General features: G+C 39.9%; 3 protein-coding genes and 4 pseudogenes across 3 annotated transcripts in view; 4 read left to right on the top strand and 3 right to left on the bottom strand.

The window, feature by feature from the left end:
• Positions 1-6,089: 6,089 nt before the first annotated feature.
• On the top strand, positions 6,090-10,809 carry LOC149101907 (uncharacterized; annotated as a pseudogene).
• Positions 10,810-24,014: 13,205 nt separating this feature from the next.
• On the bottom strand, positions 24,015-27,006 carry LOC149101906 (uncharacterized; annotated as a pseudogene).
• A 6,824-nt stretch (positions 27,007-33,830) lies between these two features.
• On the top strand, positions 33,831-34,379 carry LOC110040510 (uncharacterized). Its single transcript, XM_089274846.1, has one exon. The coding sequence runs from the start codon at positions 33,831-33,833 to the stop codon at positions 34,377-34,379; it is 549 nt and encodes a 182-aa protein (XP_089130972.1).
• A 1,787-nt stretch (positions 34,380-36,166) lies between these two features.
• On the top strand, positions 36,167-39,769 carry LOC149101905 (uncharacterized; annotated as a pseudogene).
• Positions 39,770-42,453: 2,684 nt separating this feature from the next.
• Positions 42,454-43,599, bottom strand: LOC149101904 (uncharacterized). Its single transcript, XM_089274863.1, has 2 exons — positions 43,040-43,599; positions 42,454-42,903 (listed from the first exon to the last, which is right to left on the bottom strand). Exons 1-2 carry the CDS (start codon positions 43,297-43,299, stop codon positions 42,705-42,707), a joined length of 459 nt encoding a protein of 152 aa, XP_089130989.1. The 5' UTR covers positions 43,300-43,599; the 3' UTR covers positions 42,454-42,704.
• Positions 43,600-53,472: 9,873 nt separating this feature from the next.
• Positions 53,473-54,618, top strand: LOC110040536 (uncharacterized; annotated as a pseudogene).
• Positions 54,619-66,937: 12,319 nt separating this feature from the next.
• LOC110040500 (calcium load-activated calcium channel-like) overlaps positions 66,938-72,089 on the bottom strand; it is a 5,625-nt gene continuing 473 nt past the window's right edge. The window contains exons 2-7 of the mRNA XM_020745743.2: positions 71,082-71,159; positions 69,861-69,923; positions 69,693-69,739; positions 69,198-69,265; positions 68,361-68,505; positions 66,938-67,340 (exon numbers count right to left, since the gene is read on the bottom strand). Coding sequence (XP_020601402.1) covers positions 67,254-67,340; positions 68,361-68,505; positions 69,198-69,265; positions 69,693-69,739; positions 69,861-69,923; positions 71,082-71,159 — 488 coding nt within the window. The 3' untranslated portion in view covers positions 66,938-67,253. The remainder of the gene's footprint in view (positions 67,341-68,360; positions 68,506-69,197; positions 69,266-69,692; positions 69,740-69,860; positions 69,924-71,081; positions 71,160-72,089) is intronic.

Raw genomic sequence — 72,089 nt, 5'->3', positions numbered from 1 at the left:
ACTTGTTTCAAATGAAAAACTCTGCTTGTATTCACACCTTTACATAGACTGACTTCTTTGGAATCCAACTGTCGTATTTAGCACGCCAACCTTTCCATCGTACGAGAACCTTGGTACCCTTTTGCTTGATAATTTTCTCCACTCTAAACAAGTTGTCATTAGACACATTGACTTTCTGTAAATCCTCTTCGTAAAAAGTACCCTCCAAGGGTTCACCGTTCCATTCTTTCAACTTGTAAGTAGGTACAACTCCACGATTCACTTGAGCCACGATAAACACCTCCTCGGTCCATCCAGGGAGATAACCTTTCTTGAAAGGACGATGCTTTTTGTTCAATCGTACTTTGTCGTTTTTCTTGAACTTACTCTTTCTTTTCTTAGAACTCAATCGATTAAGGTACAAAAGTTTCCACACTTCTAATTCGTTCTTGTTCGACACTTTCTTTGGGGCCATCTTAATGCTCCTGTGGTTCGAGGTGTTGTAACCACTCACCAGTTTCTGCAAAACATCGAGAAACGAAAGGCTGTTCTTCACCGTAAAGTAACAGTACAATCGTTCTTTCAAAGTTCGATTGAAACGCTCAACCACAGCTGCCTTTGCATCCCCACTGGTAGAAAAATGGTGAATGTTCTTTTGCTTCAAGAAGGTCTGAAAGGTCTTGTTGTAAAATTCCTTACCATCGTCCGTTTGTAAATTGACGGGTTTTCTCCCCTTACTTCTTTTCAATATTTTCTTGAAACCCTCTGTCACAACTTGACCCATCTTAGATTTAAGGGGTTCCACCCATCCAAATTTCGAAAACACGTCAATCACCATCAGGAGGTACTTTGTTCCTTTATTGTACCTGGAAATGTTAGCAACTTCTACCAAATCTGCTGCCCACTGTTGATCGATACCAAATACCATGACCGGGGAAGTTTCAAAGTGACGACATCCAGGTTTATGTAACGTGTACCCCAAATCTGCTTCCAAAGCTTTTTGAGCTAAAGATACAGGAATCTTGTTGGTTTTAGCAAAACGACTCAACCCACCTAAACTACCGGGTTTCGTAGGATCTCTCTACAAACGTTGCACCTGAGCTAAGGAAATGGATTTTTTCTTGAATTTCATGGTGTACACCAATTCACACGGTGGACAGAAATTTTCCAAGCGTAAGGATGCGCTATGATTCTTTGACACTGATAATAGGAAAGCGGTTGCTTTTCTAGCCAAAGACAGAATACGATGAATCTAAAAGCGCTACCCTCCAAAGGTCTCAGTTCTTCAAACTCGTAAACGGGGTCGTCACTGTACTCATTTGGTACAAGTTTGCGTTCATCTTTTTTGCATGCAAGAAGAATACTTCTACATTTATCACACGTATTGCTCCAATCCCCACGAGAGTAATGAGACAAGAACAAACCCATGTTGTCAAATGACTTTTAATCAAACTAACATTTGCATTTTATAGTTTACCTCAAATCAAATCAAAACTTAAGTGTGACCGAACCCTCTTCAAAGTCAAAAACATCGGATTGAAAACATTTACATTGTTTTATGCCATTTTCACAATGGGGACGCCATTTTAAGGCTTCATCATAGTCACTGTAATACAGAGCTTTTTTCAAATCCTCCTCACACTCAACACACAGTTTTTGGTCATCACTCCTCTCGGCATAAAAGAAACGGTCTTTCCACGTTTCCATGTTCTGAAACAATCCAACAAAAGTGTTCTCAATAGAGACATCTAGTTCATAATTGGTACAGGGTGTAGGTAACCTGAATACCCAGTTGTTCCTCTGATTGGAAATCCTGTGAGTCACATTGGTCGAGATGTGATGAGCTCGACGAGCCGGTGTGAGAAGCTCTTCAATGGCATTCTTGCTATTCCAAACGAGACCCTGAGTGGCAAACAAGATATCACCTCTGCTGATTTCTGATGGGTCGTAAGCAGATTTAGTGAAATGGATGGTATCGGTTTCAATGTCGTAGCTCACATCGTGCCATATGGTATCAAAAAAGAACAAACCAAGGGGATTTCCACCAGGTTGATGCTGTTGTATAATGAATGGGATGACGGTGTTCTTCCATGAAGGTCTCTTTTGCTCCAAATCACTCACTTTTATCTTGAAATCTTCAGCAAAACGTTCGTTCAAAAAGTCAAAGATGAACAGATCACCTTTGTCTGGTCCCTCCAAACTTCCAATCATTGGATGCACTGCAATCTCTATGTAGTCCTTGACCAAGTCATAAATCTGGTTACTATTGGTGTACAACATAACATCACCCTCACAGTTCTTTACAGTGTTAGCAAAACAAGACATAATGCAAAAACTGAAATCTAACGTGCAACTAGTGTCACTGAAGACCAAAGGTAAACTGATTTTTCACCGTCAAAAGATTCCAATATATTACAAGTCATGACATCGTGGATTGGCCGAAAAGTGCAATGATGTGGAAGTCACATGGGAATACACTGCCGGTTCCCATCTTCATTCAACCCTTGGGACATTAGAAAGTGTTGTTGGCAAACCTCATCTTCCTTTGCCTCTGCCTCTCTTGCCTCTTCTTCCTCTTCCACTGTCACCTCATATTTTTCCACGGACATCACATTTTTTGTCAGTAACGGTTCATCATTGAACTTCACACCCAGTGAATCATAATATGCACCCACTGAATCCAGATGAGGATGATGAGAACGATTGCCCCAGTCGATCAGGTGACGCTGCATACGATAGTACAAACCTGTCACCAAAGAAAACTCCAACTCAAACCGATGATGCTGTTCGTCTCTAAACTGCTTTGTCTTGTGCAACTGAAGCTTCTCGTTGAACTCACAAACCCACTTCTTCAAATCCTCTTCAATCTCATCCAGGTCATCTTTTTCCAACTTTCGTCCCTTGTGAATTGGGAATTTACTTCCATTGTAGTCATCTAGTTCTTTTTTCTTCAACTGTTGTTTGTTGTAGAGTAGAGTGGGTTGATACTTTGTAATATCATCTGCCTCTGGTACCAAGTGAGAACCTTTCTTACCCCACTCACACAACTGCTTCTGAAGAAAGTGATAGATAGGAGAGGCCACACCAAACTCTAGGTGATACATCTTGTCTTCATTTTTCTTCAACTTTTTAAGAGCTCGTAGGTTATCCTGTGCACTTCCCAAGTGCAATTGGAAGGCTGCAAGTCTGCAAAAGAGATCATAGTCATCCATAGTCTTCTCTTCAAGCTTTACTGCGGTCTTACTGTCAGACATTTTTCAAGTATAACGAGAAGAAAAAATACTCATCTCTTATATAGAGAAAAGATTCGTTGATTGGTGTATACCTGATTTCCATACATGGTCATGAAGTGTTGTGAATGGTCAGAATATAAATCTCATCACTGATTGGATACTCATTATTATAAAAAACTTAATCATGTTCAACATTTTCACTGTTCATTCATTGCAGACATGGCACTCAATCACATGGTGAAAATAGAAGAGTACGAAGAAGACGATAAAAACCTTCAGATGTTTTCAAAACACGTGCAGCCATTTGCAAGACCCGATGAGTCTTCCAAGCGAAAGAGAAAGAAGCTCAGTACCAAAAAAGAACCCCAGCCAAAAGTATCCAAAGGAGGTGAGCAAAGTAACATAACAAAATGGCTACAACCAACAAGTAGATTCCAAGTGAAGCCAATTCATCCTTCAAAGATTAAAAAAAAGAACATCAACAAAAAAGTTACCTTCCAACTGGAAGTTGGTGTGAGAACCATTTTTAAAAACGGAAAGCTCTCTAAGAAAGAGAAAGAGTCACTTATTGGAATTCAACTTCTCAATGGAGACTGTTGTATGCATGTGACAGAACAAACACTGAATGTGCCCAACAAATAATCCAATCGAGGAAAAGGTTGAAAGCAATTTATCAAGCCAGAAAAGAAATGATGAAAGAACATAAAGAGGATCATATCGAAAGAACATTTCAAAAACATAATATTTATCCTTGGAATACTTTTTTTCGCAGACCCAGCAAAACCTGCAATCACACCAGAATCCTCAAACCCATCCACGAGTGTACAACCTGCATTGAATCCCACCAACAATCCTTTGACAATTAAGGAAGAAGCTCCTTCAGTGACTGTGGAAGATGCCCCAATTGAGTTCAACGCAGATGACTACATCACAGATCTAAACAAAAGAATGCAGACCGAGCTAGAAGAGCTAGACAAGCGCACGATTGTGTACATCTGTCCAAAGCATCCAACCTTTCTGTTAGGGTACAATGAGATTGAAACCCGCTACGGTCCATGGGAATATTACAAGTGTCCGAACAAGGACTGCTTTGTGTGCTGCGGAGTCAACCAAGTAGAAGATTACCAAGCCAAATTTGACAAGTGGCAGACTTCTGGCAGAGAAACCTGGAACAAAGAAACAAGTGTTTTTGCAAAAACACTCTCATTCTGAAGATCTCTAAATCTGAAAAGAATCCTGGTCGTATGTTCTTTGGTTGTCGAAAGACGAAATGCGACTTCTTCCATTGGGCTGATAAAAATCCCTCAGAAAGAATGGAGAAGTGGATACGCGAAGAAGCAGACAAACCAAAACCCCAGAGAAAAGTCGAGAAACCAGAGGAAGAAGTCTGTTTAGGAGAGAAGAAGCCCGGTTGGAAAGGTAAACAACCATTGAAAGAATACAAAACAGATATTGACATGCGAACAGCAGACATTAAAGACCCCCAAGCAGCAGCCTACTGGAAAAAAGTGAGGATGATGAATGATGAATCCACGGTAAAGAGGGTTGACCTAACCTGTCCTGGTGGAGATGACGTCAGAGTTTTCACACAAATACCCGACCCAGGCGCCGAGCACTATCCTCCACCATGCGTACAAAAAGGTTATGCCAAGTATCATGCCACTCACAAGCGATCAGAGCTGAGTTAAGACGCAAGAAGCGAGTGGAGCTCAAACATCATGCAAAAGCAAAAAGTAAGAGAACAAGTTTGTTTCATATTAGACTTAGATGGTTACAATTTAAAAGGAAATTCATTTAGAGGAACTTTTTATGTGCGAGAACTTGGATACTGTACACACGACTGCGACTACGGGAGGATAGCCTTTGACACTGGCATACCCTACAGAAACCTTTGGATTCAAGACAGAAAAACAGTCAAACACGTGAACAACTGGATTTGTGGTCTCCCGTACGAACCAGACTCTAAAGAAGAAGCCTTAAGTCAAGACAGAGTACGTGATGTAATACAGAAACTTTATTCCAAATACTGTACGGGAAAAAGAACATTGCTTGCATACAAAGGTGGACGAGTCGAAAAAGACATCCTCGACGAACTGAACATTCCAAGTTTTAATTTAGAATTAATCAGCTGTCCTAAATATGATCATTTAAACACGATACCTAAGATAAAAAGTTGTGGTTTTCATCGTAGTGTTTGTAGAAAAAGTCACAGAAAAGGTCACTGTTCCGTTCAAGAGTGTCACGCTTTCTGGAGATGGTTATATGACATATGATTGTCACACTTTCAAAATGTTAAATCAAATCAAATAAAGTCTTTTGATGCGGTAATCAATGAAGTTCAGATTGTTCTCCGCTTTACATCGTATGTGAATTCCCCTCTGAATCCAATCATCTGGTCGAATGGTCTCTCCATCATCGTCGATCACAAATAAATCTTCATGCCCCATAATTGCATCGTAGATTTTGTTCAAAGAATGTCTGATCCTGTCAATACATTCCAATGCTTTCAAAAAATTCCTCTCCCTCACTCGTAGATTAGCCAACATCTTTTCATCCTCTCTAAACTTTTCCCTCATAAAACCGATTCTCTTCAACTTGTATCCAAAACGTGATTCCTCGTCATCCACTAAACGACTAAAACGAAAATAGTCAGCCGTGGTCTCTGAACATGTTCTAGGAGGAGCCATCACATATGCGTCTCGTTCCTCAAATAACAAATGAGAATTCGACGAATCCAAAACGTAAACACATTTTTAAAACATTCATTCAGGGGTGATACCCCCATCCCCCCTTTTGTCATTTTTATTTTTAGAAACAACACAAACAAACAATATAAAATGACTCAAAATGAAAATACTCACTCACTCTACTACAAACATGTCGCAAGTAAGACGTAGTTTGAGACAACTCAATATTCCACCTGAAGAATTAGATCGGTGCTTCATTTGTCTAGAAGACATTCTTACAAATGAAATTTTAGCCTGTAAAAGGCAAACATGCTGCGGAAGGTATTTACACAAGTCATGTTACCGAAGATTAAGGAATGAAACGAGGATGTGTGGAAACTGTTGCGCAATACCTTCACGTACACGACGTTCAAGAGTTGTTGGTCATCGAAGACATGGCGGTTCACTAACCCTAGAAGAATTAACCCTACGTGCTCGTCGCTCTGACAGTATAACAGCCATCAATTTATTCCTGATCTCAAGAAGAGCAAGTATCATACATACAAGAAGTAATTGAAGTTGGAGAGCATTTCCATATATTTCTTCTGAAGTTTTTAATGAATTCTTAGAAAGAATGAAAAGTTTCATTTTAACACAAAGAGATCATAATTCTCCTTTTCATGGTATTTACATTCATGCCAATGTAATAGGTCAATTATTTTGGGTTTACAATTATAGAATCGCAATTTACAAGATATTTGAAAGAATGATTCCTTCAGCTCTAGAATTATGTCTAAGTTTCATAAAGTATCGATTCATCTTTGTAACGGATCCAAATCAAATTGGAGAGAATGATGTGAGTGTACAAGAAATCCAGATCACGCGAAACCATAGTATTACTCCATATCCAGAAGACACCCCCTACACTGGCTCAGTAGTGGAATGTAACATATTCCAAGCGCTTCAAGAAACAAATCGTAGTTTATTCACCAACAGTCGTCGCTCCAGACTCGTTCCAACTCCAGTTCTTTTGTCCTTTAGAGCAACATCACTAAGAGCATCCTTTTATACAGATGATGGAAGAGCAAGAGACACGCGTGGGGAACCCTTAATCATTCCCGCTCCTCATACAGTAATCGGACAAGAAAACAATCCATTTGACATGGAAGATGACGACGACGTCTCCGATTTAAGAGCAAATAGTCCTCCCCCTGCTGAAGACAGTGACCGATCACCACAAACAACACCGACAAACACCCCCTCACGAGCAGTCAGTCCACCTCCAACATCAGCAATCACAATCACAGTCACATCATCATCAACTGCGACTGTCAGTTCACCCACAACAACATCAAGCAATGCAAACAACATCACTCATCCTTCCCGAAGTAGCTCTAACACTAGTCCTGAATACAGTGACAGTGAAGAATGGCTAGAGGATGAACCAATAAATCAAGCACCACTAAATCAAGCACCCAATCGTCGCTTAATTCATTGTGGAAATCCACGCTGTAAGCACCTACTCAGAAACCAGAACTGCCCCCATGTCACCACATGTGCGAATCCTGATTGTCAGCACAGACGTTTAGTGGAATGTTGTATTAATGACATTAATCCTAGGGAGGAAACCCCAAGTAGCTCTAACCCTAGGTAGAGAACTTTGAAAGAACGACTGAGAATGAACTGTGAACACTTTTTACGAATTAGGTTATGAGAACTGTGAACACTTTTTACAAATTAAGTTATGAGAAGTTGTGACATAGCCCATTGTTCTCTATGAAAAGTCACGTGTGAAATCCAAGTGTTGTGATTGGTTGATGTGTCACATGTATTGAATGGGGTCCTGTCATTGGTCAGTTCGTATATACCGCTGTGCTATACTACTTACAGGGTCGCAATGTTTTACATGTGATAACGGAGGAAAATGATGAAGACTCTGTAGTTAGCTGGAACGACAATCCGATGCTACCAGTTTATTCAATGGACCGGCAAAGCGGGATCACCACAGAAGAAGCTGTAGGCATCCTTCTTGACGAGGACATCGATACATGGAGAGTGGCGAAGGCTGTTCCTTCCTCTATATCAAGGAATGTATTGTTTGTTGATGTGGAGGCACCACATGTAAGGAATGTAAAGTGTCTGTTAGCAGACGACATGGGTGCCTGGCATGGAACAGGTACTAACACCTATTACTTCAGAGAAGCTACCAAGACAAGAGCAGTCACCAAAGTCACGGAGGCAACGTCTGGCCTCGCTGGTGTCTACCGGTGCATGCGATCGTTTTCTCGAAATCAAAGCGATTCCAAGTTACATCGACTACTTATACATTTGAGAGGTTGGTACCGTTATTATATGTCTGTATACTGTACCCAAATTATCGGAGGCCTAGAAGAACTTTACACTACTATTGTTATGTAGGGAAACTCCTATTCCCAGTCTCACCATTTTACGTTTGTTATTTGCCATATCCCTTCCCTACAGACTCGAACCCCAACATCTTGCATTACAGTACAACAATAACCAAGAAAAAAGGAATTTGAGATTCTCAGTTCCGAATTTAGTTTGGAACGGAAAGCAACATAGCCTGGCCTTGGTGCAGTATTTCTTTGATGACGCGGAGCAGGAAGTCAAAGTTAAGATGCATGGCAACAGCAAGGGTAGCAGGCCATACTACCGCACTTCGCAAACTACGAAAGAAAGAGTGCAACAACTGGCGGAAAGTCATTCATCGAAAGAAGTTTTTCATCAGACCCTGGAAGAAAGTGGTGGAATTATGCAGATAAAGTCGGCTGGCAGGCATGCACGTGATTTAAGCAGGTGAAAAATATTAAGCAGAAAAACCAACAAAACGAGGGCGATGAATTCATAGAACTTATACAAATGCTAAAGGAAGATGCCAGGGATCCTGAAAACGCCTTTGTCCGAAAAGTAGATAAGCAACCCGGATTAATAGATTGTTTGACACCTGACAAGTTCGATGAAAAGCTCCTGGCAATGACTGCAGAGTGGAAGAGTCGCCATCCTCAAGGCAAATGTTTCTTGAACTATTTTATGAAGTACAAGGCAGAACCGATAAAAAAGACCATGACAGCAGATGTTCGTTCAATGTCCGGCCTTGGATTTCCACCAGGTGTCTACAACCAAAACGGAAACGAATGTATGAACTCGGTCTCACAAAGGGAAAAAGCCGTCACTGGAAAAAAGCAGCTGTCCTTACCTGGCTGTATTCGTCTACTTAAAAAAACAGTACAACAACAGAGAACAGAGGAGGAGCTGGCCTTGCTTGGCATTGGAGATTTAAAACTAGATACAATGTATGTTAACCTTGCGGTTCCTGAGACTGTCTTTTATCGCAAATCACAAGCGCAAAAGCAAGCTGTACTAAAGAAATTCTCCAGTGAAGGCGTAAAAGCACCACAGGAAGTATTGCCAAATGAAGATGACGATGAAGACGACAAAAACAATCCATTATGCATCACTGTGCGAGAAAGCAGAATTGTTCGTGTTCTGTTTACAGTCTTGATACAAATTTTCCAAAAAGCTGGTGTTCTTATTGGACGCAAAGAAGCCATTGTCGCAGCACCTGGGGCGAATGCAGTTCCAGAACATTATGTCGAATCTGAATGAGGCCCTCCCCACGCTGTTAAGACCAAAACGTCCAGGCGTTTGGGGTCTTACTACATATGCGACAGTAACTGCATCCACTATACGGCTTACAGCTTGTGCGCACATACCATAGCTGTAGCAGAGCTGGAGGACAACACGCAAACATTCATCAGTTGGTAAAACTTAAACAAACAGAAACCCGCAAGCCTTTCAACGCTTTCCCAGATGGACTTGCCAGCAGGTCGCGGAACCAAGCGAACAAAATCGACCCAGGTGCGAAAGGAATCCGTCAATAGCAACAAAAGAGCGAAGACCGTTGTCGAAGGGTATATTGACCACAACAGCCGGCCTGCCATTGCCACAGCATCCACAGATTCGAGCATCTCACATACTCAGACAGGAACACAAACACAGGTGAGCTTTTAAATGTACCTTATCTCTCGTTAATGCGGCCACCACAGTGGTGTCAACTGGAGCTGATAGCAGCAGTCGGTCTCGCCCACCAAACGATGAAAGAGTACATTTTGGTACCGTAAGGACTATTGCTTTTAGTCGGGAGCGTTAGCAATATTTCTGGTAATTCACACTAAACCGGGGACTTACAAGAACCCCCCCTCCCACCCGACCAAGATGGAATGACCCCCAAGGTTGTCGTTCTATTAGGGCACATAAAAGTGCCCTATTAAGCCCCTTTATCGTTTGTTAAAAAAGCAACAAAAATAATTTACATACCGGTATAAAGGTCGAACCAACGCCATCTTAAAACATAAACAGGTTCCGTCGACAAGTGCAGCTCCACCAAATGCGTCTCTGGCGGATAAAACAGCATTGTCCCCTCCAAAAATGCAAAAGGGTACCTTCCAACTTGGCCTTCTCCAATTTTGCCATCAGTCAGTTAAAAAATGCTACAGTTGCGGCCAGTTGTTAAAAATGCAACAAGGAGATGATCAGTGCCATATTCCACCAGTCCCGATGACCTCATGATTATCACGGCCATGAGGTGGCCCTACTGGCAAAACGGTGTTCAGAAGCGGGGTAGCCCATCAAACGTGAATTTTCATTGCCACATGGAATACATACGAGCTATGCAAGCAGCTTTTCTGCCCTTTCTTGTGATAATTCCAAGTGTCCTCCGTCCTCACCTGTTGCCAGTGCACAACCAGCACCTGGCACAAGAATTGGAAATGTCGATCTAGTCTAGTCACTTGAGCACATGTGTGTCAAGGGGGTTAAGGAGGGGAGGGAAAGAAGGCATTAAAATGCCAGTTGGTACTTTTACAGCCGATGCCATCAAAACTGTTTATTCTTAATTTGAAAATATGAACCTTGCAAAGCTCTTTAAGTCTTTTCCAGGTCGTCATGCTATACATAATGGAATGAACATTTTTGAATATAATTCTAGAATGATTTGATATTTTATCAGGAGTTGTTGGGGGCATCACTTCCCTTACTGATAGCTTTCTGGGTTATAGGAAACACTCCCTAATTCCATTTACCTTGAAAGATAAACAATTTTTGTTGTACGGGTAATAGAAATGTCACGGTTGTTCTGTTTAAACTGGTGCATGCGGAGAAGAGGTAGTTACTACAATAAAGAAAATTGTTCAGTTCACACCCAGAGCATGTGTACTGGTAAATATTGTTGTTATAAATGATCTCATCGTGTGAGCTCTTAAATCGAATGACGTGACTCTCGAACTTGTTTTCTCTATAGGATAGCATTTAAAAATAGATTCATTGACACTCGTAGCGATAAAGTCATTAAGGAAAAATGTTGTAACTCAGTATTCACTCAAGTTGTTCAGGATTCTTTGCTCAGATTTTTTCTCGATTTGGAACGCGTCGTGTGTCTACTCAATGTACCAGGGTTATTAAAGGATTTTGCTCAAGAATTTTGGTCGTGGAATTTGTTTAAGGAATTAATTCACTCTGACATTTTACTTGTGCCGAGACCCGGGAATCTCTCGAAGGAAAACAGTCATGGTCTGAGGCAAGTTTGCCAAAGAAGAGAAATGACGGATTTAAAGAGGAAAGTTAGAGTGCGTGCTGGTCACAAGGGATACGTGACGAAGACTATCACCGATGCAAGGACACTCATCAATTCTGGAGATCAAGCGGATTTAAAAAAGCTGAAGTCCCTTCAATCTATTCTACGAGACAAGCTTGCTGAAATCAAGGGTCTGGATTGTGAAATCCCTGATGAAACAAAAGAGGAATCTATCCACCAAAAAGTAGCTGACAGCTGCGAATTCGCCTTGTCTGTTTATGAGTGCATTGCAGATATCGAGGCTGTGTGCTCCGCAAGAGTAAAAAGTGGGAAAGAAACTCAACCCTCTGGTGCTGGATCCATTCCAAGTCAACTAGTCACTCCAGCTATTGGCAGTGTTCCCACAAAGCTTCCGAAATTGGAATTAAAAAAGTTTTATGGCAATCCGGTGGAATGGGCGCCATTCTGGGATTCGTTTAATTCAGCAGTTCATCAGAACTCAAGCATAAGCAATGTGAATAAGTTCAACTACTTGAAATCTTTGATTCAAGGCCAAGCAGCGAACACAATAAGTGGATTTTCTCTCACAGGAGATAAATTATAAGGAGGCGGTCCGTTTGCTGGAAGAAAGGTATGGAAATAAGCAACTTGTTATCTCTGCCCACATGGAAGCCTTGTTAAAATTGCCTGCGGCAACTTCAATTAGTGAAATGAAGAAGCTACGAGATATCTATGACAAGCTCGAGTCGCATGTTCGAAGCCTTCAAAACATTGGAATTGGAGCAGAAACGTATGGGAGTTTTCTTTCTCCGGTTATCATGTCAAAGATCCCAGAGGATTTGCAGGTAACGATAACAAGAAATCTCACATCCAAAGAGTGGAATCTACAGCCAATGTTGGAGATCTTTCGTAAGGAATTACAACTTCGTGAAAAATGCCAGTTTCATCCAGGATCTGTCAACACTAAAGAGCCTCGTGCTCTAAATCCACCTGTGCGAGGAGGGCCGTTTGATTCACCACCAACAACATCTGCTCTGTTCACGAATGGCAACACGCAGTCACAACAGGGTCCTTGGTGCACATACTGTAGAGGTCAGCATCCCTCGTCGAATTGCACTGTTGTCACGAACGTTGCAGCCCAAAAGCAATTTATTCGGCAAAAGGGAAAATGTTTCAAATGTCTGCGGTCAGGGCACTTGGCGAGTCATTGCAGCAGTGACAAAAACTGTCATTTATGCGGACTTAGGGGTCATCACCCCTCTATATGTGAAGCTCAAAAATCGGCTGGTGGCAATTCGAAATAGAACACCAGTGGAGGAGGAAATCAAGGAATTCAGAATTCATCTGTGCAAGCTCCAACTACAGGCATGTTCATCATGAAGAACAGCATTCTCCTTCAAACTGCGAGAGCGAATATCTTCAACCCAGCTGGTCATGACGTCACCGTTAACGCAAGATCGATCTTTGACAGTGGTAGTCAGAGAAGTTACATAACAGAGGGTCTACAGAAAGCTCTACATCTTCCAGTCTCTGGACGAGACAGTCTGATGATTAAGACGTTTGGAGAATCCACGCCTAAGCTAAGGCATTGTGACATAGCTCAACTGGCAGTGGGAACGACAGATGGCATGACCATTTATGTTACTGTGTATGTGGTCCCACTCATATGTACCCCAGTGAGTAATCAGATGATTGAGTTCACGCAAGCAAGTTATCCCCACCTGCAGTGCTTGGAGTTGGCCGACAACACGCAGGGCACTGACGAATTGAACATCGACCTCTTAATTGGAGCAGATTTCTACTGGCATTTCGTCAACGGAATTACCATTCGTGGCCCAGAACCAGGACCTGTAGCACTATCCACTAGACTCGGTTATATTTTATCTGGCCCAGTGAACATTCCAGTTCCTTGTCAAGAGGATTCCAGAGTTAATCTGACAGAAACGCATGTACTTGAAATCTCTGCCAGTGTGTGTGATGAGGAGATCTCACTCGATCACCAGGTGAAACAATTCTGGGACCTCGAAACACTAGGAATCAAGGAGAACAAACCAACGGTCTATGAGAAGTTCATCACAGACATCAGACACGATGGAGAAAGATACGAAGTAGAGCTGCCATTCAAGGAATTCCATCCTGTTCTACCGGACAACTATCAACTGAGCAAACGAAGATTAGGATCCCTCTTACAGAGGCTCAAGTCAAAGCCGCAAGTCCTCGAACATTACGACGAAATAATTTGTGATCAACTAAGGAACAATATCATTGAAGCCGTCACTTCAGAAAGGGAACCAGATGCAGGGAGAGTACATTACCTGCCTCACAGAAAAGTAATCAGAATGGAAAAGGAGACCACCAAGATCCGCGTTGTTTGACGCCTCCACGAAGCGAAATGGGCTGAGCCTAAACGATTGCCTCTACTCAGGACCACCCCTCAATCCTTTGATCTTTGAAGTCCTAGCCAGATTTCAAGCTCACAAGGTTGCACTTACCGCCGATATAGAGAAGGCCTTCTTGAATGTTGGAATCGCCCCAGAGCACCGCAACTATCTCTGGTTCCTGTGGATTGATGATATCCTAAAGGATAACCCTCAGCTGGTTGTGATGCGCTTCGCAAGAGTAGTTTTTGGAGTGAATTCAAGCCCTTTTCTCCTCAACGTGACAATACGTCACCATCTGAGTTTTTATGCCTCTAGCGATCCAGACTTCGTGGAAGATGTCCTGCGGTCTCTCTACGTAGACAACTTGGCATCATCTCGCCCAAATGGAGCCTCTGCTTACGAATTCTACCTGAAGCTCAAGTCCAGATTTAAGGAAGGAGGATTCAACATGCGCAAATGGTTAACCAACAATCAGGACTTAGCATCGAGGATACAGTGTGAAGGTCAATCAGAGCTACACCCCGCTATTGAACTACAACAAGATGATCAAACCTTCTCAAAGTCACAGTTTCATCGCCAGACAAGTGAAGAGCTTCCGAAGGTGCTTGGGACAGCCTGGGATACAGAAAAGGATCACCTTGTGTTTTCATTTGAAGGACTCACCATCTACCTTGAAGAACAGATTGTCACCAAGCGAGTCGTCCTCAGCTCAATAGCAAAGATTTTTGACCCCCTCGGAATCCTTTCCCCAATCTTAACAGCACTCAAGATTATGTTTCAAAGCCTATGCAAACTACAAGTGGACTGGGAGTCCCCCTTGGATGAAAACACCGCTAGTCATGGAAAGCTCTCCTTAAAGACATGCAAAGAGTGTCAAGGATCTCGATCGAAAGGTGTTACCTCTCTAAACTGAACTGTATCGAAGAATGCACAATTGACCTTCACGGATTTGGGGATGGATCAGACAAAGCATATGGTGCCATTGTCTGCTAGAGAATTGTATCAGGAAGCTCAGTTGAATGCAAAATCGTTGCCTCAAGGACAAGAGTAGCCCCCATCACCGGAGCAACCACGCCTCGAGTGGAACTCTTGTCAGCGCTAGTGCTTGCAAGTTTAATAAAGAGTGTTTATCAAGCTCTTCAGCCAACTCTCAAGATAAGCAAGACGTATTGCTGGTTGGATTCAGAAATAGCGCTTTGGTGGATCGCTGGGACGGGAAAGGAATTCAAGACCTTCGTCCAAAACAGAGTCAGAGAAATTCGAGAGTTAGCTTCCCCAGAAACGTGGAGACACGTTCCCTCTCTTCAGAATCCTGCTGACATTGCCTCTCGTGGATGCAAGGCATCTGAACTAAAGGACAAGAAATGGTGGGAAGGCCCAGACTTTCTAAAGAAAGAGGAAGCATCCAGGCCGAAGCGAAAGAACTTTGGCTCGTTAAACATGGAGTCGAGTGATCTCAGTGAAGTTAAGAAAATAAATGAAGTAACGACCAATGTTGCTGCCGCCTCAGTGGAATGACTGGAAAACGTAATACGCCCTCAAGATCACAGTGGTTTCTTCAAGCTCGTTCGGATAACGTGTTACGTACTGCGTTTCATAAAAAGAGCTTGACGGCAGCAACTTCAACCGCAAGGGTGTTCTTTGGATGTCGAACTACACGAATTGGAAGCTGAAAACCTGTGGATATGGCATATTCAGAAGCTAGTGAAGGCAGAGGACAAGTTTGACCAGATACAAGTATCATTGGGTCTATTCGAAGATGATAAAGGAGTTCTCAGATGTGGAGGAAGGCTTCAGAATGCCCCCTAGCCATATGCAGGGCAATTCCCTGCAATTCTACCTAGGAAGTATCACGTGACCGAGTTAATAATCAACCGTCATCACAGCAACGTAATGCATAATGGCGTGAAGGACACTCTGACCGACCTACATTCAAAATTTTGGACAATCAAGGGCCGACAAGCAGTTTGGGACGTAATCTCCCGATGTGCAACTTGTAAGAAGCTCGAGGGGCTGGCATACAGTGCACCTCCCCAACCACCCCTTCCAGACTTCAGAGTCTCCGACGACTTTGCCTTTGGTAGGATCGGAGTTGACTTTGCCGGACCGGTATATGTAAGGGATGTCTACTCAAGAAGCAAAAGAAGTAACAAGGCGTACATCGCAATTTTCACTTGCACGTCATCTCGCGTGATTCACCTTGAGATCGTGCCAGATCTGTCAACATCTTCATTCGTGAGATGCTTCAAGCGGTTCCTTTTCAGAAGGGGACTGCCACAGTTCGTCATCTCAGATAATGGAAAAACCTTCAAGGGTTCAAGTTTGAAAACCTTTCTCATGGAAAATGGCGTAACTTGGAAGTTTAACGTCCTACGTGCCCCATGGTGGGGCGGGTTCTTTGAGTGTATGGTACGTTCTGTCAAACGTTGCCTCAAGAAGACGTTCGGGGCGTCGCGACTTGACTACGAAGAATTTGAGACATTGGTAGAAGTCGAGGGTATTCTCAATTCCTGGCCGCTGACCTACGTCACTGAAGACTTCGAAGAACCACTCACACCGTCTTCGCTATGCATTGGACGTAGACTACTCAGTCCGACACAAAACCCTCAAGTCGTCAGAGCACAGGGTAATTTGGCAACGTTGTCAAGGTGCCAAAGGTACCTGGACACGGTTTTGAAACACTTCTGGAATCGTTGGCGCAAGGAATACCTCACAGAGCTTCAAGAACACCATCGTGGTAAGAAGACACCTCAAGTACGAGTTATAAAGAAGGGTGATGTCGTCTGTGTGCATGAAGAATTCACACCTTGCCAAAGTTGGAAGATTGGCCTCGTTCAAGGTTTAATTATCGGAAGAGATCAAGTTGTTCGAGCCACCGTAGTTTGAGTACTCTCTCGTGGACGAGGAATAGATATCAAGCGGCCTGTTCAAAAATTGTATCCGGTTGAAGTCCCAAAGGACTCTGGTCACGATGTATCTGACAGATAGAATGCTAGAGCAAATACAGAGGGACCTGCTATCAGATTCGTTCCTAACGATGAAGAATAAGTCGTGAGAAGTTCTTAAATCGGACGCTGTCGAACATTGATAAACGAATCTCTTAGGACTGACCCTTTGATTGACTAGGTCAATCAAGGGGGGGTGTGTTATAAATGATCTCATTGCGTGAGCTCTTAAATCGAATGACGTGACTCTTGAACTTGTTTTCTCTATAGGATAGCATTTAAAAATAGATTCATTGACACTCGTAGCGATAAAGTCATTAAGGAAAAATGTTGTAACTCGGTATTCACTCAAGTTGTTCGGGATTCTTTGCTCAGATTTTTTCTCGATTCGGAACGCGTCGTGTGTCTACTCAATGTACCAGGGTTATTAAAGGATTTTGCTCAAGAATTTTGGTCGTGGAATTTGTTTAAGGAATTAATTCACTCTGACATTTTAATTGTAATCATAAGCTAATGTATAATCACGTTTTAATATTAAAACTGTTGCAATATATCCTACAACAATCATTTCTATGTGTTTTAGCGGTTCGCTAACAATCAGCAATTGTTTTCTGTTATCCACCCCTTTGCACCATAGATCAAAAAGCAAAATACTTTGCCAAAAATGTGCATGCACCCTCCTTCCTCCACCCCACCCCCACCCCCTCTGTTTTCATCTTATAATGAGGCAAAAACCCTGTGTTATAAACAAAAACCCCTATTTTATTTTTTAATTTGTATTTATTTTAATTTTTTTACTTTGACAAAAATGCATGTGTACCCTCTTTCCTCGCCCCACCCAGAGGTGGTAGTGTTGTGTGACATTCCAGAAAACGGTTGTCACGTCACATGTGCCAAAAACCCTGCGGTGCCAACATTGTACAATTTTAATTTTTGTTTCAGTTTAATTAATTAATTTATTTTTTTGTTTTTTTTATATTTTTTAATCTGAAGTCCAGAGTCCAGGGTCCAGGGTCCAGTCCAGGTTTTAGACTATGCCATCACAGTCCTATTGTTATGCAGAAAGTTGATTCCACTGCGGTGTCTCCCTTGGTGTGATAGTCTCATCGGGGGGGGGGGCACTACCTATAAATGGGCTAATGGGGATGTGCCGCTTGATGGGATCGCATTTTCACGACTGGACTGACTATAATGGGTCGCCTCTTCAAGCATTTGTTATAGGGTGACTAGAATGGGGTCACACTTTTCTGAGATTTTGAGAGTAAGAAAATTCTGGCAAGTTGTGATTTATTAAACATTAACCAGTTGCACAATAGTCCAGAACAAAGTCCACATTTGTGTTTCGGTATATAATTGCTATTCTGCATCCATCGAAGTTAAGATAACTTGGATCTTCTTTTGCTGTAGTAAGTGTTTGATTTCCTTTGCTTGTGTCACCGATGCCAGTCCACGGAGCACGTGCTTAAAAATTACCCAAAGCAGCACCAAACTGGGCCCCCCCTCCCCAACAAGGCCCTGGGACCCGGGGTGAACAACATGAGGACATGGATGCTGCTACATCCCCTGACCTCTTCACCCAGCCAGAGCGACCATCTTATGCCTCTGCTACTGCTGCGGGAGCACAGAATCTGCTGAAAAAGTGTGAAACTGAACAGGAAATTCACAAATGGTGCGCTCAACTCGAGCGAGAGGAGGAAAAAGCCATCATGGCGCTGAGGGCCAGTAGGGGCCGCAAACACGACATACCTACCCCCTCTCAGAGGGATGACGAACAGGGAGGCCCCCATAAAAAATCTATGACCCCTGGAACATCAACTGACAGCGAGAGCGAGCAAGACACCATAGGAAACAACTCCACTGAATCTGCCAGCTCCACTCCCACTGAACAGCATTCATTTCTCCCTCCGGCCGGCCTCCGCCACTTTATGACGGCAACAGATAAATCAGGAAGTCCACGAACCCTACTGATGAAAGCAGTGCCCGGTGATTTATACTACCGATGTCGGGGATATTACCTGCACCATAAACACGGTGATTTTAATGCTGAAAAAGCCAGGAAAGTCAGCGCTAGGAACTCTAAGGAAAACACAACATGGGCTGCCCTCAAGGGCACTGTCAAGCAAGACGCCTTTCCTCTGTCGGAAACAGGATAATACCATAGATATCAATTAGTGATTGTGAAATGTTTGTCTGGAAATCTTTGTTGTTCTTATGTCTAGAAGATTCCTATCTAACCAATCAGCGTACTTTAACTGAGGTGTGCCTCGAAGATAAGAAACAATTGTTTGTGATTTAATTAGCTTTTGAGTCGAAGGAATCTGTCAGTCAGTCGAGTCAAAGAGTTGTGAAATCTAGCGAGAATCGAACACGAGAAGAATAAAATCTTGTGAAGACAAGACAGTGTGGGCTATCCTTTTCTAATTCCCCACACCTCGATATCCAGAAAACGCACGCGATCTTCACCTCCGACTAACTTCTCTAACATTCATATTGTACACTTATATTTTTTTCTCCCTCATGGCGGTGCCTATTTGTACCATTAACGTTAACGACATCGCGGAAGGGCCAAGTCGTACTAGAGGACAAAACTGTTTACTTATGTCAAAAATCCGTCATCGCAATGAAAAACCAAGTGCGACCGGTTTGTTTCCCAAAGGACAAAATTTGGTCACACACGGACAAACTTCAAAGATGCCGTCGACTACCTCTGGAGCTGGCCAAATTGAGACAAATCTTGGAAAACAAAAGCAAGGGTGTTTTGATTCGGAAATGATTTGACAGGTGATATGTAGCACAGTCTATGCGATAGACTTCGCGGTAAAATTAATCACGTGCTCATTTTGCAACATCAATCCAGGCACGTGCGACCAATTTTTTCCGTACAAATTTCCACAATATGCACCAGGGTGGATCTATCCTTTGCCAGGCCCTTACATGTTTAATGATCGAGGAAATCCCAGCCCATCTCCTTCAATCACAAGCACTGACTCATTGCCAGAATCCCTTCAGTTCAGCGAAGACAGCTCAATGCCGGCATCAACCCCAACTTCTTCGCGCCGCACATCTTTGTCAGCTGCTCACAGCATGGCGTGGTGTTTGTTCACAGATTTTGTTCTCAAGTCCGACTGAAGCTTTTCAGACAAATTTTTTGTCACTGGCGGACTTCAAGTCGGATTTGTCCAGAACAAATCTGAAATTTCCCTCCAGTGCGACTTTGCCCAAACTTCCCAAACGCGAAAAAGTATTTAAGAAATTACTTCATCAGCATTTTGACATCTATCTCCTCCAGGACACACATTTACCGGATGTCACGCAATGTGAGCTTTGGGAGAAACAATGGGGCGGTCACACACTTTGGTCTCACAGTACAAACAGATCGAATGGGGTGGGCTTACTTCTCAATCCCGGGAGCTCGACTGAAATTGTTAGCCATAATATAGACACGGACGGCCGTGTCGTAGTTGTCAAACTAAAACAAAGTGACCGAGTCTTTCAAATTATCAATGTTTACGCTCCAAACAAACATTCCGATCGCGAGATATTTTTCAGCACTTTGTGGCGTCTTGTGTTTCGTAATGTTGACACGATTATGACCGGCGCTTTCAATTGCCTCCCAGATGTCCTTCTGGATAAATGGGGAGGTGATGACACCTTTGGAGATGACGGAATCACGCATTTGCATGCCTTTGCAGATTCACTTTCTCTAGAGGATGTCTTCCAAGTGAAAAATCCGGTTAAAACTCTTCACTTGGTCGGTTGCTGTTTGGACCGCTTTTATACCCCGATAGCGTGGAGATCACAAGTGCGTAACCACACTTGCGACCCCTTTTCGTATTCTGACCACCATATGGTGTCTATTAAAATACAACTCGGGCATTAAAATAGACCATTTCAAGGTTACCAAAGCCATTTTGCCGGGGGTGCAAAACTACTGGGGCGAGCACGCAGCCAAGCCTGAAATTGCAAATGGCGTAGAAGAATAGCTGAAGTGCTTCGCTATTCTTTCTGCAGAAAAAAAGACTACAGTATCTCTTGATATGAGAAATATCTTGCCGAAACTTTGATTTTTAATTTGCACCACTTCAGCTCTGGTGTAATTGGCGAAATATTCTTTTTAGATGCCTCGACAAGCAGAAGAAGTTCTGCAATATGACGACTTCCTCGGCTGGACTGTGTTGTCGCTCAAGGATTTTCTCTCCCTCAGAGGACTGAAGCAAACTGGCCGTAAGTCTGAGCTTGTTGCTAGAGCATTTGGAGTTTATGAACTTAATGCACCCATAAAGTTCACTCAAGGAAAAATCTACTGTCAGATCAAAGAAGAATATACACGAAGGTTGAAGTCAAATGAAATAAAGAGCAACCCCAATAACATACCGCATGACGCCTGGATTGATGACGTAAAAAAGTGGCCAGAAATAGATGACGGTAAACTGTTCAGCTACATTTTGCGAACAAAAGCTGTTGATGTGGAATACATCGGAAAGTACAAGGATCAGAAAGCCTACTCATATTGGATGAGTGGTTTTGTTGACACTGTGTTGTTTACAACATGCCCTGTAGACAGCAAACAAATGTTTCTTGAGGGGTGTGTTTCTCCCTCCCAGAAGCTTTGTGATGACCCACACAAAGTATGGATTTGTTTGGAAGGCATGAAAAACGACTGCAGAATTATCACTTCATGGTGTACATGCACTGCTGGTACTGCAGAAGTCTGCAATCATGTTATTGCTTTGATGTACAAAGTGAACTTTGCTTATAAGAAAGCATACATCTCTCCAGCTTGCACAAGTGTTCTGCAGGGATGGAACAGAGGTACAAAGAAAGATGTGCAGCCAAGCCAGATCAAGAACCTTGTCTTTTGCAAAGACAAGAAAACTCACAAGAACAATGCAAGAGATCAAGAGGCGAGTTTAAAGTTAAAGAACCAGTTTGACCCAAGGAAACCTCAAGATAGACAGTTGACCAATGAAAGAGTGTCAGCCTTGGTCACTAGCGTTATGGAAAATATTCCATCAGCATGTGTGCTCTATTCCATAGAGCACACAAAAGATGATGGTCTTCCTGAACCTCTCCCTCAGAAAGCCCTAACCTTTATGGCATCTGAGGAAATGAAAGGCAAGCCACTAGAGCAGACAGCTCCACTATTTCTCAAAGACTGCCAAATGACAAAAGACCAAGTTGCAAGAGTGGAAGTTGAAACCCGTGGCCAGAGCACAAATGAACTGTGGTATCAGCAGAGGATTGGAAGAGTAACAGCTTCCAATTTCCACATATTCTACACAAAGACACAAACCATTCTCAACCGGAAAGGCCACAGTGACAAGAAACCGGTTTACAGTTCACTTGTGTCAAGCCTGTTGAACAAAAATGATGTCTCTCACCTGACTCAGATCAACTGGGGAAATGCCCACGAGAAGGATGCAATCAAATCCTTTATGTCTGATGTTGCTTCACAACATGATGGTGGACTGCAGGGCTTTAAACAGTGTCGATTGTTTATAAAGCCTGACTACCCCTACCTCGCTGCTTCACCGGAAGGCTTGTTTTACCGCAGATGCCATGGCCTTTCAATTATTGAAGCAAAGTGCCCTTACTCAGTGAGAAATGACAACCTTCATGTCAAGGAAACATATGACCGTGTTGACTTCCTTGAAGATTTTAATGGTAAACCTCGCCTGAAATTTCACTGTTTGGACACAGGGTGGCCCTCTTTTCTATGAACGAGTGGAACTTGACATTGAATTTTGTCTGAATGTTGTCAGCAATACTACACTGTTTTACAAGTCATTTGTATTGCCATGTCTGCTGGGGTACAGGGACATTTTTGAGTGCCCGAAGTGCAGTAAAGTAATTTTGGAGGAGGATGAAATCAGTGATTCTGCAAAGGAGAACAGCATCTTCTGTGACAGCTGCAGTACATGGTGGCACTTGCCATGTGCTGACCTCACCATGAGTGCTGCAAATGCATTGGATTCTTGGGTGTGCCAGTGCTGTCTGACAGATGCAGCAAACATCAATGACACTGACACTGAAGATGAACTTAAATTTAATTTTGCTCAGGAATCAGAGCAAGGTGCTGCATCTGATGCCATGAATTATGTTTGCCCTGTTTGTTCAATGAAGAGCATCCCTGTTAATGGAGAGCATGTATGTACAATCTGCAAACAAGCTGTCCATGCTTGGTGTAGCAACCATGAAAATATTACAAGCTCTGCAGATCTCATTTGTGATTACTGCAGTGAAGATTAACCATAAAAGGCTTAACATTGTTTAACATTGACTCACAAATTCTCCTAACTGATCTGTCCAGCTTTTCTGTAATAGGAGCATTTGTTTAAGTTACAATGAAAAAACTCTAATTTCTCTGATGAAATTTTTTTTGCCTAAATTTTGATAATTGTAAAAATAGTTGGTGTTTATGTATATAAGGGATGAAAAAATGAAACAGATTGTTTGGATAAAAGCTTTGCATAGTTATGCAAAAGCATAAAATTTAAAATGCAAGAAAAGTTAATAGGCCACTAGTTGGTCAATAATGCACTTTTTGTACCAAATTGCCCCACATTACTTGATCTGACTTTCTTGAGAAAATAAGAATTCAGAGTTAGCTGAGTCTTTCCTTAATTTTGTTGAGTTTAATAAATTTATTTATTAAGGTGGGGGTAAACATGAATTTGAGTGAATTTTTAAGAGGTTTCAACATGGGATAGAAGAAAGAAAATATTTTTTGGAACACCACCAGACAGTTGACCCCCATGCAAGAGCACCCCAGGTTGTCAGGACTGTTTGGGTGTCCATCTACTAATTTTTAATTTCAAATTCTAATTTAAAAATCACATTAAATCTTTAATATTTCTTATTTCTCCAAATTTTACTAATCCTTTGAGGAAAACTATCTCTTCCCAGACATCCCCAAAATCACCCAAAAATTTACAAAACACCGCTAAGCATAGCTTTGTGAGAAGAGCTGAGGGTTTTGGGAATTATTGAAACAGGAGAAAAGTGGTGGAAAAACGGGCTTCAGGTGTGTTCCCGCCTTAATCCATGGCTACTAAATCTTTTAATGGTTGAAATGTTCTCCTCGTGATCAAATCTATACACATTTCCTGAAAAAAAAATTACATATAGCTACCTTCCAAAGTAGCTTAGGTACTAGGCTGTGCCCTGTTATGAGTCCAGTTAGTACAGGGCGGGGGGGGGGGAGGAATTGTGGCGGTGCTATCATGCCTGCCTAACCCTGTTTATCCACACATACAAATAATATTATTAGACACAGAGGGGTGGGAGAAAATTACATAATGTGCAGCAGACACGAACAATGTCATCAGCCAGGGGAAGCAGAGTGATAGGCAATTCATTCTTTCAGAGAAGAAAAACTTTAAGCCGTCCGATGGCTTGCTCCACATAGATCCGGACATTTGCAATGTTCAATGTTTCTTTAACATCCCTTAGTAACAGCTGCATAGATGATGCACAGCTAGGTGGTATGCATAGTGTTGCCATGTGCATCATCAAGTCTTCTCTGATCTTAAACCCTCTGTCTGCCATGACTTCATCATAGGGTTCAATCATGTTCAAAAATCCACTGTTTCTCACCACAAAAATATCAGATGCCCTTCCTCCATAACATGGTGAAACATGAAATAGCTCCATTTGGAGTAATTGCAACACGCACTTTGAATGTGTAGTGATGTTTATATTCACTCCATAGGGTTGCTGCCAAATCAAGTCCACTAGGGGTTTCTGTGAAGCACTCGAAGCAGTCAATAATGCATCTTACTTTGGGGTACAGCGTCCTAAAACATAACGGGAGAGTTTTCTTGACCTGTTGACGACTACGCCACACGATTAACACTGACAGTTCCTTAGACATGAGCTTAACCCATGTAATGAAAATACTGCTGACAGTGGTAGCTGACACATGGAGCCTAAATCCCAAATCAGTAGTCAAAAGAGCTAGTCTTAGTTTCATTAAAGTCAGTAGAAATTCTTGCTGCAGTGTGAGCTTTCTTTCAGGTCCTGGTCGTCCTTTAGTAAAACCTGTTGCCAACTCCAAAGGAGGAGGCTGAGGTGTCTCTTTAGTTGTCTGTTTTTCTCCCCTCCAATACTACATTGACCAAGCCTTTTCACTTAAATAATCAAATAGGAACTTAAATGTTTCAGTAGACGGCAAACCTGTGTAAACGTTCACTTCCAATTCTCTGGTTAGCTGTTCAAACTGCATAGGAACTGAAACAGAGTAGTCCACCTCAGTTTCCAAATCTTCATTATCGTCACTTGAGCTCTCATCATCATCTTTGGAGCTGCCGCTGAAAGGCAAGTACCTTGAAGCACCAGCTTCTTGTAACTTGTTTGCTTTCCTTTTCTTGGGCGACCTCTTTTGTAGATAATCGGAAACAGTCAAAAAAAAACGATGGAAAGTCAGTTTCAGGGTTTCCGGGGGTTCTCCTCCCCAAAGGAAAATGATTTGAACAGACAAAAGTCCCACTAGCGCCAGGCGGTGGGTTGAAAACATCACCTTGTGTCTTCGCTACTTGCTTGCGCCATTTTTCGGCAAGTTTAGGGTCAACTGGCCACTTGTGATAAGTCAATTTCTGCACATGCGATCTAACATAAGCGAGTTCTGGATATCTTTTATCATTATCACAAAATCCCCCTGCACAACGAGCGTGGCTTGGCGTAACAACAGATTAGTCGGCCGTGTCGCCATTAGCATTTTCAGGCTTGGCCGCGCGCTCGCCCCAATAGTTTTGCACCCCCGGCAAAATGGCGTCGGTAACCTTGAAATGGTCTATCCCTGTGGGTGAGGTGTCTGGAAATTTAACATGCGGCTATTAAAATCAGAAGATTTCTGTGCTGAAGTGAATAATTTCTGACCACAATGGCAATTAAGAAAACCCGTATTCACACACCCTAGGGTTTGGTGGGATGCGGGCAAACTTCAACTTAAAGAAATTGCCATTGCCCACAGCATGGCTGCCGGAAACACTCGAAAGCAAGAGCGTGCCGCTCTCGAAAGGGAATTTTGCAACCTTCAATCACGCGCAGATCTGAACAACGGAGATCATCGCTCCCGGTTGCTTGAGATCAAAGACCTTTTACGAGCAATGGACGATGAAGCGATTGAAGGCTGCATACTCCGTAGTAAAGAACAGTGGACTGAGCTCGGGGAAAAACCAATGCGGTATTTCTACCAGCTCGAGAACTCGCGCCAGTCACGCAATGCTATCCACGCATTATGCGCGGACAATAACACTACGGTTAAAACCTCCCAGGGCATTCTTTAGGAATGCCATGCCTTTTATAATACTTTTTTCACTGAGGGACCTGTTGACCGCAGAGCCAAGACTGGCTTTTAGAATAGCTTGATTCCACTATGTCATCCGAAGATCAGAAACTTTGCGAGGGCAAGCTGACTTTTTCAGAATGTCATGCCACTTTGTCACAAATGGAATAGGGTAAATAGCCAAGAACTGACGGTTTTCCAACCGAATTCTATTCCCATTTTTGGGGCCTCCTTGGTCATGATTTTTGACTAAGGCATTCAAACAGAGTACGAACTGTTCTTTGGTATGACGATGAATAAAATGCAATGTCTTATGTCTGCTAGGAATACAGCTCATTGAGTTTGTTGCTTTTTTTAAAGATAGCTTTGAAGTTACTAAACCATTGTTCGCAAAACTAGATTGGACAAAGGTTGTGTCGCTTGAACATTTTGTTTAACTTCTTCGGATAGCATCAGAATTTTAGCGTTTAATTTACGAAGACTTAATTACATTTAAGAAAAGGGCCTACCAAAACACAACACACAAATGTGTCATAAAATTTTGCACAAGTGTTTTGAAAGTACTGTTGAAACAGTTGTATTAACTAAGTACTGATAAAAAGGTATTGCCGGCAGTATTTTTACTGAGAGTACGAATCTTTTGATCTGTAAGTTCAATATAATTATTATTAAAGTTGTTTTTATCCATTGAAGAAACTCTATTGTAATGTTCTCGTTAAAGAAGAATGTTTGCATTTCAACTATTTATGACAGTATAAAGTAGTTACCAAATGTACCAAAATGTGTATAATGTTTTAAAAGTACCACTGAAACAGTTGTATTATTAGCACAGATAAAACGGTACTGCTGGTATTTTCATTACGATTATGAACTTTCTGATCTGAAAGTTCTATAAATTGCTTTTATCCACATCAAAAATGCTATTATAATGTCAGTGCTAGTGTAATGTTACCATTAAAGAACGTTTGCATTTCAACTATTTATGATGGTATGTTTGCAAATGTGTATGGTAAGCAAATGTACCAGAATGTTTAAAGTGTAGTTGTAAAGTAAAGTGTTCTTCATTCAGTTTATTAAATGTGTCAATTCATTTTAGAAAGACTTAGTTAAAAGGATTTATACGGTAGACGCAAAAACAAATGGTGACTAAGTTGGGGTCGTGAAAATTACATTTACCCAAAAGTGACTAAGATGGGGTCTATAATTGGCCATAGAATATGACTATAATGGAGTAGGGGTTCTGAGAGGCCAGCGGCACATAGCCAACAAAGATTGACCCAAGTACCCCACCCCCCGGGAATCTCATAACACCTCAATGCTGCCGAATTATATTTTTTCTGTTTCTCGAAAGTAAGAAATAGGCGAGTTGTACGTGCATTTCGAGTTCCAGGTCGGCAGCCCCTGGACCAAATTGGCTGAAATTTGGAGAGAATGTTGTCAGAACGTTTGCCGACAAAACCGTGTCTGCAAATTTTGATTATTCTTTTCTTTAAAACGTTATGCCTCTTTTCCGCGGGCAGTCCTATTTTTTCCCTTTTCTAACTTTATCCTCTTGTAAAATAATAACAAACGCATGTCCCAAAAATCTGAGACACGGTTTTTGAGGTCAATGTGTGAAGAAATGGACGCCATGTTAGTTTTCACCGACCTAAATTTAACGGGTGTATACCTTGATTTATGGGTTTGTGAAGCTTTGTAAACATATTCACATTTTCAAAACACGGCCAGTTTTTACCGTTTTAAACAGGTCGGGTCACAATCTGTAGTTATTGAGCTTCCAATAAATATATGGTTTATATCGGTTCTTGTTAAAACCACGAACGCTAGAGTGGACTGCACGCCAATGGTCAAATGGGTTATACTGATACCTTAACATAATTGAGACACCATGGAAACAAAGAAGGCATGCAGCAGCGCAAAAGGCATCATCACTAAGAAGATTAAGGAGATTTCCAGTCTAATGACTGAGGAAAGCAATGCAGATGAAGTAATAAAAAAGTCAGCTGAACGAGAGCAAGCATTTAAGAAATTTCAAGAGGCGCACGGGGCGTTTCATAATCAATTAGAAGATCCAGAGCCAATCGGAGAATCCGGAAATTATTACGAATCAGTTCTCAATGAAGTAGAACAGCTTCAAGAAAACGTAGACGTTTTGCTAGCTAGGGTGGAAGCTTCAAGGTTACTAAGATCTTATGAGATAAATCCCGAAGACAGTATTTCAAACGCTAGTTTAAGGACTGTCATGTCACACTCGTCACGATCACCACGCTCTTCGCGTTTGTCACCTATGTCACATAATTCTCCTGCTAGCACCAGGGCAAGAGCGGCAGCAAAAACGGCTATTTTAAAAGCTGAAGTCGCAACGCTTAGGAGGCTGCATGAGATTGAAGAATGAGAAATGACATTACGCCAATGCAAAACTCAATTAAAACTTAAAGCTGAAATCTCAAAGGCCGAGGCCGAAGAACTGGTTTATGAGCATGCCGAGAGTGAGACCACCGCAAAGTTACTTCCAGAAAACGAGCAAAATAAGAAAAGCGTTTCATTCCTGCAACCCTTGGCAACACCATATGAACACCGTCAACTAATCCTTTGTCCAAATTTCCTAGTACCTCATCGGTAAACTGAGTCAAAGCTAGACTGATAGATCTTCCACGTCTGAAACCAAATTGGTTAACAAAACAAAGGTTATTGGAAGCAAGGTAGCCATAAAGTTGAGAATGTACAGCTTTCTCGATCACTTTGCTGACAGTGGGAAGGATAGAAATCAGGCAGTAGTTATCTTTATCACTTCTGTCACCTTGCTTAAAGAGCGCAGTTACTTTAGCACATTTCCATGAAGATGGGAATCGGCCACTTTCCAGGGACAGGTTTATGATATATCGTAGTGAACGAGCGAGTACACTTGCTGAATCTCTGAGCAGGCGAGCACTGATGTTATCCAGTCCATTGGCCTTATTGATCTTCAGCTGACTCAACTGCTCTTCAACAAAGGATATTATTACGGGCTGGAGAGAAAACTTTGAGCTGCATGCAAAGCACTGATCCAGCAAAACACCACTAAAGGCTTTGGCAAGCTTCTTGCCAATGCTTGAGAAATGATTAATCAAAGTTTCGGCAATGCTTGTAGGATCAGTTTGCAATTTCCCATCAGAAAAGATTGCGTTAATCTCACAGCGATTAGATGGAAGAGTTTCTTTGATCGCTTTCCACATCCTGCAACTGTCACCGTTAGCATCCTCTATAAAACGGCAATAATATTCCGATTTAAGCCTTCTCTCCTCTCGATTTGCACAGTTTTTCAGCTTTCGGTACATTTACCAGCTGTACTTGGAATTTAAAATTCGTGCCTTCTTTTTATGGTAATCACGATCACACCGTATTTCTAAAAGCTTTTTTGTAATCCGAGGAGACTGTTTTCCCTTAACTCGTTTTGTTTTCATCGGAGCATGATCGTCGGCAACGCTTTTGAAAAGGCTCTCCCAAAGGCATAAAGCATCATTAACATCATTTGCGCTCTCAATAATAGACCATGGAACGTAATTTAAGTCTTTCAGAAATGTATCGTTATCATAGTTTTTGAAACAGCGATACTCAAACACCTTGGGCAGTAGTTTTTTGACACCCCCTTTGATGGTACAAAAACAACGCTGTGGTCGCTTATGCTTGCATCAAGAACATCTGACTGCACGATCCTATGAGAGTTGTTGACAAAAATTAAGTCTATCGTGGTGCTAGAATTCTCAGTAACACGGGTAGGCTTGTTAACAATCTGTGTAAGGCTGTGATTAGATGCAAATTCTTTTAATTTATGGTGTAAATGATTTTTCTTTGAAGAGTAGTCAACATCAAAATCTCCCATTAAAACAAATCACAGTGGTCAGTATCAATCATGTTAAGAGCATCATCCAGATATGAAATAAAATCATCGATATTTTGATCTCCAGGTCTATAGCTGCAGCATATAGTCAATCGCCTACATTTAGGTCGCTTAACATCCACCCACAAGCATTCAAAACAGTTGGATGTGAGATCAGACTTAACCACAAAAGGTATGCCGTCTCGAACAAAAAATCATGCCTCCTCCACCACAACTTTTAACCAAGCTGACCCTATCCTTTCGTGCCAGCGAGAAGCCTTGCAAAGTAACTTCGCCATCCATAATATCTGGAGTTAGCCATGTTTCTGACAGAGTCAAAATGTCAATAGAATGCTTGTTCACACATTCTTTGACATAGTCAAGTTTATTCAGCAGGAGGTTAACGTTTAAATGGGCAATCCTGAAACCTCGCAACAAACGGATTTCAGACTGATCATTAAAATCTTCAGGATGTTGTAAGGTCAAATTGCTACTGCTTAAATCATTTAAGGAATTTACGCTAGGAAATAAACAAGTGAAACATCCAGTTAGAAGACTCATTTATCACAAGTGAGTGATACTCCTCAAAGCCCATGTTCATACATTTCGCGTGGTACCATTTGTTACACTCATCGCATTGAACTGCTTTTTGATTTGAGCGACATCCTTTCGAGCAGACAGCACACGGATCTTTAACAGGGCCAGGATTTGAACTCACATCACCCGACAAAAGCACCACAAGCGAAGCTGAGAGACCAACATTAGCTTAGGTACACTTCAAGTTGCACTGCTTTCGGCTGGCTATACAGATATTATTTTAAAAGTTAAACAAGTGATTTGACTGGAGGTGCTGGATTTAAGGAAAGATCTAGTGGCAGTGCTTCCACCAGGATATGGAAAATCACTAGTTTTTCACCTTTTGCTGTGATTGTTGAAGGAAAGGGATGTAATATGCACTTCTCCTAGTACAACTTGTAAGTCTGTAGTTTTAGTTGTTTCGCCCTTGAACACCTTAATGTGCAACCAAGTTTCAAGCGCAAGAGATAAAGGAGTACAAGCAGTAATTTTGGGGTGTAGTGTAGTGAGAGTGACGTTTACATCACGTGACACTGGAAACCATGTGCTAGAGAGAGTGTCAATAGAATTGTTGTGAATCAACTTCTCTTACAAAGCTACTACATTTGGCGGCGAGGACAAAAGTCAAACACAAGACAAGCTTGTCTGGAATTCTGAGCTATGGCTGTCTGTTTAAGTGGACTAACTGGTTCTGAAGCATTTAACAAAGTTGGTGAGCCTGCCACTCTTTGGCAGCCTTGGCGACTTTGGAACAATGAATTCGAACTTTTTGTGACAGCATCAGGCATCGATGACCCGAAACAGCAACGAGCCCTCCTTTTACACCTAGCAGGACCGGGCATAAGAGAAATCTTCCATACCATTCCCAGGGAAATGAAGGGCGTCACTAAAGACTACAAGAAGACGATGAAGTCACTCAACGATTATTTCAAATTAAAGAACGTTCCAAAGGCAAGACAAAACTTTCTAGGAGCAATGCCTGCACCAGGTGAGTGAATAAATAACTTTGTAACCAGATTTAGCAGCTTAGCTGAACATTGCGAGTATGGAGAAGAGAAAGACAATATGACGAGGGACCAAGTGTTAACACACATAAAGGACAAAAACTTGAAGTCTAAATTATATTGGTCCAAGAATTTAACCTTATCCAAGCTCTTAGAAGTAGTGAGCCAATATCATGATAAGGATGCCCTGATCCTTATCCAGCCCGAAGACCAAATCAAGTGAGTGGAGCTTGCTGAGGAACAAACTACTTTCCTAATGAAATTCCGAGGCAGATGTTGGAATTTTAACAAAATCGGGCACCTGGCCAAGAACTGTCGCTGCTCACGTGACCATGTTTGCGAATCCTGTGGAAGACTGGGCCATTTTGCTGTTTGTTGCCAATACCACCAAGAACATGCCAGCAACATAACCTGCACCACCAGTCATGGGAGAACCCCTCTGCAGACCAGGAGAGGGGGCAAACGAGAAAAGTGCATGCTGTCACCCAACAAGCGGATGGCGAGGAATCAGAGGATGATGCATTCTGCGTCCACTAGTGAGGGCCTTGGAACATTACAACTGCATATAAATGATAACATAACTACTGTTATTGTTGATTAAGGTGCCACCTGTAATCTCATGTCAGAGCATGTGTTTCATTCCCTAACAGGGGCAAAAGCACCCTTAGTAAGTGTGGTAAAAATGTGTATGCATACACACACTCCAAACCACTAGATCTTAAGGGAAGCTGCATGTTAAGAGTCACTGTGCCACAGACCAACATGTCAGCCATTGCAGAATTTTACATAGTCCCAGGGCAGGCTGCAACTCTGCTAGGTCGTAAAACGTCAGAGAAGCTTGCAATCCTTAAGGTTGGAATTAATGTTAACAACTGCAACACAATCATTGACAATCCCCAAAGCTGCTCTTAGGGTTAAACTCCCCAAAGTTTTTGAGGGCCTGGGCAAGCTAAAGGGCTATCAACTAAAGTTACACCACGATGACAGTATTGCACCTGTGTCACAACCCCTTCGCCAAATACCATTTAGCAGGAGGCAGAAAGTGACCACAAAGTTGAAGCAATTAGAAGAACTGGATGTCATTGAAAAAGTCAATGGTCCCACCAGCTGGAACAATTCACTTGTTGCCGTAGAGAAGCCCAACGGAGACATTCGCATTTGTTTGGACATGAGACAGGCGAATCGTGCGATCCTCAGGGAGAAACACCCAGTTCCTGAAGTCATATGTTAATGAGGAAAAATGTAAACAATGACGTTACAAAAGATTTGCCCATTTAAAAAGGGAGGCACTAGCCGTCCAGTGGGCCTGTCAAAAATTCGACCTCTACTTGTATGGAATGGAGTTTTAGCTCTGCACAGACCACAAACCGTTGGTAACTGTCTTCGGGGAAAGAGAACTCTACGGACGCTCTAAGCCGGTTCCCAGTAGGTCCAGCTCAGGACCATGATGCCTGTGAGAGCACAGAATATGCCTGCAGCATAGCTAGTGAAGCCGTACCAGCAGCACTCACACCCCAACAAGTTGAGCAAGCATCTGCAAAAGATCCCACATTACAGTTGGTTTGTCAAGCTGTTGCCTCAGGAAACTGGAGTCGCTTATCGGGCACACTGTACGAAAGCTTTGGCAGAAGAACAAGGGGTCCTTGACCAGCTTCTCCCCAGGGGTAACCATATTATCATGCCAGAAAGCCTCTGGAAGCATACTATTGCACTCACACATGAGGGCCACCAGGGTATGACATGCACAAAGGCTTACCTTAGAGAAAAGGTATGGTGGCCCAACTTGGACAAGCAGGTTGAACAGTCTGTACAAACCTGCCACCCTTGCCAGCTAGTCGGCCCTAGAAGCAAGACTGAACCTATCAGGTCAACAACATTACCCGAAGTTCCATGGGGTGACATCGCCATTGACCTATTGGAGATTCCCCGTGGAAACCACCTGCTTGTAGTAGTAGACAACTACTCATGCTGGCCCAAAGTTATCTTGTTAAAAAAGACAGACGCTTCACTCGTCACAAGAACAATGGAGGGTATCTATCAAACACATGGCAAACCCGAGAGTGTCTGCAGTGACAATGGCCTGCCATTCCCTCTGCAGAATTTGAAGGCTTTCTAGATTACCTAGGAATAGCTCACCTAAAAGGAATCCCCTACTGGCCTCAGAGTAATGGTGAAGTCCAGCCCTGTAACGAGACTTTACTAAAGATAATAAGGATCACCACCTTAGAAAGTAGAGAGGCAAAATTTTCTCTTCCAGTACCGAACTGCACCTCACACAGTGTCTGGATTGTTCCCAGCCAAGTTCTTGATGGGTCGACCCCTTAATGATAAACTCCCAAGAGTTACCATTCCAAGTGAGAGAATCACCAAGGCTCACTGGCAGCAGCTTCTTCGCGAAAGAGATGCGTGGGGAAAACTTCGACAGAAAGAGTATGCAGACAGCAAGCGGTTGGCACAATACAGTGATATTGGAGATCACATCTTGCTCAACAAGAGCCGTGACAGCAAACTGTCTCCCAACTTCAAACCACTACCATACAAAGTGGTGGAAAAGAAGGGCAATGCTGTCCTAATACAAGATCAGGAAGGAAACACCAAGCTGCGTAACGCGAGTCACATGAAGAAGTTTATCCAGCTGGACCCTTCCACTGAAGCCACTGAAGCTCACAGAGGAGACAAGGCAGAGGACATGCCCACTGGAAGACAGTTGGAAACAACTGCTTTGACCCCACCAACCAATATTGATAAGCAGCCTACCCTACCTTCTGAATCCAGTGCAAGTCCCCTTCCTTCAAGGCTCGCTTGTGTTAGGCACCCTCCAGCATGGATGAGTGACTTTGTATCCCTTTGTGCTTAAACTCCAAAACATCCAATGCAAATCTATGTAGATGACTCTATGCAAATTTATTTGTTTGTAGTTTCTGGACATTGGACATTCATTATTTGGCCATTAGCTATCTGCGTGATAGGGAGTTTTGTAATATGTAAGGGGGTGATGTGGCGTAGTGACAGTGACATTTACGCCACGTGACATTGGAAACCATGTGCTAGAGAGAGTCTGCCATCTTGTCAATAGAATTGTTGTGTTCCTACAATATTGTGTGTTTTCTTCTCTTGCGAAGCTTCTACATGGGGGTGAAAGAGGATGATGATTCACCAGTTACAAATACTCCTCAGTAGGAAGGAACTAGAGAGTGTATTATTCAGGGCGAATATGAAATTGTTTTCTCTCACCTGGAGGCATTCTTATCGTGTGAGGACGGATTAAAAGTTCTTCAGAGCACAATCTATATATAAGCCGTCAAAGCAGTGATTTTAGATGAGGCGCATTGCGTCCTTGAATGGTGAGCAAATGCATTTAAAAAAGCTAAAAGTACTCTAATCCATTACATGACACTTTTTCAGAAATGTTGTAATGTAGCCAGTTTAGATCCTTGTGTCCTGTATTTTTTTAAAAGAATACTGATCATGACATGAGTAATAAATAGTTGTTTTTCTTATTCTATCACTGGGTTGATATCAAAAATATATTCACTCTTGTCTTATTTTACTGCATCCATAATTGCATTTCTAGTAAATAGTAAGTGATGGATTGAAGACTCACCATCAGTAAAATGATCAAATTATACCTTGACCTATCTTGTCCTCATGTAATTATTCAAGGCTTTTCCTCCCCTTTCTCCAAGGAGTCCTAAGATTTGGGAGGATATGATGCAATTAGCCATGTGGCGGTACTTTTGGCACTTCAATCAATAATTATTATGAACTGTATTATATCTTACTTTTCAAACAGGGGAGATGACTTCAGGCCTGATTATGGGAAATTAAGTGTACTTGCTTCCCTTTTCCCAAGTGCTCCCATAGCAACCCTTACTGCAACAGCAACAACTGGTGATAGACAGACTATTTGTAACACACTTTGTCTGAAGAATCCCAAGCCGTTAATAGCAAATCTCAACTGCCCAAATGTCTTTTTTTGCCAAGGTATTCAGAGAGGGAAGTGATAATGAAGCATAATGTTAAAATTCTGCAATCCATTGCCACATCTCTTTTGGAACAGGGTACTGGTTATCCCTTAACATTACTTTATCTGCCTCTACCATGGTGTCGAAGGGCCTATAAGGTTTTTGAAGGCATTCTTAAAGAAAGACAATATGACCCATGTGATATATTGCCTTAGAATCCCATCTTTCTTCAATTTAGGAAATCAGCCACTATACAAATATAATTGTTTGCACATTGCTTTTGGAAATTCTGTAGAGAGTATTGAACATTTCTTGCAAGGTTTGAACTGTCCAAACTCTTACATACATAGATATATAACCAGGGAATCTTTGTTTCAGTGAGTAAGTTGAAAATTTGGCATCTGAAAACCCACAAAACAGTAGTGATAACCCACAACTTAGCAGTGGTGATGATTCTGACTGAACCTCCAACACCTGATTCCCCACAGAGAGGAAGAGGAAGAAGGCGAGCTCAAGTTGGAGGTCAACCAGCAGGGGGACGAGGCAGAGGTAGAGCAGTGCTGCAGCACCAAATGGCTATCGAAGCTACAACAACCCAGACACAGCCAATCAGCTGCCTTCATTCAATCCAAGATGTCTTCCAGGGCTTAAACTAATCAGCCCCATACTTAGGGGTGCTATGACCAGAGCTGTCGATTCCTTCTGGCTGTTCATAACTGTTGAACTGCTAAGGGAAATCTGTCTACATACCAATTCCTATGGCTGGGCAACAATTGCTGAAAAGTCCTATTATGGGGACAAGGAAGGAGCATGGAAGGAAACAAACCCAGATAAGATTGAAAAGCTTATTGCCCTTATCTTGTACTGTGGTCTGGTCAAGGTTAGTCGTTCCACCGCTACTGGAGCACACAGTCTTTGCATCACGGTCTCTGGGCAAGAAGTATCATGTTGAGGGATAGATTCAAAGCCATTATTGGTATGCTACATGTGTAGACCCTGGCACAGAAGATGAGCAAGATAAGCTCTGGAAGGTCAATGGCTTTCTGCAGTTCTTCAAAGAGAAATGCAAATCTCTATGCCAACCTTTTCAGCGTGTGGCAACTGATAGAGGATGGTGAAGTCTAAGCACCATTCAGGGATAAGACAGTATATAAAGAATAAACCCACAAAATGGGGCATAAAGTTGTGGGTACGTGCAGACAGTGCAAATGGTTATACATGGTTATACATGGTTATACATGGTTAAGGCAATCAGTTCCACTGAAACTGCGTGTTCATAAGCCCAACTTCGAGAATATCCTTGATTTAGAAAAATTTCAGTGTCGTGATTCTTATCATCTTCTTATAAAGCAAAAATGCAAAAAACCAAATAAATGGGCCAAGTTGAGAGAAGAATGTAATCTAGAGGATAAGCAACTTTTGGAGGCATTCGTGATGCCACTGAGAGTTGCAAATTAACCTTATGTACGTTCTTTTCAGTATCACGAACTGAATTCTATTCTATATACAAATGAATTACTTTGTAAGATAGGCTATATTTCTGACCCCAACTGTTCCTTCTGTCATCAGACTACTGAGACCATATTTCTATTTCTTTGACTGTTCTTTTCTACTTCCTTTTGGAATGAGATATGTGAAAAAATTTTAAATAAACTTAGTAGTTGCATTTGCCTCTCTTTAGAATATCACGAGATTATTTTAGGATTTTTAACGGGAGAGATGGATCTGTTAAACTATATAATCATTTTAGGAAAAACATACTTGTGGACTTGCCGGTGTAAAGAAACAAAACCATCTTTCAGCCACTTTGAAAGAATTTTATTAAATAAACATCAAACCGAAAAGCATTTTCCTTTAAATCAAATAACATCAATTGAGAATTTTTGAGGAATTGTTTCTTTTAAACACTTAAGGAAAAAAATTTGTATAAGTAGTGTAAGTATAAGTAGTATTAGTAGCAAGTATATTGTAAGTGTAAATGTAATTATAACATCACTAATGTAAGTAATGTGAGTGCTCAAGTTGTAAATAAAATTCCATTAACAAAATGACAGTGCAAATGGTTATACATGGTTATACATGCTGCCATGACCAGTGCCAATGGACTAGGCTTAAGTTGTGATGAGGCTGGTACAGCTCCTAATTTATCAAGGTTATCATTTATATTTTGATAATTTTTATACACCAGTAACACTTGTGAAGGACCTGTTTTGTCTGATGCTTCCAGCAACTGGAACTGCTGCAGAAAATAGAAGGGGATTCCCCAATTCCATAAAGAACAATAAAACAGTGGGCAAGAGGAGAGCAGAGGGGAAGCATGAGATGGAAAAGGGATGGAGTCTGTCTAGCTTTACAGTGGAAAGATAATAGGCCAGTTACAATTCTCACTTCAACTGACAATGCGAATGATTTCATTCATGTTGACAGAAATGAAAAAGTGCATAATTTATGGCAGCAAGCGAGTCAAATCGTCCGACACCAAGAAGTCATGTAAAGTTTGCTATGCGGCAACCAAGAAGGAACTGAAAGTTGTAACATACTGTAGTACACCAGTGTGGAGTGCACCTACACTGCACACAAGACAAAAATTGTTTTAAAATATGGCATAGCAAAGACTAATCACACTAAAGTGATCATTGAAGTACAGCAAAACTATTATAAACACCGAAAAATATCAAAATATTGATTTTTTTTCCTGTCACTGTTTTACTTTCCATGAAAATAGTGTTTTTTTAAGTTGAAATTTATATCAAGCACACTTATTGATTCATTAGGCTTAGTCAGGCTTTCCTGAACACAGTTCACTGTGAAGTGCTGTCTTTAGTGTTTGAATTTGTAAGTTTCTTTCAAGATAACAAGTACCATTGCAAATTGTTGTACTTAGGGTGCACTTTCTGTAAATGGTATAACTTTTTGAATTTTCAGTAGATTTAGGCCAAATTTTCACCAGAAGTGCAAAAAGGTAGTGTTTCAATTTCTCTTTGAACAGTTTTTCTCAATATGTAAGGTAGTGATCTTGTTCCTGTTTTTCTGATGTTTTGGGGTATTGCATGACATTTAAATTTGCATATATTAACTAGTATTAACTTATTTCTTGAATAAATGACGCAGGTGGTGACATATTTTAAATCTCCATTTATTCAGCTTCAAAATGATAAAAATTTGGATTAAATTGGTTGTATAGAACCAAAGTTACATTACTCAGAGTACAAGTACCTTAAGGTAATTCCACTGAAATAGAACCTGCACTGAGATTTTTGTGAAACTTTGCCTATTGATTGTTTATATTATAGGAACTTAAATTTTAAAATAAAAATGAGGGGTCCCCATGTTCGTTTAGGAGCAACAGCACCTTGCTTATACCCTATAAATCCTTATAATAGCACCATGATTGTAGTCATGATTGCTTGCTAAATTCACGTTTCCGATGATTGTTTTTTGTTCTACACTGAGAAATGGTCCATATTTATTTTACACAGAGAAATCTATTACTCAATCCAAAACAACAGAAAAAAATGATAGGTCACCATACTCATTTGCGAGAAAATGACGATTTACCTCTATGGCGAGGTCCAGCTGTAAAGAAAAAGCCGCCATTTTTAAATGCGCACGCGCTAATTACACATGAAATTACGCGCAGTAGGGATGCGCAATACAATACTGGGGAATGACCTTAAAACAAGCATTTTTCTTAAAAGTATAAATTATATGCTGACATTTTCACAATGTTCTTGCAATTTGTTATAGTTTACATGTATTTAAGGTGATCTAAGCCTGGATGGGGCAAACAAGCTTGTAGACCAGTTTGGTGGCCCACAGAAGTTGACTTTACAGATGTCAACAACATCAGCAAGCAGCCACAGATGGAGCAGTTAATTTCAATTATGGATTCCTACAGGAAGTGGAATACACAGGAGGAGGCTGAGGAATGTGATATGGCAGTTGATGAAATTCCCATTCCTGTAGCATCAACACCAGCTGTTCGTTTAATTTGAGATCCACCCTCATCTCCCACAGGAGTTTTGGAAAGTCCCATTCATCCTTCTGATCCTTTCATTACACCTGTTTCTAACCCTTTGGAAGTTCCAGCAAGTCATGTACACCCACCTCTGGGATTTACAGACATCATGAAGAGGAGATTTGGTAGTGATTCAGTTTATTGTAGTGAGCTGTGGCAACCTGTCTTAAGGAAACATGCACTGAACTAAATCACACCCAAAGATCCAAGATGTTCTGTATATTAGGAAAACTCAGTGAAGATGTAAATAGCTCAACTTTTTAACAAAATCTTACTTTTGTTATCATGCAACCTAGGTAAATATTATTGTTTAATAATATTATCTCTCCACCTCATTTTGTAAGCAGTGAAGATCAGCATAGACTTCCTGAACGGTAAAATAGCCTATAAAAATGTTAAATGAAATTTTATTATCATATTATTACATACTGTTATTTATATTGATCCACCAAATATGGAAGAGCTCTCATGCACTTGTATGTTATAAAGTGTTCATACATTGAGAAATACGAATTCAGACTTCTTTTTCTTTGGTGTAGTAAGCAGTTTGTGAACTGGTTTCAATTTAAAGTCATACATACAGGACATACAAAGTTTCTGAAACAGGCAAACAATTCCTGGAAAACCCGCAAAGTTTGAAGGTGATGTCACCTTTTATAGATCCACTAGAAACAAATCAAAAGTCTCCAGCTGTCAGAAAAGAGCCGAATCCTGGTGGAAGCGGCATTCACCAATTGCCAAAAATAAGAAACGAAATGAGTGCTAGCACAAAATGGTACGAAGTTTCAGAAAGAAAACAATACGAATTTTCATGGTGTAAGATATTGTCATGCGTGTACCACACCATCAAGACTTCCAAAGACCTGCAGTATAATTTACTTCTAGAATACAAAAGACAGGGAGACAATGCTACCTTTATCAGGACTGTAAAACTTGCACCAGAGCCTAGCTGTGTACTTGCAACAAATAGGCAGTTACATGACCTTGCAAGGTTTTACTGTGACCCTTATCAGTACAGCCCCGTAACAGTGGATCCCACAATCAATCTTGGGCCATACAACACGACAATTGTTACCTACCAAACACCTCATTGCAAAGAGTCAACCTTGACCTCTTTTAATGGGTTTCGTAAATGTTTACCACATGAAGTGATTGCATTGGTTACATTTGAGATTGTGTCTTCTTTCAATATAATTTTTCACATATGTTGAAAGCCACTTATAATGGGCCACTGTGATTTTAGTTTATATTCTTCTGGCATAAGTGATTTTGTTGATTTAGGAGCCTCTTCCTCAGTCAACAATCCTACAATTGAACAAACAGCAGCATCAGCAGTCACAGAGCACCCTATAACATTCAATTATTCTGCCAGGGGTGACAAACCTTCTAACCTACATCACAGTGATCATGAAACCAAAAATGCCAAAAAGGAAAAGAGAAAATTAAAAAATGTACCCTCAAAATGTTTTGCTTGAACGATGTAGATGATGAAAAGCCCCCTACTGTCACATCAGCAAAAGCAGTATTGTCAAATTATGGATTGGGACCAGGTTGCATTACATGTAATGTGCATGTACATAGTATTCACAATTATGTGATGGAAAGATTTCTTCCTCTTGCTTTAGCTGGAGGGTGCGTCAGTGCCCCTACACCACACCAGAGCTGCTTTGCAGCCACTATGATGTCCCATACTCAACAGGAAATGCTTCAGATGTTGTTGGATGGTCGCCTCTGGTTTATGTGGACTCTTGACCACTGACAGCAAGAGGTCTTTCCCTCATGCTGCTCCTTCCTCATCAACCAGGACTAGTCATCTTCCCAACCTTCTATTCTCTTCACCCAGCCTACACCAGGAACTATGCATATGTTTACTTAGAGTTAGTGTATAAAATGGCAGAGGCTGAATACGATGTTCTTGCATTAATACAGCAAGTACACTTTTGTCCCCCACTTGGTGTTATTCCGTTCCCCTACATACTGGTAACCTTGTTTCTTCGCTTGTGTGCATTCCACTTCTAAGTCCCTGCTAAAAAAAAACGCCCTTTTTGTGCCTCTGCCATTTCACATTCTCCTGAATACATGTTTTTATTTTTGGATCTTTCTCATTGTAAGGCACATTTGGAGAATGAGCCACCACTGGCCAGAACTAATCAGAGTTCCTAGATTATTGTTACAAGATACCTTGATTTCTTTTTATTGATCCTTTTTCACAAATATTACTTTGTGTGAGTATTTTAATTGTTAACCTCATTCAAATTTATACCATTTTATGCAACAGTTACTTTTGATGTGTATTTGCGTCTTAGTGTGTAACCAAAAAATTATAACCATTTCCAAAATTCAAAAAAAAAGAAACTTTTGTACCTTGTTGAAACATATTTTGTCTCTTCTTGAGTCACCAGGGGCAACTCTGCTGAAAGACGAAGATAATATGTTGACACACAATTTTATATTCTCTTTTATATTTCCAAATTTTAGTTGATTTGTAATCTGTGAGCAATTTTATTCAATTGACTGGGAATTATTCCTTGCAATTTAGTTAAAGTGCCTATAACACCAAAAAATTTTTTGCGCTTAATTAAATCTCTGTACGGAATTGGGAAAAATGTCGCAAAAATTTTTTAATTCGGTTCAAACCGCGATTTTTTATGATTTTTTAAAGATCGGAAAAATGGCACTTTTTCAAAACACTACCGAGTCACAGAGTCACTGAAAAGGGTCTGGGTATAGCGAAACTTGTGACGTCATTCCAGGCCATTGATCGCTTTCTTGTTTGGAACCGCGTTTGCTTCGCTTCGGAAGGTCAGAAATCTTGAAAATGCCAGATAAATGCGTTGTTTTCGGCTGTAATAATAAGCCAAGTAAGGCAGAAGGTATTTCGCTTCATCCCATACCTTTTGAAGGGGCTGATGAACCACAGAAGCGAAAAAGAAGAAAGCAATGGGTTGACTTCGTAAAATCTAAGCGTGCTCATTGGGAGCCCACGAAGTACTCGGCAGTGTGCTCAAAGCATTTCCGAGAAGAGGACTACGAAGTAATGTTCCCTGGATTGACAAACGTCAATATGCAAAGAAGACTACGGAAAGATGAAATTGGCATTTGTGTTTGCCCGACGATCCAAGCGCCTTGTGTTTCGGGCGGAAGTAAACCAGAAAGCAAGCGAGCTGAGAGAAAGGTGAGAAATGCACATGTATTTTCATTAAAATGAGCTCCATTTCTGGAGGCAAACAGGGTTAAATCCAGGATGCTGGGTGATGCAAGTAAGCTTGGTGCCTTGGGGAAAATCCTGGATGACAATGTCGCTCTCCAAAGCTTCGACGCATCCGTCTAACTCACAACAGCAATAGCATTCACTGATGTTTTGCAAACATTCAAGGCTGCAATTGCCACAATGACACCTAAGAAATAAAATACCAAACAAAATTTACAAAGAAGAACAGCTAAAATAATAGTAGAATATGCACCCGACAACCGTAAACTTGCAAATGGCGCGTCGCCACGCGTCGCTAGCAACGCAAAACAATGCCAACTAACCATTCTTTGATTTCCTCTGATCCACTTAATCGGTTTTGAAGCTTCTTCTCTAGTTCTTCCTCCGTTTTTCTTTCCTCTTCATATTGAGCCAGCCATTCCTCGTCTGCCATCAGCTCATTCGCATAGGCATCTGGTTCATCATCTGAGGTTTCGTGTTCACTCGGGTTTGATGAACCCTCGACTTCTAAGTCGTACTCGACCTCGACCTCTGCGGCCTCAGAGTCCGAGCTAGAGTCATAGCTAGAATCGCTGGACGACATTATAAGTACGTTTGAATATTCAAACTTTTGTTGAGTCAAATAAAAGTTCTTTTGACGAAAAACTAACCCTCAGTACTCTATCCCACACACAAAACAACGTGAGAGTTTATACTGGAGCGACGCTGGCAATGGCCTGGAATGACGTCACTAGTCCCATTCTCCCGAATGCTCGGTCATGCTCTTAACAGCGCCAACTTTAAAAATTCGTAAAAAATTCGGGTTTTAACCGAATTCAAAAATTTTTGCGACATTTTTCCCAATTCCATACAGAGATTTGATTAGGTGAAAAAAATGTTTTGGGGTTATAGGCACTTTAAAATGATTTTGTTGTTTGGTAAGCTGTAGAATGTGATCTGTGTTGTCTTCAAGACCAGATTGTCACCAAGCAATGCACTCATGCCAGAACGTACAGTTGATATAAGTACACATTCTCTTAGTAAATTAACATATGTTAGAAAAGTTATCTGTAGGTTGGAAAAGTTTCTCGTGGCAACTTTTCGACACACTAATCCCTTCATCTGTTTTTCTTGCAGAGTTTACTTACTCTGGATTGACTTTGTAATTTTTCAGTCAAAATTGTGAATAACTATCTCTCTGTGCAATCCTGGTAAATTAAGCTTTCAACTTCAGCGTGAAATTTAATGTTAGTTGGGCTCCTCTGGCCTTTTGACCAGAACGAATTGTGGAGCATTTGGAGCATTTCTTACAAACAATGGACCACTTTAATTACTTTACTTAGTTACAAGTTACTCCAACTGCCTTTTATTATATTAAAAAGTTATGAAAACAGATGACCTTTACAAAACGTAACTCATATAAAAACATAAATTTATATTCACTTTTGCCCACCTTTCAAGTGAACTGTCCATTTTGGAAGTTATGTAGATCTTTCCTAGCCAAACCAAGAACATGTTTTGGGCAGATTAAATAACACCACTTTTACTGAGTTTGCCTACAATTCCAAAACAGCTTAGGTTAGCCAATCCCAAAACAATGTGTAGTTCATCTTAACCATTCACAGGAGCATTGCAGAACAGGAACATCCTTTATAACAGTACCATATGAGTTTTAAGCTTCACTTGGTGATTTTAACCCATCCAAAGAACCACCATTTAAGTTTTGAGACGAGAAATTAGATGTTAAAGTACCTTTGCTGAGATACACCTACAACCCGTAAACCTGCTTTCAAAGTTGTATATTTACATTTTGATATTATGTGCAAGGGACTAGTTTCATTAAGTATGGAATACAAAAAATATCAAAGAAATCTTATTACAAATTCCCTAAAGAACAGAGGTTATACCACTCTTAACTAGTTACTGAACCCTATTTGAGAATAACCCCAAAGTGCTGAAATAGGCCACATAATAAGACACCTCATTACTCCCTGATAAACTTGCTTTCTTTTTTTGATTTAGGCATGTGACTTTTACACATCATTTCAGCATCACAGGTTATGTAAAATCACTGTACCCTCACGCTAATACTTCTGGTCAGTATTCTTAGGAAGCTTGTGGATGAAAAAGAAAACAATTGGCATGAATACATGGATGGTGCTTTGTTTGCAATTAATTCCAACAAATCAAACATCACCAAGTGCAGCCCATTCTTCTTCATGTATGGTAGGCACCCATGTTTGCCTCGAGGTAGAAAAGTTTGTAGAGCAATTTGACAAAGACCAGGGAGAAAATGAAACACTAGAAAGGCACCTAACCGTAGAAGATATTCTCCAGGACCATATAGAAAAGATCTGCAACTTTCCCAAAGGTTGAACAAAATATTAAAGCTGCTCAAGAAAAGCACGAACAGCAGTACCTAAAAAGAAAAGGAGGCTATGATAGTAGTTTTAAGAACGGCGATATAGTTCTGTGCCACAATATGGTAGATTGCTCCTTCAACTCTTCGCAGAACCTGCAGTCTGTAACCCAGAATTTGCCAAGCCATTCCACATGTGAGGGTTGTTCTATTGTTAAGAGCAATCTACAGAAAGTCAAGCAACTTAATGAACTTCAGCATCTCGTTCACTCGAAGGTAAATATGCAAATTACCAACAGTTCGTCACATACTCAAGAATGCCTACTTTAAGAAAAGGTCAAGAAATTAAAAGAGCAGTTCAAATATGAACGTTTATCAAATGCAGGAGCATCTAATACAATAAAAACCCTAGAAAATGAATGAGACAGCCTTGTTACAGCCATAAAACTTTTTAATGATGACCAAAATTGACCAACACCTGCAAACACCGTGTCACCTCAGGTTAATAAATCATCACCTCTCCCTCATGATGATAACACAGGTTGGTCAACCGTTGGTGAGCAGCACATAGAAGCTAATTCAACCATCATTTTGGGCAATTTGACAATTAAATATGTCAACACCAGAAGAATGAAATCTAAACGGAAAATGTGTTTTGCAAATGCTTCCCTGGTAGCTCCACAGAAGACATGAAGCATTATATGTTTCCAAGTGTAGCGAAAGATCCAGGTCAAGTAGTAATCCACATCGGAACAAACGACCTTAATCCTGATTCTCACTCAGTAGCAAACAACATCATCGAATTAGCAGATGAAGGCCTAGCTCAAAAACACAAGGTTTTCGTTTCCAGCATCATTTGTTGTCATGATTTCACACTCAACAACAAAGTGAGACAGTAAACAACTTGTTGAGCTCATCATGTCATCAATATTTTTGGTCTTTCATCGATAATTCAAACATTTTAGAAAACCATCTTAATAACAATGGTATTCACTTGGTATTCACAGAAAGGGCACACCTCTGTTAGTTAAGAACATTTCCTTTGCAATCCATAATGTCTCTAATTACGATATTTGGGGCGCTGAGTCTGCATGCCCAAACGAGTTTTCTTCCAAATCCAATAGTGACATCAGGTTACTCTTTTCCCATCAACAGAGGATTTAAATTTATTTCTCACAACATTGAGCCTTCCTAAGTATTTTCAAGAGCTTCAATCAAATTTAAGTAACCAATTGATTGATTTACTTGCTGTTTTGACGAAGAACTTTGCTTCATGTGACATTTCGCATGATGATTTATTATTGATTTTAATAGTTTAACGTTATACTTTCTGTAAACCATGATTACATTGATTGACATTGCAATCTGAGAAGCTCGAAATAGGCATCCATATTCAGTTTAGTTTACATGTGTTGGTATGGATAGCTTTCCTGTTTTTAGAGGTTTTACGGTTTAATTGAACTCTGGAATCCGTTACGAAGTGAGCCAGTTTTAAAGTTTCTGTTTTCCGTTTTCTAAGGCTTTGCTTCTTTACGTTGTCTCCCTTAATTTCTGTTAGTATAATTTCAGTACTTGACTGCACGTGATTAACAATTGTGTAATTGACCGCATGGTTTACTCACTTAAATCTGCTCGTGTTTCTTGGTGGACATGATGTATTGAGGCCCTTTATTTTCAGTTAGTTGATATAGTTTAAGTATGACATTTGCTGTGTTTATTTCAGATCGAATAAAAATCTTGTAATTTATACGATTCACGGGAATTCAGAGTTAGGGGCAACAGATCACTTTCATTTGATTTCTGTGTGCTAGCCGGAGTCCCAAGGATTGAAGACCAAAATAGGTGACAAAGCAATGGGTGAACCAAACAGGAAGTGAAGGACAGCAAAGGCAGTACTAACATGCCGTGGAAACACCCTTTGCAAAAAATGTAAAGCGGGCAGGCCAGGAGACAAAATTATGGAAGCCTTTCACAGCGTGAAAACGGCTTTCGAGAACTTGGAGGTGAAGCACAAGGAATACACTCAACTGATTCAGGAAGATGAAGCATTCAAGGCAGAGGAGAAATGGTTGGAAGAGCGTGAGGACTTCTATCAACAAATGGAAATCGGAGCAAAGGATAAATCTAAAGTGGTATCAAAAAGCAGAAAATCAGGATTGGACAGCAGAAAGTCAGCATCAGACAACAGAGCAACGGGCGTGAAAGGTGAAAAATCGGTTTGGGAAAGCAGAACTTTGGAGGTGGAAAGAGGAGTGCAGGATTTAGAGAGTGTTATTGAGATGGAAACCACAAAGCAAGGAGAACATTAAGCAGTACAAGGGAAAGGAACCTGTGTTAATGGCACAGCTGTGAACAGCACAGGAACCGAGTCGAGAAACGGACACCTGAGAGCAGAAGAAAATCTTGGAGAAAACGGAGTTGCTGGTAAAAACAGCACCAATCACCAAAGCAATGTTAATACTTCCTGTGGGTTTAAGATGGAGAAGCTGAAGATGCCTCGCTTTGCAGGGGATGTTAGAGACTACGCGATCTTCCAGGCCGATTTCAGGCACGCTGTGGATAGCACATACAGTAAAAGAGAGGCGATTTTGTTGCTGCCTACAAGCTTACAACGGCGACCGCTGGAATTGATTAAGGGTATCAGTACAGATCATGATGCCACATGGAGCTACCTGGACTCAAAGTACAGGGATTCTAGATTCTTAGCAGACACAATAACACACAATATCACAAAGTTCAGACCTCCTCGTGATGGAGAAAATGCTCAATTTTTCAATTTGGTGCATCTTCTGCAAAAACGTTTCAGTACACTTAAGGAGGTTGGACAACTCCATGACAGACAACAACCACATGTTGGCCCTAACTGAGCAGAGAATGTGTACCGACGACCGTAAAGTATGAGCACTTCAACAGGAAAACAGCAGAAAGGAGGCCACCCTGGCACAGCTTATTGCGTGGATGAATACTAAATATTAGTATTTATTATTAGTAAATAATAAATGAAATCCAGGATGAGAGCAACCACACCTTTGAGAAGCACAGGCCAACCAACAAGGCATCCTGTTGACCATATTGGATCTAATCTTAATGCTCCAAAGCCAGGTCTCCTGCACAAGTGTTGGATTTGCAAAACTCCAAGCCACTGGACTGACCAGTGCCAGAAGTTTGTCTTGCTTCGTCTAGAAAATAGGGTAAAGGCAGTGAAAGAGAACCATGCATGGTTCAGCTGCTTGAAACATGCCGGACGAGATCATAGGTCCAACAATTGTTCCAGAAGATGCCAGTGTCCTCAAAAAAAGCAATGGACACCAATGCCCTTATCACCATCACCCTCTCTTACACAGAGCAATTCAGTCAACTGTCACAATTGTTGTGTCAGTGACTAACAACCAGAAAGCATTGTTGCTCATCGTGCAAGTGGACATTGTTGGATTAGGCCGTCTTTGGCTGAGAGCGAATGTGTTAATTGATTCAGGAGCTCAGATAAGCTTAATCAGATTGAGTGTGGCTAAAGACCTCAAAATGAAAGGAAGGAATATAGACCAAACTGTCTGAAAGGTGGAAAAGGCTATTCCAAGAGATGGTACAGTTGAATGGGGTGCGGTTTGATAGATGTCTTACGCTAACAAAAGCAATTATCATAAAATGTTCATACTTTTTATCATAAAATGTTCATGCCTTGCATTTAATCGACCTTGCTTATCCCATTCAGAGATAAAGTATAATTTGAATGGAGATTCCAGTTTGTCGAGTTGGGGGTCAAATGTACTTCATTTTAATATTTTGGTTTAACTTGCATTCGCTATATAGGCCTCTCAAAAGCATATGAAGTTGTATACGGATGACCCCCACAAAGACAGGCTGAAAATGATATAAATTCCACATTGGGGCCTTCCTTAATCCCTTGAATAAACTTCAGACAATAGATTTAGTCAATGCTTTTGTGAATTACCCTAAATTTCTCAGTTTGAATAATTTTTGTTGGGGACTTCCTTGTGACCCTCTGAATAAATTTTGTAGATTTCGTAAATGATCTGGTGAATTACCGTAAATCTTGTAGTCTTCCTAACCCTTTGAATAATTTTCGTAGATTTCATGGATGGGCCAGCGAATTCTCGTAAATTTAAATTTTTGTAAATTTCGTAAAATTCTAAATTGATTCCTAAATTTAGATGGGCCTTCCTTGCAACCCTTTGAAAAAATTTCAGATTTTGTGGATGGGCTTTGGAATTCTCGTAAATTTTCATAGATTTTGCAAAATTGGGGACTTTCAAGTAACACTTTGAATAAATTTCGTATATTTTGTGGAGGGACTGGCGAATTCTCATAAATTTCAGTTTTCATAAATTTCGTAACCTTTGCAACTATTGTTGGGCACTTCCTTGTAACCCTTTGAATAAATTTCGTATATTTCCTGGATGGGCAGGCAAATTATCGTAAATTTCACAGTTTTTCGTAAATTTCATAAAATTCCTAATTTTTGTAACTTTGGACAGGCCTTCCTTGCAACCCTTTAAAATAAATTTCATAGATTTCTTTGATAGTCTAGAGAATTATCATAAAATTTGTAATCTTCACAAATTTCTTTGGGGACTTGTCCTAAAACATATCTTGTCTTAAAACACATCTTTTTGAGTTAGCTTTAAGCCTTTAGCCCTTAAATTACTTTGTTATTGTTAAATTTACTTCATATACACATTTAGTGTATTTTAACATTGTAATGCGCTTTTGATCATTATATGTTAAAAAGCACAATATAAATTAATAAATTATTATTATGACTTCCATATTACCCTTTGAAAAAATTTCGCACACTTCATGGCTGCACTGGCGAACTCTTGTAAATTTCGCAGTTTTTGTAAATTTCGTAATTTTCGCAAGTTTGTTGGGCAGTTCCTTGTAACCCTTTGAAAATATTTTGTATATTTCATGGATGGGCAGGCAAATTATTGTAAATTTCGCAGTTTTTGTAAATTTGTAAAATTCATAACTTTGGCAAATTTCGTCGGGGACTTCCTTGTAACCCCTTGAGTAAATTTTGTATATTTCATGGATGGCCTGGCGAATTATTGTAAATTTCGCAGCGTTCATAAATTTCGTAAAATTCGTAATTTTCATAACTTTGAATGGGCCTTCCTTACAACCCTTTAAATAAATTTCAGAGATTTCTTAGATGGTCTGGTGAATTATCATAAATTTCGAAGTTTTCACGTGACCCTTAAATAAATTTTGTAGATTTCGTCGATGGTGTGACGGATTATCATAAATTTAACAGATTTTGTAAATTTCACAATTTTCGTAAGTGTTTTTGGGACTCTCCAAGAAACCCTTGAGTTAATTTCTAAAATATTTCATCAATGGTCTTGTGAATTTCCGTAAATTTTTCATAAGTGCATTCGATACCGGACATAACTCTCTTTGAACCAAGTAAAAACATATTGGCCATTACAGAGGAGGACATTACTTCCCGTTTCCATGATGTGATTAGAAACTACCTTTCTCAAATACTGAGGGGCTCTAAGGAGAGCTAGCAACATAAAATATTCAATGGTCACATTTTCTCAGAAGGGGAAGAACCAATTGAGAAGAATGATTTAAGTTTAATGTAAGTTTTGACAAATAAAGAAAGTCATACTTATTTTATGGATAACTTAATTGCAAAGCACTTCCACAGAATCAAGCAAAAAATATCTAATGGAGGTGATATTGCCAGAAGCTCTCATTTGCCTCTGTTGCCATCAGTTGAAAAGCACAAACATGGTGGCAGGAGTAAAGTAGGGGAGTTCTTGGAGAAACTATGGCAAAAAAGAAAAGGAAAAGAATCCAAAAAAGAAACATGCACCAAAAAGAAGGTCAGAAGCTGATCTGGAAATTAAGTTTGTGAAGTGTTCAAGAATGGACCAAAAATCCATCATAAAATGCAAATGCCACATTTCCAACTGGATGGCAATGATGCTGACATAAGAAAGTGTCATGTTTACAGACAGGCACATCCAAATTGCCAAGGAACTGTTGTGTCAGCAATTTCCCCACATTGGAGAACTATTGATTTAATTTGCATAGTTATGGCTGGCAAAAAATTGCCAAAATCGTCAATTCCATGAACATTCACTCAGTTTGACAAAATTTTGTCAAATCTGCCATTTTAGTTACTGCATGCATTTCTGGACATAAGTGAGTTTTTTGCGATAATGAAAGATATTATCATCTTCTTGTGACCTCATCATTTAAATAATACCAAGCTCATGGTAGCATCATGGCAGTGCATCTTCAAACCATGAAACCAACTCAGGCTTTATTTCTGAAGAATTCTTTGCTTGTTTATGTTCAGTGTTCCAAGGGATGACTTCCCAATAGGCTTGGCTCATTTCAGTTGCATGAAGCTGATTTGTCACAAAATTCACCCGAGTTTCATCAACAAAATGAACGAAAGATGCGTTGCATTGGTGCTCTTGGTCAATGGAAGCAAGATTGACAACATATTTAAGGATGCTAAGAGCCTGGCTCTCATTTGCATTCTTCCTTCATATGATATTATTTCTTGATTATGAGTGGCACATTCTGGGTTATTGTGCTCTGGGAAAAATTCCCAAGTTGAAGAAGGCTTTGCAAAGGGAGAAAATTACAAATTTAACAATTGCCAACCAAAGAAGGAATTGGATACACCAAGTAATACACCTCAGATTTTCTGGAGGTGTAAACACTGTGAAGAAGAGACTTGGGAAAAACATTATCCTCAAAATACATACAACTCAAATTTATGTTAAGCTGAATGGTCATTGTGTATTGAGCCTAAAGTATAAGATCTTCAAATTGTAAAAATAAAGTTAACTGACCACTTTCATTCTAAGTCATGTAGAGTTGCAAGCAGAAAAGAAGGCATTTTATTTTAGCTAAATTCTCTGTAGAAATGGAACTTTTTACATATGAAAATAACAAGACAGTTTTTTGTTTGGTTTCTTCTCTAGTCATATTTGACAGGTTGTGTTATTATTGTAAGATTTCTGATGTCTATGGTCCCCTTATAGAACACTATTTCACAAACCTATGGCTCTATCTATAATTATCTGAGGACAAGAGTATCTCTTTCTTGAATTCAACAGATACCCTTGTCCTGAGATAAATTGAAGTAGAGACAAAAATTTGGTGAAATTTAAAAATTCAGGGGAAAAAATTAAAAATTCAGAGAAAATAAATTCAAGGACAGTGACCATGTTTATTTTTTGATGCATGAATTTAAAGTAAGGAAAGCAACATGCTGTTTTCAATGTCAATTGAACAAAATAGAAATATGCTAAATTCTTTATTCTTATTGCAAAGTTTGTAGTTTCTACATGTACCTTATCAAAGTGCTGTAAAAGCACAATAATTAAAGACACTGGTTTAGGCGATATGAATGTGATCAAGTAACCCACCATGGTGTCTATTCAGAGTATCCAATCATGACCTTTGGTATAATGAACTTCTGTAACTTCTGGTTTCATAGAATGTGCTCAAAAAAGATTGTAAATTAAATAAATTGGTCACTCTTGGGTTCCTTGTTGATATCCTTTCAGTTTTAGCATGGAACAGTTATTTTATTGCTCACTGATTGATTTTCCTTTCGAGAAATTGATGTCAATCAATTATACAGTCAAAGCACAGCACCTAATAAAAAATGACATGTTCAAGTTTCGTGGTAACAATTACAATCTTAGAGGTAGCCTTAAACTTGTATTACCTAACTTTAAGTCTGCATATCTACATCATTCGTTTTCGTTCATTGCCACCAAGTTATGGAACAAACTTCTTGACGCCATTAGACAATCCGACACTCTCTCATCCTTTAAAAGTCAACTACAAAAAATAACTGTTTCACTGATGACTGATTGTAACTGCCATAGACTTAAGCTACCTTTTTTGTCGTTTTCATATTTAATACTTCTCTTAATTTAATAATACATCTTATTTTATATTTTTTATGCACATTTACATTTAAAAGAGCTCTCATGCTCAATTTTGTGATAAGTACCTAAAGTTACTTACTTACTTCAACTTTTCACAACAACTGCATCTTTAAATCTGTCCACTTAAGATTGGTGTCTGCCTTTTACTCAAAGGCAAAGTAGAGACTATTCTGAATATGTAAATGAAATTTGTAGGTTCGTGATCAAATAAATTCCCAGTAGTTGTGTTTGATTGATTATTTTTTAATGCTCAAACAATAGACCCTTTCAAGGTTAACACGCCATCTTGCCGAGGGTGCAAAACTACTGGGGCAAGCGCACAGCAGGGCATAAATTGCAAATGGCTGACTCACGCATGCCGTATCTGTGAAGATATATCATAATCGAAAATCCTTCTGGGTGAGACTATCCTTATTAAATCCTCTTATAGTTTTGTCGTTTTAACTTTGGTTCAGGTAAAAGATCATTTTTGATGCCTTGACAAGCAGAGGAAGTTCTTCAATATGAGGACTTCCTCGGGTGGACCGTTTCATCGCTCAAGGATTCTCTGTCACTAAGAGGACTCAAGAAAACCAGCCAAAAGCCTGAGCTTGTTGCCAGAGCATTTGGTGCGTATGAACTTAAAGAGCTGGTGAAGTTTTCACAACGACGGATATATCTGCAGATAATGGAAGAATATTACCGCAAGTTGACTTTAAATGGAATAAAAACCGATCCAAACAATATACCACATGAAGCTTTGATTGCTGACGTGAAGTAATGGCCAGAGGTTGATGGTAAATTGTTCAGTTACATTTTGAGGGCAAAAGCTGTTGATGTGGAATATATTGGAAAATACAAAGACCAGGAAGCTTACTCTTATTTGATGAGTGGCTTTGTGGACACAGTGTTGTTTACAAAATGCCCTGTTGACAGCAAGCACATGTTTATAAAAGGCCGTGTGTCTTCACAAAAAATCCACGAAGATCCACACAAGGTCTGGGTGTTTCAAGGGCACGAAGAATGACTGTAAAATTGTAACTTTGTGGTGCACATGTACGGCTGGTACCACTGAATTCTACAACCATGTTATCACTTTGATGTACAAAGTCAAACTTTGCATACAAGAAAGCATACATCTCTCCCGCATGCACAAGTGGTCCAAAGGGATGGAATAAAGGAACTTAAAAAGATGTAGAGCCAGATCAGATAACAAAACTTGTCTTCCATAAAGACAAAAAGACAAGGAGTGCACCAGAGATCACAGGGTCAACTCAAATTTAACGAACCAGTTTGACCCAAGGAAACTGTGGGATAGGCAGCTTACCAATGACAGAGTTTCATCCCTGATCAATGGCATTGTTGAAAATATTCCATCAGCTTGTGTGCTTTATTCCATAAAGCACACACAGATGACGGTCTCCCTGAATTTCCCCATCAGAAAGTTCTTAGTTTTATTTCATCAGAAGAAATGAAAGGGAAACCTCTAGAGCACACAGCACCTTTTTTTCTAAAAGAGTGCCAAATGACCAGAGATCAAGTGAAAAGGGTGGAAATTGAGACTCATGGCCAGAGTAATAATGACTTGTAGCACTAGCAAAGAATTTCAGCCTTCTCTAAAAAGGGTCACCTCTCCTGAATCCAGATAGATACTTAGAGATGCCCTTGTGGATTTGGAGGGTCAATTTGATCAAGGGCAATTTTCAGTTTCTACTTCTGTAAGCACTCATGGGTTTTCAGAATCACTAATTGATTCATTAGTACTCAATTGTGAGTATTTATGGTGTATATAATTGTAGACATTATGGCTTTGATGGCTTTCTATGGTGTCCACTTTTCCTCACTAATTAACTTTCACAGTATTGCTACAGCTATAATAACTCATAATTATACTTGATCAGCCAGTGTGGGACTCCTTTTCCACCCTGGGATAATTTTTGAAATCACCAGGCAAAATATTGACCCGGATAGCCATGTCATAGTGAATCTTACACAAAATAATCAATCCTTTCAAGTAATTAACATTCACATGCCCACCAATCATTCCAGCTGAGAGACTTTTTCAGCAACCTGTGGTGTCTTGTGTTTTGTAATGTTGACTCAATTATGGCTGGTAATTCAGGAATAGGGACACCAAACAATTGCACCCTTTCACTGATTTGCTTTCCTAGGAGGATGTTTTCCAAGTGAAACATCTGTCAGCCCACTTAACGTAATCACTTGGTTTAACAGCCGACTTGGTTGTTAGCTGGTAGATTTTATACTCATACTGTTTAGACTGCAAGACCATGGCTGTCAATGACCATACAACAAACACCATATAATTTCTACCACACTGTACTTAGGGCATTCAAACCCTAGGGGGGAGGGCATTTGGAAATTTAACAGTTTCTGTTAAAATCAGACAATTTCTGTACAATGTATCGCTTAACAAATAGATCCCATGTTGCCATGCACCTGTTCAGTAATAGGTCACAGATAACATCAAAATGTGCTAAGAGCAAAAAAGTAGCACACAAGGCGATAGCCAAATGAGTCACTGATGTGCTTGTCAAGCACAAGCAGAGTGGGTACTAATGACAAAGAGAATGGGGACTTCACTCCATCTCCTGATGAGCGTACAGCTGGGAAAAAGACAGGAAAAGGAAGAAAAACAAAAGGTCATTGAGGAAGAAGATTCAGATGATGAGATGAGAACTTTGATGCAGGGAATCTAGAAGCAAAGTTAAGAGGTTACAGAAGTATTGAAAACAATGCAGCACGCTTATTACCAAGTTCATGGAAATGGTCTTTGAAGGACAGGGTGGATCAAAGCCTGATTTATCAGACCTGAGACTTGGGACTTCTTGTTTTATTTACAACCATTAATGTTCTACAGATAGTGAAAAATTGCTTCAGACAACTGGTAAGAATAAATTTCTAACTACAGATATCATGACCAGAACTGATGTCATTTACAGTTATGATCATTCAGCTATTTTTATTATTCCTTGTTCATGTTAATGCAAAAAAGCTACATTCTATTTATTACATGCAACAACAAAACACTTTATTGATGTTGTTTGCAATACATGTACATGTACTCTATGTACTATCAAATTGATTGGGCCAGTTTGTAATCAAAGAAGAATTCATATTTGTGATAAACTGTACTATGCCTTTTAAACGTTCTATAGTCTACTTCGCATATAGGTTTAAGAAATTTAAGTTAAGTTTTGGTTGAAATGTCTCAGAACTAGGTGTTCATAAACTGGCGAGGTATTCATTTAAGAAATCTCCGAGATCATCTCCATCTCCATCTCCAATCATGTCATTACAGGCATTATTTCCATCATTCTCTCCATCATTATCGTCATCACCCCAATCATTCCCAAATCTTATACAAAACTTATAAGTACTGCACATCCAGCTGTATATCTGATCAAGAGCACGTCTGATCGAGAATCTCAGCTCACTGTTGAGGCGCTTAGCTAAACTGAGCTGACATTTTAGGGTTCTGAAAGCACACTCCATTACAACTCGTGCAGTTGACAGCACTGTTCACTATTTCAGCAGGTATACACAGCATGGCTTTGCCATTCAGGCCATAGCTGACAGCAGGCAATTATTTCTTGATTTTGCAGCAGGATATTCCAGTTCTACACATGATGCTCGTGTTCTGAGAAATTCAAATGTATTTGAGAGGGCTGAGAGAGGCCAAATTTTGCAAGGCCCTTTCATCAGAATAGAGAACTCTGACGTTGGTCCATATTTAGTAGGTGACAGTGCTTATCCCATTGATCCCTGGCTACAGAGACCATTTGCTGAGACTACAAGGGACGCAGATGACGTACAATTCAATAAAGAACTGTCTATGGCCCTATAATGTGGATGAGAGTTTCATTGACTGCACCAACAATACTAGGAAGGTTTGCTTTTGTTGTAAAGGTTCAATAGCAGCTTGAGTTTCTGCTATCGCCTCTGAAAATTTTATGTATTCATTTTTAAGATCACATAAAGCTTCAACCACGTCTTACACACTCTCAAGAACTGTCGATCTTCCAATGTTCATTACAAGTCCAATGGTTTCATAAGAACTGCCAAGTCCAAGGTGGTAGGGTTCACTCGCCAAAACTTTTCTGGTGGAATAGGATTGCATAAATTTGTAAATTTGGAAAGTCGATGCTGTGAGAGTCAAGCGTCGAAGCATCAAAAGTTGTTCTATTCATGTGCAATTGCTTTCTGAAAAATCCCTTTCCAAGTCTATGATCATAGAAGTGTACTTCAAACCATGAATCTTGCGGTCATGGCAGTTTCCACACCACAGTTTGTGTCGTCTGGCTCGTTGTAACTTTTGTCAAGTCAGTAAATTCATTTGGATTTGCCACGGACAAAAAGAGACTCTGTCCTCAGTGCAGATTGAGCCTATGTGAATAACTTCTGACTTCAACTGCAATTGGAAAATCCTCAGGTTTGGTGGGTAAACTCCAACTAAAAGAAATTACCATAACTCATGTCTATTTTCAAACAGACATGATATTAAAGACAACGAAACACCTGTTTCTCAACTTCCTCATTAAGCCCCATAACTGAACAACTATCTGTGAACTCTGCACCTAAATCATCTTTTAGAAATCCTGCAGCTGGGCAGTCTATAATAAACCCCACACCATCTTATCACATGCCCTGTACCTGGGCCATCTGCTGATGAGAGCTCCATTTTTTTTTTAGAGATAAGTCCTCGCCTTATGAGGAACTTTGTAAGTGCATCGGTCTCTCAAGTCTTCATGAACAGCTATTAGTGAAAATATTGTTCACTGTTTTCAAGATACTGGTCAGTGATGCAGGACCAGCAAGCTTACTTGATCTTATAACAGTAAGGTGCTCCACTTATAACCTTAGGGGCACCACAATACTGGAACCTCCAAAAGTAAAATCAACAACTTTTGGCTTAAGATCACGGAGATACACTGCATCGAAATTGTGGAGCACTATACCGGACGAGTCTCGAAAGATACAAACATACACTACCTTTAAAAATGACTTAAAAACATTAGATCTCACAGGACTCTGAGTGTGAAGTGGATCTATCCTTAATCAATTTTTACTGCTTTTAATGATCATATTTTCTTATACATTTTACTTGTGACTCATTGTTACTTCTTATATTTTAATATTAGCTAGTTCTTAATCTTAATTAATCTTAATTAATTCATAAGGATATATTCTGTTCCGCTGTAAGTTTCCATTCTGTTTGTATCTTTATATTTGTGTGTGTGTTTGTAAGTGTGTTACCGACCGATAACTGTATATATAATCTATGTAACTTAATGTCTGCCCATTCTTTTTCGCCCTTATGGTTATTTTGGGCAGGCAGTACTCTATACTAATTTAATGTTTATTGTAATTATTTTATAAATTGTGAGTACAAACAAATGGTTGTTGTTGTTGTTGTTAATTTATTTAAATTTATATGCCTTCATAAGGCTCATAAAATTTCTTTTTTCTGTTTTTTTCATGGCATACCTGTAAACTAGCTTTTTAGCTAAGCATACCGACCACGTTAAATATATTGATTGATTGATTGATTGATTGATTGATTTGATTGATTGCTGATAACCCTACAACTAATCTGTCCACTGTGAAGTTTGGAGCCTCAGCACCCACTACATCACCCCTGCCCATTTTTTTTTTTTAAACAATTTTCCTGAATCATCAGCTGCAAGCCCCTCAGCCGGAAAATATACAATGCACCCTACACCTGAATCATCAGCTACTCTACTTTAAACTGTCTCTGGTCAACACAGTACCTTGTCTATGACATCATTCTCCTACAATAGCCACCTTGAAAAACAGGGATTGTGTAAATCAAAGGGCTCTTAGAGCCAGTTCATGTATTGACTAATTTCCATTATGCTCTATGAAATACTGGTATAGTCTAACCCCATTAATTGGAACCCTCAAGGGAAAAAACAGTTTGAAATAGTTGGGGTTATGTTCAAATATCATTATTCTTGAGAAAACATCCATATTCCTCATAGGTATTGGAAATCTGACATTCCCCTCTGTGGGGGGACTAGGCATTATCTGGGATCACACATTATTGATACATTCCCATTAACACCAAAACCTCACAAATCACTCTGAACTAATTGCCATTGGCAAAAACTTGGGAAGATTAAAGGTCAGCTTTTGGCACTAGGAGCTCTGGGATGGATTGGGTAACCAATGTGTGCTATGATTGGTTGATGGTTGCCTTTGAAAACCATTGATCAATCATAGCTCACATTTTGTATGTGAACCATCTCAGTAATGGTAAAAGTAAAGTCTGCATACAAGCTAAGTGGCCCATCAGGCCAGAGTTAATATCCCAGTTTCTGTAGCATGAAGTGATTAAGGGTATTTCTACTCTCACCTGAATGGGACACAAGTCCATCGCAGGCTTACCCCCAGCACTGAGTTCATTGGTACCAATTAATATACCTGATTGGAGGGAGGCACTGTGAGAGTAAAGTGTCTTGCCCAAGAACACAACACAATGTCCCTGGCCAGGGCTCAAACGTGTACCTCTCAATATAGAGATGAGCACACTAACCATGAGGCCACTGCACCTCCCACCATCCTAGTAATGCTAGCGCCAAAACCTCGCACTCAGTCTCTCCAAAGTTTCTGTCAAGGGCAATAGGTTGCCTAGGTATACCAAAATATGAGGGTGTCCAAAAACTCTAGAGGATACTTGGTGAAATATTAAGGATACATGTATCTAGTTAAATGACAATGCTGTTAAATAACAATAATTTAATTTTTATGGCATTATTTACACACACTGATCAATAGCTGTTTACAATAAATTCAACAAAGACTAAATAAGAAAAATATACAGGTAAAGTTATTACATTAAGCTATTACAATAGCTGAGTCAAAAAGTAACATAGGCATGGACAATAATTATTCTGCCTAGCCATAATTTTGCTTAGATTAGAGAAGATTGCAAAAATTCCTGGTGTGTCTTTTATTTCAGATTCCACCTTCTATTAGGCCCAGACTCTACTTTATCTTAGTAAGAAACAAAGGATTTGTTCCCTTTCCAACTTTGTGGAAATTGTCGCTGATGCTTCATCAGCAAAAAAATTAGGATCAATGAGAAAATTACAAAGGTACATGGCTACAATAATTGGTCTCTTGTTTCTTCTACAAACATCCAATTTTCCAAGAAAATTCAGGCTGTCATTCAGAGCTTAAGTCTTGATCTTCCTCCCATTTGCAGCATTTGTGATGAAAGCTCTTCATTCCAGTCATCTGCCAACATCACAAAATGAGAAAGTCCTTTGGTATAAACAAAGGAACATATTATATCATGGATAAACTTTCCATTCATAGTTGGACACACACAAGCTATGCATTTAGGCTAAAGGACAGAAAGTGGATGTGCAAAGTAGACACCCAAGCTGCAGCCCAGGAAAAGAAGCCTGCTAAGGACTCTAGCTTGTTCACATGCAAAGGGAAGAAGCCCTTCGTGACCTTGAAGGAGTCTCTTTTGAGGCTGGAGGATTCTGATTGGTTGCCTTAAGCCTCTGGAAACTAAATTTGGATGGTTATCTATCCATTAATGTTCTTGTTCCAGAACTATCATAATTATATACAATCTAATAAACTTTGAGACTGCTTTCTCATAACAAGTGATGTTCACCTTTAAGGATTTAAGCTATTGCCCTGAAATTACCAGGAAAGCTAGCACTCATTAATGAATTTAGATCGTACATGAATGAGGGCTGGCTGGGGAAAAACTGACCATTAAAGAGTAACTAACCCCCCAATTTTGGCTGATATAAAAATTTCCTCGATTTTCTGATCACCTCTGCCAAAAAATTATCATTGTAGCTATTTTTGTTAATTTTCTATGAATTTTGAAAGTTGCAAAATTTGGCCCCTTTTGCGGCCACCACCAAGCCATAGGAAGAATGGGCTCTAGTTTTCCTGAGACATCATAGAAGGACAACTTGTACAACTTAAACCCTGTGGTATCATGTTACACACAATAAATAGTATGTCATTGCAAAAACCAAAAACCTTACGCAGAGAGACTCCTACAGGACAATTTGTGATGCTCACAGAAGGGACACAAAAATCCATCAAAGTTAATTTAAATGAAGTCCCTCTCTGTTAACACATTCATCTTGTCTGAGCATTGTTATATTGGCAGTAATCAAAGGTTACAAGAGCATGGTTGGCGCCTTAACTTAACACAGTCAGTGAGAAACCACACAGTCAGTATCAGCTGCATTCAAACAAGATGCAACCAAGATATATGTGCGATGTCACAAGACTGTAGATAGAAAACCACAGTTGAGGCAGCCTCACTTGGCTGTTTAGCGTGGTGAAATATAATGTTGCATTTTAATCTGTATAAAAGACATACAATTCATTTAAAACTGACGAAATACAGTTAAAAGGTTGATGTATATTTAAAGTATCAACATTCTCATCTAAGGGAACTCAACTGAGATATACTGAGGTGGCCTCTGCTATAAGCCTGGTGGTTTTTTAGAGGTCTCATCCCCACCTTTTGCTACCAATATTATTATTATCATTTATTATTATTTGTTATTTATTATTATTGATGGTGTAGCAAATAACAAAGATGACAATGATGATTTCTCTGTGAAATGATATTTCTAGTGTTTCAAGAATTAAAATGTATGGTATTGGATTTGACCAAAAGCTGTCTAATTTATGAAGTAGGTTAATCATTGACTCACTCATCAACACAAATGCTTGGCTATATGATAGCCCATCAGTTCAAGTGAGACAGTGGTCCAGCTTAGTTTTTCTTAAGTTAGTTTTCATTTAGCCATTTTTCCCTATTCACTATACCTGATTAAAATAAGAAATCAAGTAAGAAGGCAAATGGATTAAGCCCCTGGCTTTCCTCTTTAGGTGCAGAGAACAATCTCCCCGATGGTTTGCTTCAGGGTTTAGAGGAACACAATATCACTTCTGTCGAAATTCACTTTGGTCTAATGCAGCATATCGCCGACTTGGAGCTCTCTGTGGGCCACAGAGCACTACCTTGCCATACAATCGCAACTCAAGCCACAGATAAACCTGCTGCCACTTCTGGGACAATTCATTTCGAGCAGGACAAGGCCATACCTACAACAGAACCTTAATATGGAAAAGGAACTTGTGACCATCGAGGCAGATTTTAGCATGGGTGTTGAAACAAATAACCACAAAGTCAAAAAGACTAAAGTCGCTTTGTCTGCCTCTGAGAAAGCCATACCCGGAGGTAAGCAGTTGCTTCCTTAATGTTGTGAACTTATTTATGGCTCAGACGGGAAGCAAATGAAGCCCTAACTGCTGACATTCCACCAGTTTATGCAGGCTAACATCAAAATCTATCTTGAAAACATTGCTCTCATCAAGTCTCAGTGAGGCTAGGCAATATCTGGGGTACCTGAAATTCCTAGCAGTGAAAGGAACCCATTTTCAGACTCGGGCAATCCTTGCCTTTCATCAAGACTATCATGACACTAAAATGCATGAGCAGTTTCCTTGAGGCTCCAATGTGGATGATTTGAACGCGAAATACTTCAACACTGTCGTCATGCTTAGACCTCCCACTAGCACGACATGTAAAGAAGCAAATCAATTCTAAATAACAAACATTTTTACTGAGAATGGATAAAAATCTAAATTGCAGAGCTAAAATTGTATTCCATTTAATTTTCCTAAGTACAGGAATTGTGTTTACAGAGTGCTTACAACCATGATCAAGAGACCTTCTCCTTCATAAGGAAGATGCTAGCGCTGCCCTTCCTGCCTGAAAACGAAATCCAACCAATGTTTAACCCCATCCAGCACCAAGCTCCCATCACAATGCAGCCATTCACAGAGTACGTATCCAGCAACTGGATCCATGGCACCACCTGGAGCCCATCAGACTGGACCGTATTCAACAAAGCAACTGCCAAGCAGCTGCCCTTGTACCTCCTGATTCAGCTCCTACACAGAAGGCCAAACTTGCTGCCCTATAGATCCGCCTTGTTTCTGATAAGAAACTTAAGAGAATCCAGCAACGCAAGTACCATGAGCTTCAGACCAAACCATTTAACTTATGGGAGGAATACGAGGCCAACCATCAGCCAAGTGGTTGCTGAAAGCCTGTTCTTACCTCAATGGACCAAGGGAACCAATAATGGACCAACAAAACAAAACATCAAAAATAAAGGAGCCACCAAATAAAATAAAAGCAATGATCAACAATGCAATGCATAGAATCAGGGTAAGATGAAATTCAAAAACTCTGCTTGTCCTTTGGGCAAGCTGTAATTTCATCTTACTAGCCCAAATCTCTGAGGAGCTAGCCCGAAATTATTTTATTTAACAAGGATGATTAAATCAATTTAATATGCAAAAGCAATGTTAATTAATAATACAGAGCTTAGATTAACTAATTCTCTTTGATTTTTCCTTTTGCATTAAACCTTATGCAATAAAACATTTAGACCACTCAATGAGTGGTTCCAGGAAATATCCATACCCCCAAGGAGGTTTTTTTTTCCCAGTTTGACCCCCAATCCACGGGATTTTCCATTCCAGGGTGCTTCACGGTACTCCCCCCATCCCTTCTGCTGGAATTTCCATGATTTTTCTACTTGGGTCCCCCTACCCCGTGGAAATTCCATATCCATAAAAAAACAAGACTTAAGTCATTCATTTTAATCTCATAGGTGCTGTTATAAAATTTAGCTGCAGCTATAGATCGTTTTCACGTGACATCATCACTTTCTAAAATTCAAAATTAAAGAGCCACCAAAGTTTTTATCCTCATCAGGCATACGAGGGGGTATATTCATATCTGTTTACAATTTTACAGCTCAATAACATGCTTCATTTGGAAACCGGAGCATTTTGAGTTTCAGGGTTATGGAGGTGCATTGACACAAGGCTACAGTCGAGTTTGTTGAAAAATATATACTTATCTCATGATTTTGGGCCTTTCTAGAAGTTAGAACATAAGGAAAAGTCCTTATGTACCAATTCAAGACTAGAGTGCAAAAAACCATGACCTATTTATGGCCAAAATCAACACCCTGTTTTATTCTTTATGACCAAAACGGCTGAAAAACAATACCCTTTGGGCACGCACATCCCCACATAGCCCATATAACCTGAAAATTGCTTTGAGCCGAAATTTTTTTGCCTGGAAAGGTCAACTACAGCAACAAATTATCACAGGAATTTAGCTTACTCTAAGTGTTCAGTGTGCCATTTTGGCTAAACCATCAAGGATATTACAACAGTCTTGAAAAATACACATCTAGGAGTCCACTGCGTAACACTAATTGTGCAATAGGTAGGTAGGTAGAATCTGCATATGAGCCAAATGGCCCCTCGGGCCGAAGCTTTTCCCCGTTTCTGTAGCATGAAGCAACTAGGAGTATTGTTACTCTCCAATACATGTAGATGGGACGTTAGTCCATCACAAGGTTACCCCCAGCACAAAATTTGTCAGCACCCATTCGCCATTTGTACCCATTTAGCACTGGGAGAGGAAAAGTGTCTTGCCTAAGCTTGATCCGGCATCGAACAAACTAACCATGAGGCCATTCCATCTCCAAATCATTTCAATAATTCGAAAGATGACTTTGCCTCCTGAAGTCATGACTTACACGTATTTTGCAAACAGAAGTCATCCAAAGCTCATAAAAACCATAAAATCATACAAATTAACCACCAGACTAATCTCCTTTTTTACTGTTTACTGACTATTGGAACAATTTACTAACTAAATGACTTATTTTTAGCTGTGTACTGGCTAGGGCTATAGGAGAATCTTTGTTTTCAAAATTTGCCTCATTACCATAAGCGATACAGTTTCTGATGGTGCTACAACGAGATTAATACTGAATATCGAAAGGGCACAGCACGATTAACTGTCCCAAGGAATTTGAGTACGATGTATTGAATACTTTTTGCGCGACGAGGTTTTAACGGCCCAAAATTTTACAAAAAATGTATGAGCTCATTAACGCTTTTGCCACACAGAAATTTTGATGTTTTTGAAAGCCAATTTCTCCTCGAATATTACACCCAAAGAACCAACAATTTCACCACTTACTAAGTTTCACAAGCTCTTTGAGTTTTTCTAGTAGAATCGTGTCTAGCATGATGCCTTCTATGCATGTATGTTACTGAGGAAAAATGTAAACAATAACGTTAGAAAAGATTCGCCTATACCCCATTGACACCCCTCGCATAAGCCTGGCCTCCTTCAAAATCAGTCCAACATCAAAAACATCAGCGACCACAAAGAACAAAAAGTTCACGGCAATATTTCACTAATTTCTTACATGGAACGAAACTTGTCACTTCTGTATTCAACGAAGTGAAATTTGTGTGGAGCAAAGTAACTTCTATTGTGGAGCGATCCAACATCGGGTTTAGCGAACGAGTTGGAGCGATCTAACCATGGAGCGAAGTGACCGTAAACCCTTTCTTTCACGCTGATATTCAATGCCAGAAAATGGACTATAAGTTCACGCGAAACGACTGCAATTCTTGCTAACTTGAAGTACACTAATGTTTGCTTTCCAGAGCAGAAATATTTGAAGCTGAAACTACAGACTGAAACTAGAAATCAGCAGTGTTGTGTGTGGTCTGTCAACCAAACAGCTGAATCTCAGCTGCCCGCAGCTGACCTACAGAGTAAATTATTCAAACCTGGTCGGGGTAGGATCATACCATCAGTTGTAAACTACAGCCCGAGCCGTTCTTCGCTCCTTTCTTCCATAGCAGGTCAGAGGAACGCCAGAAATCCGCGCATTCTCTGGAACCGCAGAGGAACCGCCAAGAAAACTGACCCACGTAACCCACGTGACTTGCACATGTTACTTGCTTGTCATACTCCGGATGGAGCTTGGGGAAAAGGATTGCGTGACGTGCGCACATGCAAGAAAATCTGTTTTACACATGTGTTGATAACGTTTATTAGCGATTCAAGAAAATCAAGCGGGCGGACCTGGAAGGAGGGGCCACTGACCATCTGGAAAAAGGCCACGATATATGGGCAGCCGTAACCACCAAAAATACAAACGATACAAACAGTCTGTGGAACAAACAGAAATGTTTCAGTAATGTTCCGTTCTATTGTTTCAGTGATTGTCGGTGTTCTTACTTCGCCATACTTTTTGAATTAATTGGACCGTTGATACACCCAAGGTTGCGAAAATTGTGTCTTCATTTTATCGCTTCGACAACAGTGGCTAGACAGTTTCTAAACTGTCTAAACCATTTGCTGGTTGAGTATCCCATTCCACCAAAGACAACCGGTCCAACTGCATTGTAACTACAGCATATAAACTGTACTAACTAACAAAGGGCATTTAAACCATTTCTGTTTATTCTAGACTGTTTGTATCGTTTGTATTTTTGGTGGTAACGGCTGCCCATAATGATAAGGGATACTCTCATTATGTTACACAACAAGCTTTCTGGCTCAAATTAAGCACAATACACCTTCTCATCTCAATTTAATTATTATAACATTATTATTTCATCAAGGTCCAACAAAGAAAATAGTAACCAATGGCCATCATGGTCATTTGAATATATTTTCTTGATATTAAAGCAGTTTGTTTTTAGTTTCAAATTGGTTCCAATTCAGAACACTTAACAATATTATTAGCATTTATTGGAAGGCACAACAGAGGGATTGTCTGGACCAGATATCACTCAAGAAGTACAGCAATGTACTCAGTGAGTACAATATAATTTACCACATAATTTCTCAGAACAAACAAAAAACAGAGACATGACAATCAGTAAAGACAATTGCATGCATGCAACTAGACTTTCTAAAAGCCCTTTCCAATAATTCTTTCCTGCCCTGTTGGTTTCAGGTCGCTCGTGCTCACGACTTCTTCCCTCAAAGATTACCCTGTCACTTCACTGGAGGGAAATGAATAAAGGTCAAGTTGTGGCAAGTCTAGCAAGCAACATTTATTAAAAACATGGAACAGTACAGGACTTTTAGACCTTTTCTACTGAAAGGACTGTAGACAAAACATCATGTCAAAAACAGAGGTAGATCTAGTGAAGGACAAGTGCATCAATATGCACTCGTGAGAATGTCTTTACTTTTTGGTGCATCAGGAGCAGCCACTGAAACGGACATCATATGTAGCTGAGCAGACTTCTGTTCTTATCTGTATCATGCAATGCAGAAACTGTCTTCAGTTTACTACAAAGTGGCATGAAAAGGAGCTTGGAGGCAGATCACTACAAGCAGTTTCACTTGGTTCCCTGAGGTGGAGTTAGAAGACCACCAACTTTGCTTGCTGCCCGTGATGGAGCAAATCCTAGAAGCTTCTGAATATTCTATGGAATGAGAACACACCAAAACTAACTTCCATCAACAAAAATACCGGTATATCAGTCTTTGCTCCGTATTCAATACAACTTGCATGATCTCTTTAAATAGCAAAATTTTCCAGAAAGGATAATAATTATTGTTTGGTGAATCTAATTTGAAGACTGTTAAGGTGCACAAATAATGTGAGGCATACAGTTTTAACTCTCCTCTCATTTGTCCATACAATCCTACCAATTTAAAATTTGCTGAAAAATTTCCAGATAAATGTATTGGGAAAATGAAATGTGGTTTTCAGAGTCCTGGATCATCGACTTACACAGGGCCCCTGTTGATACCAGCCAATGGCTGATAACTGCCACCCTGCCTAAATAAAGTTTGACTTGATTTGACTTGACTAAACTTACTACCATTATCAGTTGAGTAAGGCGCGACGGAAGTTTAGCGACGAACTTTGACCGGAAAATTGGGGTGTTGTCACGGGCAACTTACCTCATTTCCATTGATAACAATATCAACAGACGTGTATCGCCTGTCATGTAACCTGTTGCATCGCCTACAATTTCACACGCTTTGCTGCCAATGATTTCAAAGGCCTGCAAGTTTCCACTGGAAACACAGCCAGTTGCCCGTAACAACAACACGATTTTCACATTGAAACCTGGTGATCAAACTTTTGCTGTGCCTTGCTTAACTGATAATCGTAGCAAAATATTTTTTTCCAATTTCTTAACACTACAGGTCATCAAAAGATTTGTATATAATTTTTGGAAATTTAATGATAAATCAAGTGACAAGTGCAACCTACAAGTTGAGACAAAATATACTGCAAAGCACTTTTGGAAAATCTTAAATCAAATTTACAGTAATATTCTGACTTTGCTCTTTTTGTTTTTTACCAAACACTGTATTTTTTCAATGTTTGCAACTCCAGGGACATGGCTTATTTAATGTTACATGTAAGAAAAGGTCTACTCACAAGTGGCATTAGAAGCACAAATTAATGGAGATTCAAAAACACATTTTACCTGTCTTACAGACATGGTGCAGAGAATGTACAGGAAGATGAAGGAGCAGTCTGTAAAGTCTGTACCCATTAAATTACGGTGAGACAATCCTTGAAGCCATGAGTGGGGAACAAAGGGTAGCTTAGCAACTACCCTGCCATCAAAACTGAAAACACAGTGAGATACTGTTAATAATCATTAATGGTGCATATACTTTTATGTATACACAGTGCACAAATGATCAACAACTACACAACGGAGAATGGAAATTATATAGATTCTTAAAAATATTAGATAAATCTTTTATTACAGAAAACTCTACAAAGTTTAAAATTCCTGTAGATTAGCAGTCATATACATGAACATGTATATTCCACTCTTGTTTTCCAAATACATTTTTGAACAACACAAACATTTTGGGACCACTGACACTTTTAAGTTCAAAAGCCGAACCTAGACTTTTACAATTTATTTGTTCATAACCGTGTGATTGAATAGGTTTTTTCTCATATGGTGGCCTCCACGGGTTTCATTAAGGGCCAAGCGCCGGGCAAATTGAACAGTTCTAAGGACGATTTTCCCCAGATGGTTTGACCATCTATAGGAAAGTGTTTCTTATATAATTAACAAGCTCAGTTCAAATAGTTTTGCCCGCCTGTGATAACCAGATACCCTCCTGATGAAAACATTAACGGAACCCCTGGGCCTCTGTTTTCCTTTAATAAAGTGAACTTATTAAGTTTGTTATGCATAACTTGTGCTCATCATTTATAACTTTCACTGAATTGTGAGCCAACTGAAAAAATTAACACAGATGAGTGGACATTCTTCAGTCTGTAAGTACATGGATTTACTTACATGGAGTTAAACATGCCAATGAGTGCTGTGAAGGTAAATCCTATGGCAAATATGGATTTCATCTTAACCTGAAAGAGTATTTGAAACAATATGGCGAGGTTGGTTTTCAAGGTAGAGCAAAGACAACGGAAGGAAAGGCTGTAAAAACATTGCCTTCCACAAAATTCCATCCATTTTAACTAACCTTTACACAACAGAACTAACCTGGAGATAAAATTTAACCAGAGGTTAAGTTTTCTTAACCTGGGATTAGGATTTAACCCACCTGAAAATACATGTAACCAGGCCCAGAAGATTATACATGTGCATGGGTGAAGAATAAATTCAAAACATGACTAAAGAAAACCCAAACCCCTCTGCATGTTGACCGGAGTAACAAAATACATCAGGATCACACTACTTCTAGCAAGATTTAGCTGGTGATTCCGATCGGCCAAAACAAAAACTTAAAAATGTGTCAACACATCTTATATCCAGTGTACAAAAGTCACTCACCATGGAAAGGTCTCTGTTGTGGTTTTTAAGTTTCTCTTCCACTCTCTCTAACAAAAGAAAGGTGAATACATCACTATGTGCAGTTTAAAATTACAATATGTAACATTGGTCAAAATCTAAAATTATCAGTAGAACAATAATGCTTATTACGTTCTGAAGAATGCTCACCCATTTTCTTTTTCTGACCACCTTGTCTGGGAAGGTCTGTAATGTTTTCTTTCCTCTTCTCCACTGTAAATAAAAAAATATGCTTCAAGTAACACAAAATGCAAATGATAAGCACTTGGTCCTTTTTACTTGTAATAAATTACACTTGCGTCAACATACATACATGTATAATTTACTCTACTGATCTGCAGATGATTTGTCTCTTTTTGCACTTTGGAAGAATGTGGTTGTGTGTATATTATTTGCAGGATGATAATATTTTCTTGATAAGTCTTGTGGCTTGTTCATTTACCCTAAAGATCTTTATTAATGATTCCTTACACCCTTAATAACATATAGACAACAAAGGACCTTGGTAATGTCATTGTTTATGAGATGTCTCAACCTTAAGCAATGAATTTAAGATACATGTAAGTAATTTTAGATAGCAAGTGTCCATAAATAAATAAATAAATTACAATATTTAGAGAGAAAGTCACATCAGCCTTAGCTGGTTTTCATGTGTGTCCTCTATCCTGATCAAATTGGAATTTGGACATGTTGGTTTTTGTGGAGAAAGAAAAACCAGAGAACCCAGACAAAGACCTTAAGAGAAAGGCCAGAACCCACAACAAACTCAACCCACTTATCGCACCTGACCGGAATCTAACGCGGGTTACATTGGTGGGAGGCAAGCCCTCTCACCACTGCGACATCCCCACTACCTAGTGGGGTTTGACAGCATCAAACAGCACAAACCATAGAACTGTCAACTCTAATATGGTAGAAAGCCATGTTTCTACAATTCTGTACCATGCAAAAATAATTTTTGGTTTGCCTTCTACAGAAACTGAAGCCAATTTGTCTGGGAGTCTACAGAATTATTAAAAATGCTGAAACACTTATGTTGTAACAGCTGAAAAATTATATGAGAACAGGAACCAGCTCTTTTTTCTACATTACCCATGTAAATGATTAAGGTGTTTCCTAACCATTGTACATGTACCTGCTCCATTAAATTTATAAGTACAATTTATTTACAGTTTCTGGCCAAGGAGTGTGGTTCACAGGACTCATGCTAGCATCTATCCATATATATACAAAGTGCAAAACTAGCACTGCATCCATTCATTTCAAAGGTAGTGATTTAAAGTCATAAATACCATAGCACTCTAATTATTCTAATTGAATTATGTACAAACATGTCTGAAACATTTCATAAAGAGAAATTTTAAAACTTACATCTTTTACTATCCTTCTCAACCTCTGCAGTTAACTTTTTATACTTGTCTGTTCTGTAAACCAGCAAGTAGGTGATTCCTTTGAAACAAGACAAATGAAGGGTTGCTATATAAAATGACCATGAAGAGTATAAGAGGGGTGTTGGGTTTACGAACAGGATAACAATGTCAAACTTAAGTTGTCTAGTGCTGGTACTTGCAAATGCATTTCAGACCTACATATATGTGAGTAACTGAAAACATAAGCTTATCCTTAACTCTCAATAACTGAACCAAAACACCAGACAATATCAACTTGAATTCTGTACGTTGAAGTGACTTGCAATGTTATCACTTCTCCTTAACAAGATGCTTGTTTAGTGAAGGTAAATGGCCAGTATTTTATGAACTTTCCTAACAGAATACCATCTACATCATCATCAGGTACTTTTACTCAACTGGGAAATGGGATATTAACAGAGCACCATTATCCACACATGTGTTAAATCCAAGGTGAAGAAAAGAACTGTGTCAGTTGAGAGGAATAAGTCACAAGCAGCACATTTTCATGCAATGGAGCAAATAATACAAAAGCACTTGGCAATTTTTTTGTCAATATTGTTAGGAGAATTGTTTTTTTTGTTTCCACTGCATAATTATTTCTGCAAAATTTTTTTATCTTTTGCAAAGGGAATTTTTGCGTCATTATATATGGATGTACTTTACGTATATATTATGTTTTCTCATGCCAGCCATTGAGCTGGTTGTAAAAAAGATTCACAACAGCAACACTTACCGAAGTAAAAATATAATACTTGTACATACGTGTACTGTACAAGTAACTTCAGTAATCAAAACTGAGTGCTGTATAAAGGATGCTAAATTTTCACGCTTTTAATTCCTCAATGGGCCATTTCCATGTTACGTTGTGCCTCTGTTTCAAAATAACACGTTATGCAAAACCTTTGATACGAAAATGAGCTTGATTTTCATGAAAACCAGCCTGAAAGCAGAACAAATTTTCATATAA

The sequence above is a fragment of the Orbicella faveolata genome, unplaced genomic scaffold, assembly GCF_042242905.1.
Source record: "Orbicella faveolata isolate gen_17 unplaced genomic scaffold, um_ofav_v1 contig_36, whole genome shotgun sequence".
NCBI lineage: Eukaryota > Metazoa > Cnidaria > Anthozoa > Scleractinia > Merulinidae > Orbicella > Orbicella faveolata.
The sequence above is the reverse complement of the archived record's forward strand: the minus strand, read 5'-3'. Positions and strand labels throughout refer to the sequence as shown.

Excerpts from the sequence above, each read along its gene's own strand:
- LOC149101904 (XM_089274863.1), bottom strand. The coding sequence starts at position 43,299 with ATGTCGTCCAGCGATTCTAGCTATGACTCTAGCTCGGACTCTGAGGCC. Across the intron at positions 42,904-43,039 it reads TCAGAGGAAATCAAAGAATG|GTGTCATTGTGGCAATTGCA; the intron begins GTTAGTTGGCAT and ends TTTATTTCTTAG.
- LOC110040510 (XM_089274846.1), top strand. The coding sequence starts at position 33,831 with ATGGGTCGACCCCTTAATGATAAACTCCCAAGAGTTACCATTCCAAGT.